The sequence below is a fragment of the Sus scrofa genome, chromosome 1 (genome assembly GCF_000003025.6).
Source record: "Sus scrofa isolate TJ Tabasco breed Duroc chromosome 1, Sscrofa11.1, whole genome shotgun sequence".
Lineage (NCBI taxonomy): Eukaryota > Metazoa > Chordata > Mammalia > Artiodactyla > Suidae > Sus > Sus scrofa.
In genome coordinates, this window is record NC_010443.5 from 149,591,558 (window position 1) to 149,663,252 (window position 71,695).

Sequence of the window (71,695 nt, forward strand, 5' to 3'; positions counted from 1 at the left end):
CTCCCAGGATGCCACAGCTGACCTCATGCCCGATGGCTCACAATACCTCTCTCCCAGGTTGCTCTCTACCACTCAGCCCAACAGACACCACAATATCCATGTCCAGAGCAGTATTTTTGTTTGTTTGTCTTTTTAGGGCCACATCCACGGCATATGGAGGTTCCCAGGCTAGGGGTCGAACAAGAGCTGTAGCTGCTGGCCTTAACCACAGTCACAGCAACACGGGACCCAAGCCTCGTCTGCAACCTACACCACAGCTCACGGCAACTGCCAGATCCATAACCCACTGAGCAAGGCCAGAGATCAAATCTGCGTCCTCATGGATGCTAGTCAGGCTCATTACTGCTGAGCCACAACAGGAACTCCTCAGAGCAGTTTTTTGATGTCTACTGTTCCTCCAGAAGGAAGAAGAGAAATAGAAAATGGGGAAATGGGGAAAAGAATACCGAGCAGAGAGAAGCATCGAGGCAAGGAGAGCACAGGGCAAGCCCGGGCTGTTGGGCTCACAATGGCTGTGTGGCACCAAGCCATGAGACCTTCCCTTCCTCCGGGCCTGCATGCACTTCCGGAGCCTAAAAGTGCAGGTGGAATGATGCCAGAGATGGAGTTTTCTGGTGATTTTACTCAAATGGATTTTTGCTCATCATCACCCCAGGTATGTCAGGAGCAGGCCCAGGAGCTCCGGGAAGATAAAGTTTTCCTGCCCACTTTCTAGAACCCAGTGAATGTGGAGCATGTACCCCCATCCCCCGAGGGTAAAGGCTACCACAGGTCATGCATGAAGAGAATGCAACTGAGGGTGGACCTCGAGCAGGTACCTGCCAAGTGGCCTCCCAGAGCTTCCCATTCAGGCCTAATGGGAAGATATTTGCCTTGAAATTAGTGACATTCAAGGCTCAAGGCACCTCTCCTACAGGCTCTGCTACATAAGTACCTGCTTTGGGGCCTGATTTTTCTTCTCACCTCTCTGTTCCTTTTCTCAAAGACGCCCCCCTCAGAGTTCCTGTTGTGGCTCAGTGGTTAGTGAACATGACTAGCATCCATGAGGACGTGGGTTTGATCCCTGACCTCACTCAGTGGATTAACGATTCAGCGTTGCTGTGGCTGTGGCTGTGGTGTAGGCTGGCAGCTACAGCTCCAATGGGACCCCTAGCCCGGGAACCTCCATGTGCTGCGGGTATGGCCTTTAAAAAAAAAAAAAAAAAAGACCCTCTAAATTCCAGGACCTCAGGTCCCACAGACCTGGTGCAGCCTGGCTAAGGAGGGAGGCGGAGCAGCCCAGGGCCACCAGACAGGATGCTTGAGGTCCCGCTCCACCACCACAGGCCTGGATCCCAGCTGCTGCCTGAAGCCCCATCCAGAGCACATGTGGGCTTCATTCCCGAGGTGTCTGTCATTCCCCTCACGATTTGTCTATTTTTAAAAGCCCATTTAGCTCTTCACAGCACTTAATTTTACAGAAAATAGAATGGAAAAAATCATGTGTACAGGCAGTTCCACTGTTACTTTTAGCTTGGCCTCGATTATCTTCAGAGCTATCTCAGTTTACTGACACCCCATTGGGAAGCTCTAGAAAACACGGCATCTGACTGCCATTCCAGTATAGCTGGCGGGAATGGGAGCTGAGCCCCAGGACTCCCAAAGCTCCCAGTTTGCTTACCGGTGAGGCTGCATTGCCAGGAGAGGCTGCTGGGGAGAGAGGCGGATTTCTGTCCACTTGGGGAGGGTGAGGGGTAGGAGCTGAAGGACCCAAAGCCCAGCTCTTCCCTCGGCACACCTCCTTCAGGATCAGGGGCTGAGATTCCTAGGCAAGGCCTTCATCCTGGGAGCTGTGGATCCAGTGAGGATCCAGGCAGGTGGGGGTGCGGGGGGAGGGAGGGCTCTATGTGCAGGTGGGCTCTGAGCATCTGTGGGAAAGGAGCAAGGACCTAACCAGGTGGACTTGCTTTCCTGTAGGCATGTGCTGCTCCAGGGCTGGGAGAGGCCATTCTCCTGCCTACAACCCCAGGCCAGCAGCACCCCAGCTCCTGAGCCCTTGACATCAGCTTCCCGAGGGGACACTGGTGCCCTCGTGATGGGTGAGAGTTTGCTGAGGGATTCTGCAGGCAGAGTGATAAGACAAGAGATGTCAGAGCTGAAGAAAACCATGGAGCTCTGGGGTTGCCTGCAGCCTGTGGAAAGTGTGGGACCCTGAAGACACTGAGAAGTAACTGGCACCATGAGGTGAGCATTTATAGCATCAAGCAGATGGGAGAACTGTGCCACAGTAACCCAGAGAGAGAGGAAGGGCACCTTGTTTTATATTCAGTGTCTGCTAAGAACCCAGCACATAAGGCCAACATGAATAGGAACTTCTTTTTCAGTCTAGTGGGTTTAAGAGTTTCCTCAGTTCAATCAAAGACAAGTTTCCAATTAAACCTTTTAATTGCAGGTGGGGTTGCACTATTAAATGCTGCTGGGAACCCTGAACAAAGTTTTATGTCTTTGGAAAGCATTTGTTTCCTGTTGGGTGAACATGGGCTAGATAAATTAAACACTGCATTCAAAGACATCATTGACTCATGGATTATCTTGCAGGTCTTCAAACTGTAAACAGTTGCCATCACTCACAATTCAAGTATCATTATTCACTGTTTATAAAGGGAAAAAAAAAAAAGGAATTGGAACTTGGAACTTGGAACTTGATTTTGTGGATGTAAGGAACTCATCCTTAAATTAACCCATGACAAATTTTTGCTAAATGTCGAAGCGCTCAGGTTTCCCTCTGGGTCTGCGGAGAGTCTTTAGGAGACTATTGAAACCCACCTGCTTTCAGCACCTGCCCTTTACATTCTCATAGTAAAAGAAGAGTGTGCTAGTTTCCCCTGGCTACTACAGCAATACTGCCTTAGGGACTTAAAACAGCAATTCCTTCTCTTACAGGCCTTTAGGTCAGATGTCTAAAATCAGGGTGTCAGCCGGGCTGGTTCCTCGGGGGCCTCGGAGAAGAATCCAAGTCATTGCCTTTTCCAGTTTCTGGAGGCTGCCCTTGGCCCGTGGCCCCTTCCTCCTTCTTCAAGTGCATCACACCAGCACCTGGTTTCTTGTCACATTTCCTTTTCCTGACTTTGACCATCTTGCCTTCCTTCTACAAGGATTCTTGTCATTGCATCAGGCCCTGGGATAGTTCAGGACCATCTCCTCATCTCAAAAGCTTTCCCTCAGAGTTCTCGTTGTGGCTCAGTGGTTAACGAATTCGACTAGGAACCATGAGGTTGTGGGTTCGATCCCTGGCCTTGCTCAGTGGGTTAAGGATCTGGTGCTGCCGTGAACTGTGGTGTAGGTTGCAAACACGGTTCGGATCCTGGGTTACTGTGGTATAGGCTGGTGGCTAAGGCTCTGATTGGACCCCTAGCCTGGGAATCTTCATATGCCATGGGAGCGGCCCTAGAAAAGGCAAAAAGACACACAAAAAAAAGCCTTCCCTTAGTCACACCTGCAGAGTCACATTTTCCAGGGAGGGTGACACACCGCAGTTTCCAGAGCTAAGGATGTGGACACCTGTGTGTGCATGTGTGTGTGTGTGCGCGCACACTGGGGGAGAGCAATTATCAGCCTCCCACCACATGTGAGTTATCCTGGGAAATGAACAAACTCAGATCAAAGACCCATCTTAAAAGTCCAACACTGCAGCATCCAGAGCCCCACATGGGGAACATGTTCCTGCCTGGCAAGTTCAGCTTAGCCAGGGGCTGCTTACTTTTCACTTTGCTCCCATGGGTGGAGAAACGAGAGAAGGGGCTGGGACAAGAATGACCTATTTCCAAAGTTTTCTATGGGCCAGATGTGGACCCTGCAGAAGGGAACCCAACTGGATCCTGTTGAGAGAGAATATACCCAAGAAAACCACCTGGAGGAGAGCTCCTGGAATAGGGCAGGCAGTAAAGTACAAGCTGCAGAGGGAGTATCAGATGATCTGGGAAATTGTGGGTCGAGGCTGCGGCCCTGGGAAAATTACCACCAAAGAGCTCATGAAAGTATCTCTCTCTCTCTCTCTCTTTTTTTTGGTCATTTCTTGGGCCACTCCCGTGGCACATGGAGGTTCCCAAGCTAGGGGTCGAATTGGAGCTGTAGCCACTGGCCTATACCAGAGCCACAGCAACGCGGGATCTGACCGCATCTGCAACCTACACCACAGCTCACGGCAACACCAGGTCCTTAACCCACTGAGCAAGGCCAGGGATCGAACCCGCAACCTCATGGTTCCTAGTCGGATTCGTTTACCCCTGCGACACGGCGGGAACTCCCCAATAACACCTCTTGAGGAACGAAATCAGCATTTAAAGTGTCATATCTCAAGGGCTCCAATGTCAAATGACAATGGTCCTCACCAAGTAAGGCCTCTTCCTGCAGAGGCCACCCTACACATGCAAGAGCCGCCCTGTGGGCTGTTGCAGTGCAGGACCTGCAGCAGGATTTTTCACCTTTCCTCCACAATGAAAGAAATAAGGAACTAATAAATGAAGATAATTCGGGAGAGGTACAAATGTGTGGAAATTAAACAACACTCTTCTTATTGACCAAAGAAGAAATCATAAGAAAGTTATAAAACACTGTGAGATGAATTAAAACCACAACATGCCAAAACTTATGGGCTGCAACTAAAGCAGTAAAAGGAGAGAAATGTGTAGCTGTAAATGCCATATTTAAGAAGAAAAAAGGGAGTTCCCGTCGTGGCGCAGTGGTTAATGAATCCGACTAGGAACCATGAGGTTGCGGGTTTGATCCCTGGCCTTGCTCAGTGGGTTATGGATCCGGCGTTGCCGTGAGCTGTGGTGTAGGTTGCAGATGCGGCTCGGATCCCGCGTTGCTGTGGCTCTGGCGTAGGCCGGTGGCTACAGCTCCGATTCGACCCCTAGCCTGGGAACCTCCATATGCCGTGGGATCGGCCCAAAGAAATAGAAAGAAAAAAAAAAAAAAAAAAAAGAAGAAGAAGAAGAAAAAAGATCTCAAATCAATAACTTAATCTTCTACCTTAAGAGATAAGAAAAAGGAAATTAAGCAAAATCTAAAGCAGAAGAAAGGAAACAATTAGACATATAACTATAAATAAATGAAGTAAAGAATAGAATAACAAAGAGAAAATCAACAAAACCAAAATATGGTTCTTTGGAAAGACCAGTAAAATCAACAATCTTTAGCAAGACTGACCAAGATAAAAAGAGAGATGATGTATACTGTTAAAATTGGGAATAAAAGAGGGGACATCACTACCGATTCTACAGAAATGAAAAGGATGGTAAAGGAATACTATGCACAGCTGCATGACAATGAGTTAGATGACCTATATTAAATGGACAAATCCCTATGGAGGCAGAAACCATTGGAAATGACTCTAGAAGAAATAGAAGATCTGAATATACCTGTAATAAGAGACTGAAATTAGTCATTAATAATTTTAAAACTTCCCACATAGAAAAGCCCAAGTTGGCTTCACTGGTGGTTTCAACCATATATTAAAAGAAAAATGAAAATCAGCCCTTCATAGCTCTTTTCTCCCTCCAAAAAAAGGAAGAGGAGGAAATACTTTCAGTATCATTCTATAAGGCCAGTATTTCCCTGACACCAAAACCAGACAAAGGTTACATGGAAAAAAATTACAGACCAATATACGTTGTGGTATACTGACACTAGAACCCTCAAAAAACTAGCCAACCAAATCTAGCAATATGCAAAAAGAAGATTGTGGGTAGAGTGAACAAGATGCTTCAGAGCTTTCATATGTATACTATATATCTATATAAAGATGTATGTATTTATAGCCTTAAATACTTATATCTTTTTAAAAACATCATCTCTCTTTTTATCTTGGTCAGTCTTGCTAAAGATTGTTGATTTTACTGGTCTTTCCAAAGAACCATATTTTGGTTTTGTTGATTTTCTCTTTGTTATTCTATTCTTTACTTCATTTATTTATAGTTATATGTCTAATATATGTATTTATAGCCTTAAATACTTATATCTTTTTAAAAGCAGAACTCCTTTTTAAAAGGAGTTCCCGTTGTGATGCAGTGGTTAAGGAATCTGACTAGGAACCATGAGGTTTTGGGTTTGATCCCTGGCCTTGCTCAGTGGGTTAAGGATCTGGCGTTGCCACGAGCTGTGGTGTAGGTCGAAGATGAGGCTTGGATCCCACATTGCTGTGGCTCTGGTGTAGGCCGGTGGCTACAACTCCGATTAGACCCCTAGCCTGTGAACCTCCACATGCCACAGGTGAGGCCCTAGAAAAGGCAAAAAGACCAAAAAAAAAAAAAAAAGAAAGTAAAAGTGAGCTAAGTTTAAGAAATTAGAAAAAATCAACTATAGTTCAATTAAAAAGATGTTAGGACAAGAACAAGAGAACTCCAAAAAATCTAAAAAGGGAGATAATAAGCCAAAGACCATATATTACCAGAAAGAAAACAAAGCCATAAGAAGATTTGGCAATAATATCAAGCCAAATGTTGTTCCTTTAAAGCTTCTGGTAGATTCCTTAAAGAAAAAGAAGAGCAGTTGTAAATAAATAATGTTATAAATGAAAAAGAAGATGAGACTAGACAGAGGAGCTATCAGAAGCTATAATGATTTACTATATGTGGCAAGAAAAAATAGATAGCCCAAATAATACTGTAACTATTACAGAAAAGTAGAAGTAATTAAAAATCTTCTCACAAGAGAATAGAATATGCAAAAAAATTCTGCCAACTTTTCAAGAAACAGATCATTCCAATCTTATACAAACTCTCCCAGAACGAAATGGTCTCCAAATCATTTTATGAGTTCAGTGTAATTTTGATACCAATACCAGATAAAACAGTATGTAAAAAGGAAATCAGAGCCTTATTTTACTCATGAATATAGATGAATAGCTCTAATAATATATTAATGACTGAATCTGTGTATAAAAAGATAACAGGATATGTCAAGTTGGAGTCACAGGAATTCAAAGATTCTTTAATACTTTCATATCCATACATTTGATTTACTACATTGAGATCAATTGATCTATATGAATATATCAATAGATGCAGAAAAAAGCATATGATAAAATTCAACATCCACTCATGATAAAAAGCACCTTAACTTGATAAAAAATATCTGTAAAAAACTTACAACATAAATCATTGTAAGTGGCAAACTAATACAATTCTTCCTTCTAAAGGTAGAAACAACAATATGTGGAAACAAAAGGATCTGTGTGTGGAAAATACAGAATCTATATGCTGCAAACTAAAAATGTGATGAAAGAAATCAAAGAATGCCAAATAACTGGTGAAATACATTGTATGCATGGGTTGGAAGACTCAATATTGTAAATACGTCAAATCTTCCCAAAACAATCAGCAGACTGAATGAAATCACAAGCAAGATCCCAGCATGATTATTTTGCAGATATAATTTAATTTTAAAATTTGCAAAGGAAGGTGAAAGAATTAGAATATTCAAGTCAACTTTGAAGAAGAAGAAAGTTGGAGGAATCACACTTCCCTATGTTATGACTTACTATAAAGACAACAGTAATTACAACAGTATATATTGGCAAAGGGATAAGGACATAGATCAACAGAAGAGAACAGAGTCTAGAATTAGGTCACATTAAATATGGCCAAGGAAATTTTTGACAATAGCAAAAAAGAAATTCAATGGAAACTTTTCAAAAAATGGTGTTAGAGGAGTTCCCTTGTGGCTCAGAGGATTCAGAATCAGATGTTGTCACTGTTGTGGCTCAAGTTGCTGCTGTGGCCCAGGTGTGATCCCTGGCCCGGGAACTTCTGCATACTGAGATGCAGCCAAAAAAAAAAAAAAAAAAAAGGTATTAGAACAACTGGAAATGCATATGCAGAAAAGGGACCTCATGCTTAGACTTTATTCAAAAATTAACAAGACGGAAATCAGCTCTTAGGAGAAAGAAAAGACAAGCTCCTTACTGGGAGAAAATACTTACACACCACATATCCATTGAAGGACTTTTATCTAGAATTTGTAAAGAACTATCAAATTCAACAGTTAAGAAAACTTAGTTAAAAATTGGGGAAAGACTTGAACAGACTCTTTGCTAAGGAAGATCTATAGATAGCAAATAAGCACATAAAAGGGTGTTCAACATCATTAGAGGTTTGGGAAATGCAATCTAAGGCCGCAGTGTGTTGACTACAAGCCTTAGTTGGTTCTTCACAACAATGTTGTCTCAGACTATAAATTCCAAGAGGGCATTTTTCCCTGTTGCTGGAATAAACAAATATTTACAATCACAGGTCCTAGAGAGGATGCAGATGCCCTGGAACTCTCAGCATTCTGGTGATGAAACATTGTACAGCTACTTTGGAAGACAACTTGGCAATTTCTTATGAGGTTCAACAGTCCCATTCCTAGGTAAAGCAGTAAAAAAAAAAAAAAAAAAGTATGTTCACACAAAAACCTGGACATGACTATTTATAGCAGATCTGTTCATATTCACCCCAACCTGGAAACAACTCAAATGTTTTTCAGCAAGTGGATAGATAAACTGCAGTACTCCACACAATGGACTATGCTACAATAATAAAATGAATAAATTATTGACACATGCAGCTATCTACATGAATCTAAAAAGCAATATGTTGAGTGAAAGTTGCTAGTCTCAAAAATGTGTGGTTCCATTTCTATGACATTCTCAAAAGGACAAAACTCAATGATTACCTGGAGATGTTGGTTTTTTTTTTTTTTTTTTGGATGATGGAACTATTCTGTATATACAGGGACATGACTCTACACATGTGTGAAAATTCATAGAATGGTACACATGCCCACCCAAAAGTTAGTTCCACTGTATGTTGATTTTTTTTTTTTTTTTTTTTTGGTCTTTTTAGGGCTGAACCTGTGGCGTATGGAAGTTCCCAGGCTAGTGGTCCAATCGGAGCTGTAGCTGCCAGCCTACACCAAAGCCACAGCAACATGGGATCCAAGCCTCGTCTGTGGCCTACACCACAGCTTACAGCAACGCCGGATTCTTGACCCACTGAGCGAGGCCAGAGATTGAATCCTTGTCCTTGTGGATATTAGTTGGGATTGCTACCACTGAGTCACGAGGGGAACTCCTATATGTTGATTTAAAAATCAAACCGTAGGAGTTCCTGTCGTGGCTCAGTGGTTAACGAATCCGACTAGGAACCATGAGGTTGCAGGTTTGATCCCTGGCCTCGCTCAGTGGGTTAAGGATCCAGTGTTGCTGTGAGCTCTGGTGTAGGCCGGCGGCTACAGCTCCGATTAGACCCCTAGCCTGGGAACCTCTATATGCCTCGGGAGCAGCCCTAGAAAAGGAAAAAAAAAAAAAAAGACCAAAAAAAACCCTCAAACCATAGACTATAAGATCAGTTGGAACTTGCACAGATGATTATTACCAAGTGCTTTCCAAGATAGGTAACAGCAAGGCCTTTATTATAGCAGGATTCCTTAAAGCTTCCAATACCAGTTATCCGTTTTCTTCAGTTATACAAATAAAAGATCTGATTTAGTCACAGGGAAAAAAAATAATGTAGGAGTAGGACATGGATGCCTGCTACTATTGCTTCTAAACAACACTGAGAAGAGGTCCACAAAAATTAAAGACAGAAGGATTGGAAGGGAGGAAGTCAACCATCATTAAGCAGGAGAGGAGGAAGAGTAAGATATATGAAGAAAACAGATTGCACCCCCACCTCAGCACAGATGTCTGGTCTGAGGCTAACTTGAGCCCAGAAAGGAGGGGATTTGTAAACGAACTCTGGGGCTCTCCTCTTAAACAGGAGGAGACTCTTTACTACTTATAAAATAGGCTATTTTTCAGCATCGAAAGTGACTAAGCTGTGAGAATTGCCAAAAATGTTAGGAGCCAGGAGTATTGAAAACACTACGCTATGGAAGAAAACACCCACCCAGAAATCTGCTTTTTGATTGCTCTGTCCCAATACAAGCTAATTGGTTATGCTGGTGAGATGCTCATAATGTGACAGAAGCAACAAAGCTGTGGGGGCCAGGACCAGCTCTGAGGCTCTCCCCCGTACCCCCGTTCATTGCACCTACCACCCACTCTTGCTGAAAGCAGCAGGAAAAGCAGGCAACTTCCCAACTCAAAGCAAAGAAAACCAGTACCTTCCTGGTCTTCTTGGAATTTACAATCTAAGACAACAGTGATGTGAAAGGGCAAGCAAGGCTTAGAGACAGCTAACTAAGCAGATCATCCCCATTAAAACCACAATCTCTAAAAGCACAAGGGTAAGTGCACTTGGCAGAGGAGTGAGTGAGTAAGGGAAAAAAATTATATGACAAAATGAAAAGACCTTGGCAATGAGACTGGAAAGGGAGTTGAGGGAGTGCTGAGGAAACCTGCCAGCAAGGGAAGTAGGTGAGTTAATTGGTCTGCACAAGGAAAGGCAACTTTTTTTCCCCTTTTGGCTAAAGTTATTTGATTATTTGCATTGACTACCATTTGTTGTATGAGATTTTCTTCCTGAGTAATCCTGTGCCTTGGCAAGCATGAAAAATACAGTTTTTGTAACTTCTTAGAAAAGCATTACTGGTATATGTTAGTTGCAATCCAAACAGCCATAGTCTGCATTTTACAGAGAATCCGTTTTCTGACTTCACAGAAGAAAACACGATTTATCAGAATGCTAGCTTTCATTATTACTTAATATTTTCCTTTATTAACAATCATGCATTCTAGTAGTTCCTGTCATGGCGTGGCAGAAACAAATCTGTCTAGAAACCATGAGGTCTCTGGTTCAATCCCTGGCCTCACTCAATGGGTTAAGGATCTGGTGTTGCCTTGAGCTGTGGTGTAGGTCGCAGACACAGCTCAGTTCTGATGTTGCTGTGGCTGTGGTGTAGGCTGGCAGCTGTAACTCCGATTGGACCCCTAGCCTGGGAACCTCCATTTGCTGCAAGTGCTGCCCTGAAAAAAACAAACAAACAAACAAACAAAACCATGCATTCTAGCAGGGATCCACCTTCAAACAGTACATCCACCTTCATAGCAGCATTATTTGCAATAGCCAGAAGGTGAGATCAACCCATGTATCTGTTGAAAGATGAATGGATAAGCAAAATGTGGCCTATCCATACAACAGAATATTATTCATGCAAAGGTAGAAGTTCAGACTCACTCTGCAACAAGGATGAACTTTGAAGACATTATGCTCTGTGAAATAATCCAGACACAAAAGGGTAAAGGGTTCCATTTATGAGGTACCTGGAGTAGTCAACTTGATAGAGACAGAATGCAGAAGAGTGGTTGCCAGGGTCTGGGGAAAGGGAGGAATTGGGGTTATTATTTAATGAGGACAGAGTTTCAGTTTAGGAAGATAAAAAGTTCTGGAGATGAATGGTGGTGTTTGTTGCACAACAAAGTGAAGGTACTTAGTGCCACTGAATTGTACACTTTAAAATGGTTAAAATGGGAGTTCCCGTCGTGGCGCAGTGGTTAACGAATCCGACTAGGAACCATGAGGTTGCGGGTTCGATCCCTGCCCTTGCTCAGTGGGTTAACGATCCGGCGTCGCCGTGAGCTGTGGTGTAGGTTGCAGATGCGGCTTGGATCCTGTGTTGCTGTGGCTCTGGCGTAGGGCAGTGGCTACAGCTCCGATTGGACCCCTAGCCTGGGAACCTCCATATGCCGCGGGAGCGGCCCAAAGGAATAGCAAAAAGACAAAAAAAAAAAAAAAAAAAAAAAAAAAAACACCAAAAACCCAAAAAACAAAATGGTTAAAATGGCAAAATTCACATTATATGTATTTTACCATAATAAAAAATTATGTTCTGCATGTAACTTTTGGTTCATTTATCCAGTCACATGCTGAAGGACATCTTGGTTGCTTCTAAGTGTTGGCAATCATGAATAAAGCTGCTATGAACTTCCACATGCAGATTTTTGTGTGGACATAAATCCTTTGAGAAAATACCAAGGAGCTCAATTGTTGGATCATTTGGTCAGAATATGTTTAATTTTATAAGAAACTCCCAAACTGTCTTTCAAAGTGGATGGAACTTTTTCACATTCTCACTAGCAATGAATGAGAGTTCCTATTACTCCACATCATCATTAGCATTTGGTTTTATCAGTGCTTTGAATTTTGGCCATTCTAATAGGTGTTTAGTGATTTCTCGTTGTTTTAATTTACTGTCCCCCAAGGACATATGATGTTGAGAGCATTTTTCAATGGGGGTTGTAAGCACATGCTTAGGACACATGGATGGCACAAAACCTCAAAATATTTGTTGAAAGTACTTAATTTTACTTTGGAAATTTCATGAGAACAATGGAATAATCATTATGGGAAAGCCAAATCTGTTAGCCTTCTACGCAGTTGATTTATGGCTGAGGATTATTTTGACGCTGACTGAGTTTGGGGGTGGTGGTGCCACCACCCTTTCAGTGCTTTGGGCCATTGGAGGCCTTCGCTGGCCCTCTCAGACTTCACATCCAGCTAGGAAGTCCTAGCCAGGCTTCTGTGCAATGTCCCTTCCTCTCTCCAAAGGCTGCCTCAAGCCCCACCTCCATGGAGCTGTGAGTTACTTTCCTGGACAAGGAAGCTGACTGTCATGCTCCAGCTGCACGGTCGCTCGATGGCTCCATGAATGCTGTCTGCAGGGGGCGTCTACCCTCCCCAGGCCCTCTGTCTGCACCTCCATGTCTTCTCTGTGGAGCCCTCCAGTCTTCCTTCATCCCTGGTGGCCTCAGCTCAGCCCTCAAGACTCATGTCCAGTGCCACCTCCTCAGGGTCAGGGTGTCACCTGACTTCTTTCCTCTGAATACCTGGCGGGGGGGGGGGAGGCAGGGGGGAGGTGTTTTACACACCTGGTTCTCCCACTGATCAGGGACATCTTTTTTTTTTTTTTTTGTCTTTTTAGAGCTGCACCCACGGCATATGGAGGTTCCCAGGCGAGGGGTTGAACTGGACCTGTAGCTGCAGGCCTATGCCACAGCCACAGCAACACGGGATCGTAGCCATATTTGCGACCTACACCACAGTTCACAGCTGTGCCACATCCTTAATCCACTGAGCGAGGTCAGGGATCGAACCCTCATCCTCATGGATACTAGTCAAGTTCTCAACCATGAGAGAACTGAGCTGAGAGAGCTGAGCCATGACGGAAACTCCCAGGGACATCATGAGGGGAGAGCAGCATCCATCATCTTCAAGCCCTCAGCAGCGAGCCTGATACTCTGAGGAGGAAATGGTGGCTGAGGCTAGAGAAGGCCATGAAACACTTTCTGGGGAGCAGTGCTCAGGTGGCACAACCTCTTCAACACAGTAATGGGATCTTTTACTCACAAGGCCACCACTGTCTTCCAACAGCATTTGGAGAGCCAGTATTAACTGGGGTGAGGAGAGATGGAGGTGACAACACCCTGGCTTCTCATGTGCTGACAACCAATAACCCAGGTGAGAAGAATCTAATTCCACAACTCCCCATATTTTCAGGATATGTGTTTGGCAAAGCAGCTGCAGCCAAGGCGTCAGGCTTGTCCAACTTTAGCGACCTTGACCAATCAGAGTTAAGGGCCTTCTGCTTTCATCTGCTGGTGAAAGACACCCACTTAATTGGACCCAGTTCTGAGTCCAGTGAGCAGCTGTAGCTGTAGACTATTTCAGGCAAGCTTACCTGGTCAGGGTGGAACGTGCTCCTTATAGAAGTGCATGCCATTTGCCAAAAGGGAAATAAATTCTGGAATGTCCTTAGAACCCTTGTGAGGACTCCCAAGACCAAATCACATGACACATTTTTTTCCTTGTGAGGAGTTTTCACATGAACAGAACAGGCCCCCATCCTCAGAGCCCCCCCATCCTCAGAGCCCCCTTCATTCCTCAGAACCTGGCATCCTCAGAGCCTCCCCAGCCCCCATCCTCAGAACACCATCCTCAGAGCCCCTATCCTCAGAGCCCAGCATCCTCAGGGGGGAGAACCTCCTTTTCCCCAGCTGCTCTGACAGAGCCTGAGCACCTCGTCCCTCTCCTCTGGCTGGCTGGGGGCTCAGCCCAACCTTGCCACGGGGAGACTGTTGCTTTCCCCATTGGGTTTTCTGATGAGCCTCTCCCCCTGCATATGAGGAAAAAACCACAGGGACTGAGTGTGAGAGGGTTTGGTTTCCTAGGAAAATCTGGGGTATGTGCTGCAAAGTGAAGGGTACAGGGCAAGGGAAAGGATGGCTTCTCCTATGACTTCTTTCCTATCAACACAGACTTCACAGTTTAGAAAACCAAACCCTATGACACACATTTAGGAAACTTGTAGCTTGTTGCTATTATAAACTGTGCGTAAAGAAAATCCCGGGGTTCCTGTCGTGGCTCAGTGGTTAACGAATCCGACTAAGAACCGTGAGGTTTCAGGTTCAATCCCTGGCCTTGCTCAGTGGGTTAAGGATCCAGCGTTGCCGTGAGCTGTGGTGTAGGTCGGAGAGGATCCCACGTTGCTGTGGCTCTGGGGTAGGCCAGTGGCTACATCTCCGATTAGACCCCTAGCCTGGGAACCTCTTTTTGCCGCAGAAGCGGCCCTAGAAAAGGCAAAAAGACAAAAACAAAAACAAAATAAAAAAAAAAAAAGAAAGAAAGAAAATCCCAACCATATCCTTCGACAACTCTTAATTCTCCTAAATCTGGGTAAAACAGCTATTGAACTTTATGAACAAGATGATTCTGTGACTCAAGGCAAAACTGTGAGAGAAGCCCCACTTTCTCCCTAAACACTCTAAGCTCCTGTCTCCTCACCTCTTGGACCCCAGGCCTCTAGCTGTAAAGGACCCCAGGGAGACCCAGATCCCCACCCCCACCCCAGGCTGGTCCTTCCAAACACAACTCTCACTTTCTTTCTTCTTTTTTTTTTGCCTTTTCTAGGGCCGCACCCATAGCATATGGAAGTTCCCAGGCTAGGGGTCCAATTGGAGCTGTAGCCACCAGCCTAGCCAGAGCCACAGCAACGCAGGATCCGAGCCTCATCTGCAACCTACACCACAGCTTATGGTAACGCCGGATCCTTAACCCACTGAGCGAGGCCAGGGATTGAACCCACAACCCCATGGTTCCTAGTCAGATTCATTAACCACTGAGCCACAATGGGAAGTCCCCACAACCCTCACTTTCAAATGGGGCTGATTTCTCTCTGGAAGAAAGCAAGGTAAGTATCTGGATAAAGTAAAACCCCAAGCAGCTGAGCTTCCTCGAGTGTGAGGTGAGTTTGAGGGAGACATTTCTGAGTGGGGAGGACGGTTGGTTGGCTCTCATTTTCTTTGGGCTCGCCTCCCATCTCCCACCCCATAAACCCAGGTGATCAGAAATATGCCCACTTTGGCAAGGTGGCCTCTTTTGTGCACTTCTACTGTTGTGCCAGTGTGGTGGCTGCTGATGGGATGGGGCAAAGGAGACTGTGGCAAAGCTAGGCATGAGCTAAACTCTTGTTCTGACTATAATTTTGCAAATGGCTGGAAATGTTGATAGATGTTTGAGACTTTCTTTGCTTGAGGCAGGACACTTCAATAAATGATTGTGAGAAGTACAGATAGCCCATCTGCTCACTTCTAAAGTGGGCAATTTCAACATCGAAACAGGAATTAGACTAGCACACCTTGAAGCGGATGAGTCAGTCTCCAACACTGTCACTCCCATGAACAGAGCATACTAAAAAAGGCCGGGAAAATTGTATGAGCTAATGTCTGGGAATATATCGAGTTATATACAAATACAGGTATATCTGTTGTTGTCAAAGTCCTTTTGGAAGAAAAGTTTTTTTTTTTTTTGTTTTTGTTTTTGTTTTTTGCTTTTTAGGGCTGCACCCGAAGCATATGGAGGTTCCCAGGCTAGGGGTCCAATCAGAGCTGCACCTGCCAACCTAGATCACAGCCATAGCAACACCAGATCCTGAACCCACTGAGCGAGGCCAGGGATCGAACCCGCCACCTCATGGTTCCTAGTCAGATATGTTCCCAGTGCACCACGACAGGAATTTCGGAAGAAAAGTACTTTTATAAGCTCATAGAAATGTAGTAGAATTGAGCATTAATAAACCTATTTGTCTGGTATAATCAGAGTCAAAACTATAGAATATTACTTTTTTTTTTTTCCAAGAAAGGTCAACAAGCAAAAGATTCCTATTCTGTTCTCAGTAACAAGTTCAACTGTCAATAGATGAATTCTGAAACCAAAGGATATGTTCAAACATATTCCTAACCCAGTGATATGTCTGGATTGCTCCATTCAGCCTCAGGAAATCAGAAAAATATTTATGCGGTTTTTAAATTTATGTATTAAAAGCACTTTCTCAAGAAAAATTCCACAGGGTGCTCAAGGTTTTCTGATATTTCAGAGGAAAAGATAAGACACTCATTCTTCAGCAGATCTTGAAGAACCTCCTTTGATTCAGGCACCAGATGAGGTGCTGGAATTACAAAGGAAATAAGACAGAGTCCTTAACCTCAAGTAGCCTCTAGTCTAATGGAAGGAATGAGTGAATAAATACAGTTAGGCTAAGTGCTTAGCTAAGACAGACACACTTGGCTGTGGTGGTGCCCGAGTGTGGGCACAGGGCCCTGGAGCCCCAGGTCCCATTTATCTGGCTCACAGGACTTTTTGCCTCTTGTGGTTATAAAGATGCACATTTCCATCTCCTTCAAGACACAGGAAAATTACCTTGTGAATTTCTGTGTGAATAGAGTATGATTGGCAGGATCATTGTACTCTGCCAGTTATAATGTTACAACTTCAGTTTTCAGTTTGGGTAATGGAGTAGAGAAAAGTGGTTCTTGGATTTCATATAATTTTTTTAAGGAGTCAAAGACTATTCAGATCAACACGGTGTGAAAGCCTGCACTGGGCCATGCCACTTCCCCAGCTCTGCCCAGACCCTAATCCAGACCTGTAGGCCCTCTGCTAGGCCAGAGGAGCCTGCCAGTCATTGGGAATTACCTGCTGGTGATACCAGGAGGCAGGACTCCTGGGAGGTGAGACCAAACTCATTTTTGTTTGTTTGTTAAGACAAAGCTTCACCTTTTATTGTTAATGTAATTATTTGTTTAGTTGTTTTCAGCTCCAGAGGAATACCTAGTACAGAGGATACAGCTGGCCTGTAAGGGACCTTCATGTGGATCCCCAACCCCACCCTTTGGACTGGTTATTTTAAAAGGTGCCCCCTATGCTCAGATGGAGCCCCAAGGAAAGGGCCTGGTGGCCTGAGCTCTGGTGGACTTCAGCCCCATCCACCCCTCTACAGCTCTGTGCACTGTGCAAACTGCACAATGGGGTGGCAGCTGATTCTATATTCTAAGCGTTTTGTTTTGGCTCTAGAGAGGACTATAACTTCTGTTTTAAAACAATGCTGGGAGTTCCCGTGGTGGCGCAGCGGTTAACGAATCCGACTAGGAACCATGAGGTTGCGGGTTCGGTCCCTGCCCTTGCTCAGTGGGTTAACGAATCTGGCGTTGCCGTGAGCTGTGGTGTAGGTTGCAGATGCGGCTCGGATCCCGCGTTGCTGTGGCTCTGGCGTAGGCCGGTGGCTACAGCTCCGATTCAACCTCTAGCCTGGGAACCTCCATATGCCGGGGGAGCAGCCCAAGAAATAGCAACAACAACAACAAAAAAGACAAAAGACAAAAAAAAAAAAAAAAAAAAAAAACAATGCTGGAGTTCCCGTTGTGGCTCAGTGGTTAATGAATCTGACTAGAAACCATGAGGTTGAATGTTCGATCCCTGGCCTTGCTCAGTGGGTTAAGGATCCAGAGTTGCCCTGAGCTGTGGTGTACGTTGCAGACGAGGCTCGGATCCCGAGTTGCTGTGCTTCTGGTGTAGGCCGGCAGCTACAGCTCTGATTAGAACCCCTAGCCTGGGAACCTCCATATGCTTCAGGAGCAGCCCTGGAGAAGGTAAAAAGACAAACAAACAAACAAACAAACAAATAAAACAATGCTGATGTATGTCAACTGCATTTCAATTAAAAAATGCTAAATGTTCTAAAGGATCTCTTTATTGTAGGATTATCATTTTCTTTTCTTTAGTATACTTGTCTTTATAAAATGCCAAAAGAAGTGTGATTAATAATGTATTTTTTTTTGAAACTTACAAAAGTAAAACTTTGCAAATCCTAATGTTGATTTTGATTTCATGTACTGCTTTTCTGCCATGTCTTTTGTTCCTAGGTTTTAAAAGCTAAGTGGTAACAATTCTTTATCTCCTTCCTTGTCCTCTCCCTGCCCCCCCACCCCCACCTTCTTTGAAAGGGAATCAGCTTTACACCAATAAGTCAAGATTTTAGAGCAATGTCCTAGGATGCCTTGTTTGCTTCACAACTATTTTGAAAGGTGATGACCTTGATTTAATACAGCCAGATTAGGGAAATACTGCCCTGTAGTGTTTCCGGTTGGGTGTGCCCTAGGGGCGGGGTGGAGGTGGGAGAGCTGGTCTCACAGAATGAACTCCAACAGGCACTATTGTTACCAACAGAGCTATCCTCAAATCCCAAGTGTCTGTTGCATGAGGTAGTAGAGCACCAAGTGTTCCTTAGAGCTGAGCGTTTAATTTGATGTTTCTTAATTCCTGGAGACTTCCACCGCTGAGCCATGAAACAAAGTTAAACCAGTGAGCTGCAGAACAGACAAGGCTAAGACGCCAGTTCTTAAGGGATAATTACAGGATGCTTAATCAGGGCGAGAGTAATTCCTGTTATCCCCCCTTCCCCCCTCCTCGCACTGCACTCCCCTGTAAGGGGTGGGGAATATGTGAAATTTTGGCAGAGGGCAGTCAGGTAGGGCGTCTGGGATGGGCAGGCTGTATAATAGGCTTTGAATAAGCTTTTGTTGAGTGAATGCAGGAGCCTCTGGGGCGAGGCAGCTTTCAGAGGCCTTCAGCTGTGACAGTTCACCCGCCCAGGGCTCTCTCTTTAGGGGAGCAATGCTTTTAGGGATCGGAGAAGAGCTGGGGTGGGGTGGGGAGGGCTGGCAAGAACCAGGGACTGCTCTCTTGGCCAGGGCGCCTGCCTATTTTATATGTCGACTGCGACTGATTATCAAAGGATGGGTTACAAATACACATAACACAAATTTAGATACATTCAGTGAACAACTTCTCCTCGGCAGGGGTAAGGAAAACTTTTAAAAAGTGCGGTGCTTTTTTTCCCCCTGGAAAAGATGCCCTGGACTTTTTGGCGGCCCAGGCGACGGCGGTTGGATTCCGGAGCTGCCTGGGAAGGGAAAGCGGGGGTCGTCACGACATTCTCAGACTGTCCTGGACCGCGGATTCAGATCTCACCCTGGGGAATGCTCGGAGGAGACCCGAGTAGGGGCCGACAAAGAGGAGGGAGGGCCCTAGAAGAGAGGTAAATATGAGTTGGGGGACAGAACCGCAGCCCAGAGCATCCAGGGGTCTAAGGTGTAAAGGGACAGAGTGCCGGGGCCCTGAGCAGCCGCCCGGAGAAGGGGCGAGAGCTTGTCTGAATTAAAGAAGAGCGCGACGGAGAAGCCAGGAGTTTAAAACCGGGGGGGGGGGGGGGGGAGAGGACGCGACTGAATCTACTCTGATTCTGTTCAAGAGGGGAGGTGGTTTTCTTAGGGGAAAGGTGCAATAAAAGAAAAAGTGGAAATGGCGACGGGGTGCAGTGGATGCGGCAGGGCGTCCCAAGCCCGGGCACCCCCCTGGCTCCTAGGTGCTTGGGCGGGTGCGGGTTGTGGGACACCCCACCCCACCCGCAGGACAGGACAGGCGTCTGAGACCCGGAGGCCTCTCCTCCCATCCCCTCGCGCTGACTCTCCTTTGCGTCCCCTCCCCCGCCCAGCCACCGGGCCGCAGAGACGCCAAGCTCAGACGCGAGCGCTGGGCGCGGGTCGCGGGCGGGCGAGGTGGTCTGATCATGGCCCGGGGGTTGAACGCGCGGGGCCGGCCCGGGAGGTGCGGGCTGCGTGGGCGGTGTAGGCTGGGCGCGCTGCTGGCTTGCGCCGCGTGGACCGCGGGCTGGGTGCTGGCGGCCGCGCTGCTGCTCCGCATGCACCCGGGCGTCCTCTCCGAGCGCTGCACAGACGAGAAGAGCCGGCGCATCCTGGCCGCGCTGGTAGGTCCTGCCGCCGCTCTGCCTCGCGCCGCGCACCCTTGAGGCAGAAGTGGGCTCCTCCGCGGGCCCCGGGAGCCGGGGACTCGGGCGCGGCCATGGATCCACGGGGAGAGGGCGGTCCAACACCGTGCGTGGAATGCCCGACGCGCACCACCCGGTCTTCAGTACGGTACTCTGTCCAGGAGTACTCTGTGCGCGGGGGGATGCCTTTCCCCATTTCGCCCAAGTTGGTCCTTTGTCCCAAGAGTTTTCTTGCCAGACTGTTCTCCCGCCGTCCCCGAGCCCTCGCTCCTAAAGAAGTTTTGCCGGTCTGGTCAGAGTCCCCCGACTCGGACTGCGGGCTCCGGGTCCGGCCCAGTGAAGCCTTGGGCAGGATGGGGACCACGCCTCTGCCTCTGGGGTCCCGTTCTCTTGCTCAGCCTCTGATCGGTCATTCTAACCTCGGCTACACCTTGCTAAGCCCATGCAGACGGCTAGTGGAGCCTCCCTGCACCCCAAAGCCTCGCCCCCCCCACCCCTTTTCCCGGAGCGGTGTGTGGGACCCAAGACAGAATGCATTCAGGCGAGCGGAGCGCGAGGCCCTGGGGCCCTAACGGCTTCCTAACAGGGGAGGCCTGAGCGCTGCTTACCTGAGCCTGGTAATTAGGGGAGAGAAAGAAATACTGGGCCCCAGATGCGCACTAGTTGATTCGAACCTTGGCTGCTCCTTAGTTGCTCTGTTAGGTTCTAGAGATTAGATGCATTAAGAGACTTTGATAGAAGTAGGAATTCCTAAAAGGAAGGCTGAGAAAAGTTAAGGTACCAGCCATTGCAGTTACATTAAGTGATTATTCACTTCCTAAAATAGTGACCATCTGAGCACTTGGTGTGAAGGGTGATCTCTTTTCTGAGAAATCTTCAAGAAATGCATGGGAAGTTTTCAGTCCAATTGCTTACATATGGGTGAGCTTTTTGAAATTGTAAGTTTTTCAAAACGTGGTAACATAAAGGCTTTCAAGTAAATGATTATTTTTTTAAGTGACATTGAAAAAATTAAAGAAATGAGATGAAATGGACAAGCTAAACCAAATCATTTTCCCTGAGTCTGACATGGCCTGATGAATTGATAATGTTGGTGAGACATTCATTCATCCATTCCCTCCATCCTGTCTATCAATCATCTATCATCCGTCTATCAATCTATCTATTCACTGTTACACTGAAGTTCTGCCAAGTTTTCTTTAAGTTGAAGGAGCTCATTGTATTTCTCAGTAACTCATCTAAAAATTCCTTTCACTGATAAAGTTTATTTCCCTCTATTTTAGGGAGACTGACTAATTATAGTAAGAATTAATAGTTTGTTAAGGATGGACTACCCATTTACAAAAATAATAGTCTTTTAGATTAAAATAGAAAAATAGAAAAATAGAAAAACAAACCCTGTTTTTTACCTTTGGTTCAGTGAGAGGAGGCCTAATGGAAATGAAATAGCCTAATGTAACTTAAGTAATTGCTAATCATAACTTTTCCAGCATTCCAGCTCATAAATTAAAACCAATTCTGTTTGGAGGCTTTACCAGTATATCTCCCATGCCAGCCATCTGGGCCTTTTTTAGTCTGACATAAAGCTGAAGAGATAGGTTCTGCCTCTGAAGGCTCTCAATCTCTCCTGCTGCCAAAAGAACAAATGATTTGAAGTGCCATGTCTGTCTGCCTGAGGTCCATGTGACATGGCCTCAGTGACTGACTTTGGGGAGCATCATTTGGAGGCTCCGTCTGAAGCAGCTGTTTCTCTCGCCATGTTCAGATCTGACTTCCCTCTCTACCCTCTCCATTCTGCATTTGCCGATGGGAGCCCCCTACAGTCCCGTGGCTCCCTTTTACCCAGGACACTGTGAACTAGACTGAGGTATGAATAGGACCCCAGTCTCCACATCCCAGACTCTGCTGGGCCCTGGCTGCCACGCAGAGGCTGGTATTGTGGCATTGTGGCCTCCCAGGACTGAATCAAGCCTCTGTCTCTCAGCTCCCGAGCACTCTGAATTCATTCTGCCTGGCTTTTATCCTTAATAATAAAACTGGCTGTTATTTTTCTGACTGGCCTCCAGACTCTCATTAGCTTTCACTCTGAATAGCAGGGCACCGAAGGAGTGCAGCTGAGCCCGAGGGAGCCCTTCTCTCCGGCGGCAGAGCCAAGAGAATGGTGGTAAACCTCTTGAGTGTGGCTGGGCCCTCCCACCAGGTAGGTGGCACTGCTGGCCTGCGGGGGAATTTGTAATAAAGTTGAGGGGCTGGTTAGGAGCTGGGAGTCAGTCGCACCTGGTGGCCCTCAGCCTCACCCCACTTCCAGAGGGGCCCACCACACTCCACACTCAAGATGGGGAGTTGGAAGAGCCAACTGGAATGGTTCCAGGGTCAAGCCCAGGGTCTTCCAGCTTTGGAATTTTCTAGGCAGACAGCAGCCCTCCTCTTTACTGTGGCTTTTTAGTACACTGCATAATCAAGACATCCTGAGAGGTGTCTAGAGCCCCATTTCCAGGGAACTGTGTCAGGAGGCTGTGCCAGGCCGAGGACCGTTGGGCCTGATCCCATCTACAAGCCCGACTTCCGGTTCTGCAGGCCGAGCACTTCCCACAGCAGTAGGGGGGACACTAGCTCTGGGCAAGCTCTGTGCTGAGTAGTTTCACATGTGTCATTTCCTTTAATCCCAGAGAACCTCTGAGGCAGTGCTTCTGCTCTCCCCATTTCACAGATGGTGAAACCAAGAGAGGTGAAGTAATTTGTTAGGATTCATAGTTACTGTGTCATGGGGCCAGGATGTGACTCTGCAAGTAGAGACCCCATGTTAGTAATTGGCTTTTCCATGACTGAAAAACCCTAAGTAACAAGTGGGCATTCTTAACCCTTCCATAGCACATCACTGTCAAAGCATCTCAAAAAGATTCCCACAGACTCTGTTATTCAAAAGGTTTAACTCCCTTTTGGCTAGTGAGGTCTCAAAGTGACTTAATGTAGTTGCCTACATCAGTGATTTCTTTTTAATAGAGCAGCATGATCTTTCTTTGTTCTGATAGAAACCTAAGGCCGCAGAGGGACTACAGCAAACAGGGCACATACCCAGAATGAGTTTACAGCAGGTAACGATGCTGCTGCTATTTTCCTGAGTGCTTTGGCTGTGACTGTAACATCCATACACTAAGGGTTGCATAGTGGCCTGGCCAACCGCTCTGAGACTCTGCAATGCCTGCAGAAGGACTGCCCTGGAAGAACTCCATTGTGAGATGTGAACGTTGCTAACCACACGGGAACTTAATGCTCTTTAAAGACAAAAACAAACACACAAAAGAAAACCCAGCCCTAAGACATGACCTCTGAGACCCTGTCACCGGTTTCCCAGACTAGAGGGGACAGGTTTTGTTTTTGTCTAAGAACCGTGATACAAGCCAGAGAGGTTCTAAGTAACCACCGCTAAGAACACGTCCTATAGGAATCGCTGGGAGTGTGTGTTAGTAATCTACAAGAAATATGAATCCACTGTGAGTTTCATTAATGAAAAAATACCAGTTAATGAGACTTTAACTTTTTTTTCCTCCACTGTATTTTAAAATCTGATACCTGTAGATTTTGTATGCACACCAATTTGGGTACAGAAATGTGCCTCATACTGGCAGCTGAGCCCTCCTCATATTCAGAGAAAAGTGATTTTTTTTTTTCTGTCTTTTTAGGGCCGCACCCTCGGCATATGGAGGTTCCCAGGGTAGGGGTTGGGTCAGAGCTGTAGCTGCCGGTCTACACCACAGCCACAGCAATGTGGGATCCCAGCCGCATCTGCAATCTACACCACAGCTCACGGCAGCTCTGGATCCTTAACCCACTGAGCAAGGCCAGGGATCAAACCCTAAGTCTTCATGGATACTAGTTGGGTTCATTAACCACTGAGCCATGACAAGAACTCTTGAAAAGTGATTTTTTTTTTAATGGAGTTAAAGTATATAAACCACTTCTATTGAGTTAAAAAAAATTAGCTACCTCAATAGGACATGCTGCTAATAAAACAACTTCACTATTGTTTCCAATGTGACAATTTTTAATTGGCTTGTAAACTTGTAATTTGTACTTTAAACTTACTGTCATTTAAATGCTGAGCTAAGTCTTTCTCTGAGTGTAGCAGGCAGAGGCATGCAAAAAGATCCTGCAGACTCGCTCCAACACTGGTAACCCAAAGAGCTACAGTGGACAGATTTTACATTCCATATCAGAAGAGTAGGAACTGATAGGTCAGAAACACTTCATCATAAAGGATGATGACAAAGAACAGCTCTGTGCATAGTTTGCTTTAGTATAAACTATCTCCTATGACAAATGACATACCTGGACCACGGAAAGTTATGTCAGAAACCTGGGGCATCACCTATGGTAGCTGCCTGTATGGAAGAAAGATGCTTTGGTTGGGGAAACAGATGGAGTTAGAAAATATGCTCAACCCCTAATAAAAATGGGTCTAGAGGTTTAGGTTTCCTAAAAGAGAAGAGAATAATATTTCTCCTCTTCAATGGGTTTCACGCCAGTGTCTCCGGCTCCCACACTAGCATCCAAAGGGCAGAGCCTAGCTGCACTATCCTCTCAGGAGGCATGTTTGTAGTGTGGTGGTGGTGGTGGGGTCACCCCATTCCCCATGTAGCATGAGGGCCTGAGGGCCTGAAGTTTAGGAGAAGTTCCCATCCGAGGGTCCCTGGGTGCCTTCCTTCTTCCCCACTGCCAGCAACCAAACACTCCCTTCACTTCCAGAACTTACCCTACGGGGCCTCTTCTGAAGGGTGACCCTGGTGCCTCCCCACCACCAGCCACAAGGCCTATTCTAGCTCCTGTTTCCTGTGGGGGGCTCTCCAACCCTACCATCCTCCCAGAGCCTGCGGGCCTTACAGCCACACCACTTCCCGTCAAAAACCATGGGCTTGGAGAACAGGCCTGAAGGGAGGGTCATTCCTTTGGTCACTGGGACTGCACCTCCTGAAGTCAGGCCGAGCTGCACTTGGCTGGAGGTTAAAGGCTTTCCAGGTGACCCTGAGATGAGGCCAAGAGTTGAGAACCACTGGCCTTGCCAAGTCCTTCACTGACAGTGGTGGAAACTGAATCCCATGCAAAGGCCTTTGCCCGCATCACCCAGCTGGATGGGAGGCCTGCTTCCTAAGGCCTGATGGGGAAACAACCATGAGACTCTTTCAAGTCCCTCACTTCAGTGTTCCTCTCCGACCCAAGCAGCCCTGTGGTTCATCATCCTTAGGGTTCTCTCCACAGCTGCCAGGAGCACCTGGGTACAGGGACCAGCCCATGCCCTTTCAGGCCAACCCCTCCCTGGCCCAGTGTGACTGACTTTCCCCTTCCTTCCAGTGCCGCGACTACCTGGGCGGTGCACTTGGGGGCGACCTCTGCGAGGACCTGTGTGTGGCGGGCCGGCTGAGGTACCAGCGCTGCCTTTACTATGAGCGGGGCAAGAAGGTGCTGCAGGCTGACTGGCGCGGCCGGCCTGTGGTCCTCAAGTCCAAGGAGGAGGCCTTCTCCAGCTTCCCACCACTTGGCCTCCTGGATGACCAGCCTGAAGATGAGGACAGCAGCCGGGGGTTCTCAGAGGCAGAGCTCCTCCCACTGGTGGTGGGGGAGGTCAAGAGCGCGCTGGGCCTGGAGCTGGCCAACGGCAGTCTGGGGCACCTGGGGCTGGGGTGGCCGGGCCCCCGGCTGCGGGGCCAGCTGGCCAGCCTGTGGGCGCTGCTGCAGCAGGAGGAGTTTGTCCTGCTCAGCCTGCTGCGCGGCCTCAGCCCGCACGCCCCGCCTGTGCTAGGTTCCTGCGGCCATTTCTATGCTGTGGAGCATCTGGCTGCAGGCAGCCCCCGCCACCGGGCCCTCTTCCCCCTGGACGGTGTGTCCCAGGGAGGCCGGGGCCAGGCCCGGGCAGTCAGCGGCGTGGCACTCAGCTTCTTGGACATGGTCAGCCATTTCGACCACGACTTTTCCCACCGCCTGCACCTCTGTGACATCAAACCCGAAAACTTTGCCATCAGGAATGACTTCACGGTGAGTGACACTGGGGACACATGTTTATCATGTGTAGGATGGATGTCAAGTCTGAGTGTTCATTTTTTTTTTTCCTTTCTTTTTAGCGCTGCATCAGCGGCATATGGAGGTTCCCAGGCTAAGGGTCCAATCAGAGCTGTAGCTGCTGGTCTACACCACAGCCATGCCAGATCCGAGCCACGTCTGCGACCTATACCACAGCTCACAGCCTGATCCTTAACCCACTAAGCGAGGTCAGGGATCAAACTTGCAACCTCATGGTTCCTAGTCGGATTCGTTTCCGCTGAGCCATGACGGGAACTCCAGGTCTGAGTGTTCATAAACAAGAGGGTTTATGAACCTTCTAGCCTAGGACAACTCCAACCTGTCAAGCCTGTGAGGGTGCCTGAGAGAATGCAAAGGACACAGGTACCTGCCACCCCAGGAACAGGAGCATGAGGCATTTTGTCTTCCTTGAGGTTGTTCAGGTTTCTCCAAAGCACTCTTCTTAGCACCTTCGTAGAGCTAATTTGAAAGCAACCTCTTTCTTTGTGTAGAAAACAAACTTCAGGAGTTGAGGAGCCTCAGGAAGGATGGCCTTTAGGGGCTCTTGTACAAACACCCAGTGGGGACACTGTTTTCAGTGATGATGGGCAACTTTTTCTAATACGTTCTTCCCTGAGAGAAGAAAGAGGCTGCAGTTAGCTTCGCTTCCGTGAGTAAAATTTCGACAGGGACACGTGGAGGCCTGGTGCCTCCCCCATGGGAAAACTGCCCAGGGGACATGTCAGCCTCTGCACTGCTCTGCAGAAGGCATATGAGTTTTATGTCCCACTCCAGGCAGTACAGGTGTACAAAGAATTACCTGAGGTGGAGAACAGCAGCAGGAGGACTTCAGTGTTTCACTATACGATCCCCGCCCAGGTTCCTGCAGCTAAGGGAAGCTGGCATCTCAGATGAACACTACAGGCATCACCGGTCATTGCATGGGGTCACTCCTCTGCTGCAGTGAGTTACTCCTTACTCTCACATAAAAGGGCTAGCTTTCCTCCCGCCACCTCAGTAGGCTGGTCATTGTGGCTCTTTACGCTCTTCATCATAGTTAAAAACATTAAGGGAAAAAAGGAAGATACTAATACTGCCAGCCATGGGCTTCCATGGCAGATTGCACAGGAATGCCTTCTTAAAAGAGCCTGAAATCTAGAAAGTGACACTTGCCACCACTTCTCCACAATCAAGTCTCTGTCACTGTGAAAGGCAATACAGCATCCTCCCAGAACTGCTTTGTCCTTACGCACTGTTCCAGCTTGCCCAGAGAGGCTGAGAGGCTCCAAGTGCGGAAGGGAAATAGTGGAGAGGTTCTGGGCAGTTCCAGGAGGGTCCATGTGCTGGCATGAGTTTTGAAGGCACTCAACCTTGCCTGCAGTACCCTGGACTCCGCTCAACCCCTCCAGAGGAGCTATGAGTGGGAGGGATCCCAGACTCACTTAGCTTATTGCTTAGAGCTGAGATCCTGTCGAAGGCTTCCCTCCATGGTGAGCAGGGGGATTAGATATTGAACATGAAGGCCATCTGGGGGACATGGCCACCTTAGGCCCTGGGAGAGGAGGTGTGCTGTCCAAAGAGCCAAGGCTGTGGCCAGTTCCTTTCATCATTTGATCGTGTCTGCTCATCCAGAAAGGTCATGGAGTGTGTGTGAGGAACTCAACAGGTGCGACGAAGCTGAGGGCACTGAGAGGCTAACTGGGCTGGATTCCCAGGAAAGGCTTGAGGAAGCCAGTGGGGCTGACACGTCTTCCCCAGGAGGGGGCAACATGGGACCTCCCTGCCTTATGTCCACTGGAATTGTGCCTTCCGGGATCCTGAACACAACAGGCATGAAATATTTGTTCCATGAAACTCTGACAGCCCTGAACGCTGTGGGCCCTGGTGCTGGAGCCCTTGGGCCCTTCCCTCTGCCCAAGCACTTGCTTGTGAGACTGGGAGGGAAGGACAAAGGATTCCCCTGTGCCACCCCAGCATTACTGACCTTTCTTACAGACATTGAGGTTCACAAAGTGAGTTTTACCTATGATTTCACAACTTTTAAGTGAAAACCAGCATCAGCATCACCGGAGAAGCTGTTAGAAATGCAAATTCTTTGACTCCACCCAGCCTCCCACACCAAGTCTGCAACAGGGAGTGGGATGTAGCTGTCTGTGTTTTAAAAGCAAGCCCTCCAGGTGATGCTGATGCGTGCTTACTGTGAGAACTTGCAAGCTAAGGGACCAGCAAGTAGGCCCCCCTTTGGCCCAGGCTGTGGTGTTGCCCAGGTGGAAGGAGGTTGTGTCCTTCAGGTGACAGACAGCTAAGAATTCATGACTCACAGTCACTCACTTTCTCCAGGTCCCCTTCGCAGGTCTTGAGAATTTGTCCAGTGGCTGCAAACGAACCAGGAAAACATCCTTACTTCATGCTCCCAAACTATTGCCAGCAAGTGCTCTTTTCAAACAGATAATGTTTCCTATTCAGGAGGCACAATTTTTAGTGGAGAATGAAATAATCCTTACTAATCCTTTTTAATCTGATGCCAAGTCTAAAGATGATGCAAGTTAGGTAATTTTGTGCAGGAAGAATTTTATGATTCTCCTGATGTTATCTAAGAAACCCCACACAGGTTTTTCTGTTCATTTTGTTACTGTTCTTATTTTAGGTTCATAGAGTTATGCTTACAGTAGCTGCAATCCATTCTACATCATCACCAAAAATTAAAAAATAAATTTGGCTCTTCCTGGGAGATGGAAGAGAGATGTATCAGGGAGCTGAAATTCCACCAGGGGTCCTAGGGAAGCTGGGGAGACAGCAAGGAACTATTGAAAGAAGAGAAGGATCTTGCAGCCCCAAAAATAAATTATGCAAGACAAGAGACTTATTAGCATAGCCTAATACATTTTTGGTGTATTAACCAGTATAAATAATGAAATGAGCTTTTTTTTTTTGGCTAAGTAATGAGATAGGAAGAAATTGATTAAAATGATCATTTCTGTTTGTGATGCCTGAATTAGTCATTTGGCAAAGCTCTTAAATAGGAAAAATGTTCCCTGTTCTTTATTGTCATTAGTCTCTACATATTTTGAAATAAATTATTTTCTCTCCTCTGCTTTACTGAATAATCTCCAAGAAACTTTATTGCCTTCCTGTATGAACCCTGAAGAAAAAACAAAGATAACAGCCTGGGAAGTGCCTCACAACTCTCATAACATTGAGAAGAAAATGAACCCTTTTTTGAGGTGCTACCAAAGGGAGGGGGCTAATAATTAGAGGTTGACCTGTGAAGGCTTGTGAAGTGCCACAGACTCCAGCAAATTCATCAAGTCTTCTAATAGCTCTTTAATACCTTGAAGCTATACACTGCTTGATTTGGGCAGAGTCCAGGTTTTTGCTCTTTTTTTTTTTTTTTTCTTTTTTTGCTATTTCTTGGACCGCTCCCGCGGCATATGGAGGTTCCCAGGCTAGGGGTTGAATCGGAGCTGCAGCCACCGGCCTACGCCAGAGCCACAGCAACACTGGATCCGAGTCACGTCTGCAACCTACACCACAGCTCACGGCAACGCTGGATCGTTAACCCACTGAGCAAGTGCGGGGACCGAACCCGCAACCTCATGGTTCCTAGTTGGATTCGTTAACCACTGCGCCACGACGGGAACTCCTGCTCTTTTTTAAAATTTATTTATTTTTTTTAATTCAGGTGGTGGAGGAAAATCTGCATAATTTAGATGTTATTTTTTTCTGGTTTTGAAGCCAGGAAGATAAATCTGAAGTTCTAGGGGGTTGTTTTCATGCTGACAGTGGGACTTAGTTTTTGATGCTGTTGGATCAGGGTCCATAGGTATCAACTCTACTTTGAGAACTTTGGCTCTGCCACTTCCCCATCAGCTGGAAACCAGTCCACTCAGGTAACAGGCCATAAATAGACAAGGTGGATCCATCGCACCCACAACATGCTCCTTGAATGAGGTTTCTTTTTGTTGCTTATATTCACAGGGATAGATTAGCTGTGTCTAACAGCTTTTATATTTCTGAGTCTTGAATGTCAGAAATCACAGTGATAAAGCAATGGAGGGAAAATCATTCTTAAGATATTTCAGAGATTCAACTTTTAAATATGAGAAAAATTTTAAAGAGGAAGAGTGATACTAGTTCCGAATTCTAGGCTTTCATTAGTAACAACAAAGGTATTTTTTGCAGTTAAAGTCTTTAAGTACAGTCTGTGCCAGTCTGTGTGTCCCCAGCACAGCCTGGCTCCTTTTCCCCGCTGGAAGAGTTTTGTGCACCCACACACCTGTGGGACACCTGCACCCACAAATGGAAATGGGGGTGCTGCACAGGCTCCCTCTCTGCTTAGCTAAGAAGGGGTCCTCTTTTTTTTTTGGCTGCACCTGTGGCATATGAAGGTGTAAGTTCCCAGGCTAGGGATTGAATCTGAGCCACAGCTGAGGCAATGCTGGATCCTTAACCCACTGCGTGGGCCAGGGATCAAACCCGCATCTCTGCAGAGACCCAAGCTGCTGCAGTTAGATCCTTAACCCAGTGAGCCAGCTTCTCACTGGGTTAAGGATCTGACTGCAGATAGCCATGTGCTGTTTCTATTTTAGGTGGTGGCTATTTTTTCCTTTTTTTTTTTTTAGGTGGTGGCTATTGACGTAGACATGGCCTTTTTTGAACCTAAAATGAGGGAAATTCTTGAGCAGAACTGTACGAGAGATGAAGACTGCAATTTCTTTGACTGTTTTTCAAAGTGTGATTTGCAAGTACACAGGTGTGGAGCTCAGAGAGCCAACAGCAACCTGCAGGTGAGCAATGCTGCCAAACCAGTGGGGTCCCTGTCCTGTATAGGGGGCCCTGTTCTCTCTGGCTACCTCCGTCTGCCCGGTGATGTAGTGAAGGCTGGCACCCATTCCCTGCCACCTGGGCTCAGTGTGTGCAGTAGGCAGGGGAAGTGGGAGAAGGGGGTCTTTTGCTTTTTGCTGTCTACCGCAGGGTTGTTGGTCAAGGGACCCCATGGGCTAATGCACGGTGTCCCCAGCACAGCTGTGACTGTGCTCCCCAGCAGCTACAGGGCGCTTGGGTAGCTCTTCTCTCTGGGTCTAATTTCTGAATCTACACACATACACAGTGAGCACCCAGAGGCTGATCCACCAAGGATAAGAATGGAAAGGGGGCAAAGCAGTCCTGAAAACTGGCCAAATCAGAGATGCTGGGCAGACATCAAAGTCCTGACAGGTGAGGGCTTAGGGCTAGTGGGTGGTTAACAGAGGGAGAAAGTGAGCATCCCACGTCCAGGAGACCAGAGATCCAGCTCTCAGATCCAGTCTGGAGTTAGTAAGACCCAGGTACAGAGCTGAAGACCCCAGCAGTAGAAAGGCATCTCCCTTCTTTGGGCAGAAGCTGTCTGCTCCTGGCCTCACTCCAGACGCTCAGGTGTGTGTGGATGAGCACGAGCTCACAGGGGCTGATTACAACCAAGAAGAGGTCATGGCAGGAAGCTGGGCTCACCTCCACCACTGCTGATCTAAGCTCTAGCCTCAACTTTTCTACTTTTTATCCTCCTATCCAGTCCACTCCCAGTCTCACCTCCGTGCAGTCTGTTCCTCCCCACAGTCCTCCAGCCCGTAAGACCAATTATCCCCAGTGTAGACCTGTGATACAGACTTAGAGCAGGCCAGAGCCTAGAGGCACGTCATGCCACCACAGAGGACTGACCTGGGAGACCTGGACAGCTGTGGTTAACCTGGAGGTCCTGGACCAGGTCGGAAGCCCTGAGGTGATGTGGTCTTGGCAGCCCTGCATCGCAGCTTCTTTAACTTAACTTGGACCCAGAGGCTCTGAGAGTCTGCAGTGCAGTCATTCTTCTTCAACTATGAGAACAAGATGTTTCTGCTAGAGCGTCAACCTCCCCGGGACCTCATTCCACAAAGTGGGAATGTTAACACCTGCCCTCTGCAGCACAGTGGGGGACTCAGTTATATCCTTAATATATAAAGGGCTTTCACAGAACCGTTAAGAGGCAAGAAGCACAAACATATAAAACTGGCAAGAGAACATGTAACAAATACACAGGAGATAAAATGCAGATGGCCAGAGAATCTGGAAAATATTTAATTTTACTATTCAAAGACATGTGAATTCGAAACCAGCAATAATGGAAATTCCTATTGTGTCTCAGCAGGTTAAGGACTTGGCATTGTCTTTGTGAAGATTCGGGTTCAATCCCTGGCCTCACTCAGTGGGTTAAGGATGCAGTGTTGCCACAACCTGCAGCATAGTTCACAAATGTGGCTCGGATCTGGTATTGCTGTGGCTGTGGCGTAGGCCTGCAGCTGCAGCTCCAATCCAACCCCTAGCCCAGGAACTTTCATGTGTCACAGGTATAGCTATAAAAAGAAAAAAAAAAAAAGAAGAAAAAAGAAAAGACCCCAGCAATAATAGGAGTTCTTGCTGTGGTGTAGCAGGTTTCAGGATCCAGTATTGTCTCTGTGGTGGTTCAGGTTGCTGCTGAGGCTTGGGTTTGATCCCTGGTTCAGAAACTTCCATATGCCATGGGTACGGCCAAAATAACAACAACAACAACAACAAACACCTCAAAAAACAAACAAACAAAAAACCCCAGCAATAATAATTTTTTTTTTTTTTACTTTTAACTATTGGAAATAGTTGTTAAAATGCTATTAATTAATAGGTGAGGCTTCAGGGAAATAAATAAGTGTCTATATTGTTAACATGATTCTAAAACTCTACATCTCTCTGGAGGGTAGGTGACTGTTAGAAATATTCACTCTTTTTAGCTGTGCAAGTTCATTTGTACACATATCTGATTACTGCCTTTAAGCAAAGAACTAGAAATGAAATTATGCTTCCTTAAGGATATGAGAAAATATGAAGCATTCAGGAAGTGAAAAAATGCCTTGTTTTGCCTGTGTCTGAGGTATGTGGAAGTTTCCAGATCAGGGATAGAACCCATACCACAGCAGCAACTCAAGCCACTGCAGAGACAGATCCTTAACCTGCTGTGCCACAAGGAACTCCCATTTTTTCCTATATTTTATAAATTTTCTACAGTTGTATGTATTACTTTCATAACTTAAACTTTTACTCAAAAACAAAACCAAAAAAAACCTGCCCTGCATCAATTAACAGATCAAAGGAACAGAATTTTTTAAAGTTGCAGGAATAGACCTAATGCCATATAGGCATCTAGTATGTGATAAAGATAGCCTTTCAGGCAAGTGGAAGGGAAGCTGGGTTATACAGTGAGTGGTACTGGTAAAGTGGGTGTTTGGAAACAACAAATAATCAAATTAACTCCTGTTTCACCCCTTATATCAAATGAAACTCCAGATGGTACAAAAATTTACATTTTAAAAAATGAAATCCTAAATGTTCCAGAAAAAAAAAAAGAGAGAATTAAAAATATTATCCTAGAGCTTGGAAGGCCTTTCTAATTACAGAACTAAGCTCAGAGGCTATAAGAAGTACAACTGACAAATTTAATCATCTTTAAAAAAATCCACATGGCAAAACCAAAACAAAATTATAAGAGGTATAAGCAAATTTAAAAATTAAGTGAGAAAATTGGCAAAATACTTGCAATTAGTCTTACAGACAGAGTAGAGGACAGAGGTGGCTCTTATTCCCCAGGTGCTGAGACTCAGAGTCCCCCAGGATCGTCTCTGGCCCACCTGGGATTCTTCACCACGGTTACCCCACATCCCAAAAGCAGTGTCTAGTGACTGGTCAGTCGGGGAGAGGGGAAATGCAAAGCCCAGTCCCCTGGCCTCTATAAGGAAAAACTCTGTAGACCATTCTGGCACCAGAAGTTACCTTCCCCCTCAGTTCTATGGAAAGATAGTTCCTGGGAATGCCCCTCAATAAATCCTTGCATGCAAACGTCCATCTTATAGTCTGCTCCCCAGGAAACCAACCTAAGCAAGAAGCTAATGTCCTTGATATATAAAAAGCAGTTACAAATCAATATGAAAAAGGCCAGCAGTCTAAAGAAATGTGGGCAAAGTATATCAACTTAACTAAAAACTTCACTAAAAAGAGAGCACAAATACTTTCAACTTGACTGATAAGAACAACACGAATTAATCCATTTTCATCCATCAGCTGGCAAAAATGAAAGACAACACACATGTTGAGGGCATGGGGGAAGCATTCTTGTCAAACACTGCTGTGAGAGTGTAACTCCATACAGCTTTCATGGGGTCAGTCTGGCAATATCTATTAAAACAAAAAAAAATGCACATACCCCTTGGCCCAGAAGTTTCATTTCTAGAAATCCAGTCACATGAAAATGAAAATGACATATCTGCAAGATATTTACTGCAGCATTTTTCATAATAGCAAAAGTTAGTGAAGAACCTAAATTTCCACCAACAGGGACCTAGCTAAATAATTTATGATAAAGTTACATGTTCAAGGTACAGCTATTAAAACAAATGGAATATCCTTATCAGAATTGATTTGGAAGGCTCTCTCTGGTATCTGGTTAAATGGAAACTGAGGCTATAGAATAGTGTGGGTAATATACTCCCATCTGTGTAAAAGTAAAAGAACAAGGAAATGCATATATATGCATAAATTCTCCCTAAGGACTTTCAAGGAAGTGGTTGCCTCTCAGGGCCAGGAGCTGAGTGTCTGGCTGTCAGGAGTGGGATGGAGACAAGATTACAGTCTACCTTTTGGGACATTTTCAAGTTTTGCACCTAGAAATGTATTATCAACTCAAAAAAGGAGATAATTTGTTTTTAAATAGAATCCTCATCCTTGCAGGAGTTGGGAAAGAGAAGTTCAAGTTATTTATCTCTATGAAACAGCAGCTCTATAAAACTGACCCATTTGTTAAATGTCTAATGTAAACTGTGAAGTAGAAAAATAGAGCAGCATATTAACTATGCAGCTCTCAGTCCAGCCCTCCCAAGAAGGAGGAAACTCTGAACGCTGTAAAACAGCACATTTAAGTTGAGAATGTAATGAGATCTCTGCATTAGTCAATTCCATACCCAATGAGAATGAAAGGCGGTGAGATAGCGGCTTGATTTTTCTCCTAAAATAGCACATCTCAAAGGCTCCTCTGCAGCTTTTCCTTCCAATGTACCTTTTCTGCAGCGAGCCTCAAAATACTATCACATTTGCTGCTCCTTCTCACCATCGCGTCCTCCGACCTTCAGCACAGCCTGGCCAGGTGATGATCACTGCCACCTACATAAGGCTCAGGAGCATGGTGACCGATGGGCTGGCGGTCTCAAGCCTAACCAGGGCCCACTCCTTACCCAGCAGTTCCCGCCTGTGACTTTCTGCTCTTTACTCTCGGCAGGGTCTCCTGTCCTTTCCGAGTGTAGCCCAGGCCATCCCCACGGGCCCTGAGGCTGGGAAGGGCATCTTCACCGCCCCCGGAGGCGGCTAAGGGTCCCGGCGGGAGGCCACGGGTCTCCAGGAGACCTGGTAGGGGTTGCGGGGCGCAGGGGGAGCAGGGAGACCTGCTGGCCTGGCCTAACAGTTCCCTCTGCCCCCAGGTCGTCTGTGACAAGATATTCCGCCACTGGTTCTCCTCCGCGCCCAGCAGCCCCGCCATCTCCCTGCCTCTTCGGCTGCAGCTGCGGGAGGCGGTGCAGGAGTGCGCGGCCCCCGGGACCCAGGCGGCGGCGCCCCGCGTGTTCTGGAAGCTTCGGCACCTCCTCCAGGCCGCGCTGCGGGAGCTACAGGAGGAGGATCAATAGCCGCTCTGGCCTCTCGGAGGCTCCTCTGGAAAGTGGTCCCGCGTCAAGAGAGGAGTGAGTCCAGGCTCGGGAAGCCCCCGTCTCGGACACCGTGTGAGGAGCGGATCCCCGCGGCCTTCCTCCTCTCCCGGCTTGATTCCTCTGCTGTGAAGCCACCGCCGCTCTCTGACCTCTCACTCTTTGGAAGTGACATGGGGGGTGGGGCGCAGCAGCTGTGTGTGAGCAAGAGTTGCAGCCGGGCCCCTAAGGACCTGCCCGAGTGCCAGAGTGTGCGTGCACGTGTGTGCGCAAGGGCAAGTGAGTGTATGTGAGGGCGAGTGCGCGTGAGTGAGGGTGAGAGTGCACCTGTGAGAGGTGTGCAGGTGTGTGAGTGTGCCTGACTGTGTGCCCCTGTGTGGGAGGCGCTGCGCTTCCGAGCAGGGAAGGTGCTTCCTCCGGCGTGTCTGCTGGGACCAGGCCTCGGTTGCCAAGAAGAGTCGCCTTTCTCCTGGAGTTGAGTACAATGAAACAAGTCTAATCTTCGGGACATGTAATTTGTAATGGCCAGTGTGTTGGCGTATAGTTTTGTTTTGTTTTTTTGAAGAATGCATGGATTTTCAGGACTGTTAAGTGTAATAAGTATTTATCCCAGTACCTCTTACTTCCTAGCAGGGGTGGCAGGCTTAGGAGTTCCAAGGTGGAGCCAGGGCCTGGTGATTGGGCCTCAGGGCAGGGTGATGACCAGCCCCTCTCTGTGGGTTGAGTGGAGACCAGGCCACAGGTGGCTCCTCACAGGTTGGCATATTTGCTTCCAGGGGGTTCCCAAAGACCCTCTCCTGCAAGAGACCAAAAGGGAGGAAACCACATGCTGGTCACTCCCCTGGTCAAGCAGGTAGATCCCTGTGGAGCCGGCTAGACCTCTGCCTACTTCGATGGAGGTTCCGGTTCTAGTCCACATCCTGGGGCAGCGAGAGCTCAGCAAACAACCACAGGCCATCCTTAAGGAAAACCTAGAAAGGCGCAAGGAGTGGATAAGGAATTCTGTTGGCTTATGAATAGGAGACAAACTAATCTGAAGTCTTAAAATATTACAAATGGACAAATTCTAAGTATTTCTCTGTCCTTGCCTAGCCCCTTTCTGATGCAGGGAAGGGGAAACTGCCCACTTGTGCTTGTTCAGCTGCATTTCCTGGCTGTGCATCTGTCTGCACCTCTACTCACCGGCAGGAAGCACGTCTGAGGCAGAGCATCCTCTAAGGCCCCCCATTTCTAAGTTAGTGACTTCTCAACACTGGGGGGGAAGGACCCCTCCCCCCCCATCACCACTGGCATTATCCACATGACTATGAATTTCATCCAGGGCCCCCTCTAAACATATATATGAATAACTCGCTTTGCCTAATATTAGGAAAAAAAACTCATGTTAGTCACTTTTGTGGCAGAAATAAATTAAGGAGTTCCTGCTGTGGCTCAGCAGGTTAAGAACCCAATTAGTATCCATGAGGATGCGGGTTTGATCCCTGGCCCTGCTCAGTGAGTTAAGGATCCAGCATAGCTAGTGAGCTGTGGTATAGGTCACAGATGCGGCTTGGGTCCGGAGTTGTTGTGGCTGTGGTATAGGCCAGCAGCTGCAGCTCCGATTCGACACCTGACCTGGGAACTTCCATTTGTCATGGGTGCGGCCTTGAAAAGGAAGAAAAAAAAAAAAAAAGTAAACTAAAATGTGCCACCGAGGCCTGGATTAGATTCTTAAAGAAGAGACTTGGCTTCTGTATGCTGGGCAGAGGCTCCGTTTCTCCCAAGATGTGCTACGTGAGGTTGTGTCTGTAGTGGTGAGGGTCTTACCGAACCTCAAGACCCTCTGGTCAGGTTCCTCTAAGGCAGGTGTGAAACAGAGGCTGGGGGAGGGCAGGAGGCATAGGGGCTTTGCTGTCTGTGCCTTTAAACAGTTGGTTTTTGCATTGTGAGGGCAAATGGGTCTCCTGTGGTTAACCTGGGATTACAGCCCTTCCTTGGCCTTGGTCTGAGCTAACCTTCCAGGCAGCAAAGGGAAAAGATTCCTTTTCATTTCAACTAAAATGGAAACAAATGTTTATGCTTGTTATGGAGGCTGTGCAATATGTAATTACCCAACACAATAGCATTTTTATTGAAGAGAGCAGTTTATTCCTTCCCCTGTGTCTGACTACCCTTCTCCCTATCTGTCTCTATCTCTGTCTCTCTCTCACACATACACCCCATGCCCCTTTCCCATCCTGCCTGGAGAATTCATCTAAGGCAGTCTCTTAGACTGCGGTCAAATTCTGTTCTTGTTTTTGTTTTTTTCAGTTTTCAAACTCTTGCAAAATACTGCTTTTATATAATAAACAAACATGGTATCTGTATTTAATATTTTTAATATAAGTGAGATTGTTTTTTGCTTATCTGATTGAACATCCACCCAACTTGTAGGGGAAAAAGTCTGCCTAAATGATTTTTGTTTTGTTTTAATAGCACACATAGTAGATAGAACATGCTCAGAAGTGTGTTGATGGGACTCGAAAAAGATATTATAAAGTGAGCTCAGCAAGTACAGAGTATTCCTTTTAAAGTTTTCTCCAAATTAAAGCAAATGTTTAGTTCATCTCCAATCCCTCACCAGAAGTCAATTTTCATAATTTATCTTGATAAATTATGTTTAAAATATTTTGATGAAATGACTCCAGATTTTATGCCCTCTTGGATTATAGATGACAAACCTTAACTACACAGAAATTGTAGGAACTGCAGGCCAAGGGCTATGACCACATGAGACCTGGAACTGGTCCACAAGGGGTGGACATCTTGGCAATGTCACATGGCCACAGATGTTTTTAACCCTCTTTTCAATTCTTATCTCCTCACAGGAAGCGAGTAGCTAGCAGATCACAGATATGCCACCTCTGAGAAGTCCTCTAGGCTTGCCTCCCATGGGTCCTCCCCCCATGTTTAGCACCAACCATCTGGGAACACAAGGGACAAATGCCCAGGATGTTAAATTATTGGAGGTATAGCTATTTTTAAAACTTTATATGGAAGCTATTCTTCGTGCAGCCGGGATGGGAGAGTTAGGCTGGAAATTTCTGAAACCAATGACCTTATAGAGAAATGGTAATGTTTACTGTGCTGGCACCTACAGTTTAGGTGAACACATGCCACTGTGGCTCATAACATACAGATCTGTCCCGCCTTTTGGGTTCTGAAATCTGTGTTGAAGGCCCTGATTACCTGACTTTGGCCTTACTCCCACTCCTTGTGTTTTTCCAGCAGATGCTATTTCATTCTTCTTACAGATTGCTGAAGTGAAGTTCCATGAGAAATCCTATGGGAAAATGTTAAGAGCAAATGCATTTTGCTGGGCCCACTTTGAGTTTCTTGGTGGGGCAACTGCTTGATCAGGAGTTCCAGTTTTTCTTCCTGTCTTTGTGAGAAGGTTCCAGGCTTCAGAAACATGCCCACCCCTCTCTTTGCCTCTTCCTCCAGATGCACCAGGTTCAGCTGTTTTCTATCTCCTCTTCTAAAACTGCTAGCATCCACTGTATTTCTCACAGGTCTATGGTATTTTGGTATAGCAACCTGAACTAAGACAGTGTCCCTCCCCTTAACGCTGCCCTTGACCTTGTCCTTAACCCAGCCTGAGACCAGTGGGTTCAGCAATGCAGGTGTGAGTAGCAGAGAGCCTGCCAGAGTGTCAACAGAGCAATGTCAGGGTGGCCAGAGCCACTGACCCCTCAGCGCACAAGGTCCCTCCTGGGCAGAGCCAGCAGCAACTTGCTTGTCGGAAATGTCATTGGCTGTGAAGAAAGGAGCCAGCTGCTCCCAGTAAGTCTGAACCAATGAGAGGGTTGCCTGTAGGAAGGGTCTCTTCCTCATTTGCTTGGCTCCACATCCTGTGTGTCTCCACGAAGACAGTATGGAACTCCCTGTTAGCGTCTGTGCTGCCTCTTGCGTGTTGGGAGGCTTAGACCCTGCAAAAGCCTCCTTGCATTGATGCTCCTTGCAAGGCTGCTTTCCTACCATGTCTATTTGCCCTCAGTGGCCTGAGCTTGCTCATGCTTCAAGAAGACCTGTAAGCCAGGGCTGTGTACAGAGATCAGGGAGACGCTCGTGGCACTTAGCTATGGTTAAGGAAGGAAGCTGGGGTATACAGCCTCACTTGATTTATTTGTCCTTTATTTTCCCCTAGTAGAACCCTTAGAGGAGTAGATGGTAAGCATTGTAGTTATCAAGCAAGAGTCAGGACAAGTCAGTTCAGGTTTTCAAAATGTATTAACATGAAAAGTATACAATTAAAGCATTCACAGTCATTTTCTGGGAAGGAACACACTTACTGGAAATTACAACTGCCTTGGCAAACGTGAGGTGATTGGTCAAGCACATTTGCGGATAACAAAGAAACATGCACATTCAGAGAACTTTCTGGAGAAAAGCACTGTGAGAAACACACCATTCTTCATTTTTATGTTGTTCCAAAGCAGCCTGTCATCTGGATAGGTTTTCACAAGAGGAGTGAATTTTCTCTTAGCCATCTTAAATTATTTTCTCTCTTTAGTCCCAGCTTTATTTTATTGTCCTGTGTCAGGACATACAAATTGACTTGGGTTTGAATTAAAGTGAGTATGTGCTTATTGGAAGCCTCCTGAACTTGGTGCCAGAAGCCTGGGGTTAATGGTTCTGGTTCTCATGCTCTAGTTGTGTAACTTTAGATGAGGCAATTACCTTCTGCCTCAATTTTCTCACCTGCAAAATGTGATATAAATGTTCTTCAGGGAACTGCATGAGATAAAGTAGGGGAAAAGAGCCTGTGAAGTTGGCTGGGGATTAATGCACAGATGCAAATATTTCCCTCTAAAATACATGCATTTTAACCCACTTTAACCATTTAAATCAATCCCCCTTTGGCCCATGCTGCTGAAGAGGGCTTTCCAAAGATCAAGGACAGAGCAGAAAGGGGTCAGGGCTGGTGGGGTCTGCTGGATGCGGCCCTTTTTGGGGCTGGCTAGAGAAGAGCTGGAAAAGGCGTTCCTTGATAGGCACAGAAAGTTTCTCTACTTACTACTATTTTTTTTAACTCCCCAAAGTCAGGTTTTCTCTCATCTTTTCAGTCTGAGACTGAAAGGACCTCTTCTCTTGTGTCAAGAGTAAGGCCTGGCTCATAGAAAACATGCTGAAAAGTGTAGCTGGTTACAATTACGATTCTATCACTGTTGCAACTTCTACAAAAGCCACTTGTACTGTAACTACTATTGAGAATTGGCCCCAGACAATCCTACAGGGAAAAATGCTACTTTGGACCCAATCTGGCACAAGGCAGGGTCTCGGTCACAAACTTGGAGCTGGCAGAGCGTTGGAACCTTAGTCATCCATGCAGCCCCTCTGAATAAGATTGGTTGACACAAAACTGAGGAGTAATATTTCTCCATGAATTGTCCTAGGATCATCTGGAGGCTTCTGCGAAATGCAAATGCCTGGATCTGTAATCAGGGTCTGTGGGGCTAAGGCTGCCCCCAACCCCCTGCTCCCTGATGTACCTCAGAAGCTCAGAAGCAGCTTCTGTGTGTATAATTGTGAAGGCTGTGACCAGCTGGCTCCCCAGGAGCCTTGGCTGGAGTGTGATGCTTACAGCTGGTCTTTGTCCAAGCAAGCTCCTCTGAGCTGCAGGGCCTTTAGTTGGCTTTTCTAGAAAGGATCATCTTTACATAAAATAATGGCCTGCTCACCAACTGCTTTCGCATAATAGACATAGAGGTACAACTTCTGTCCCTCCAACTTCTATTTCTTCTATTACTTAAGTCAATTGTCACAGCCCCTGTTTGCCAAACTCCTGACTGGTGGTCCAGGAGTGTCACTGCTCTGACCCTTCAGCTGCCGATATTAGCAGAGAAAGTGCCATCTTTTCCCCATTTCATTGTGAAGCACCCCCTAAGACAGCTCCTTGCTCCCTCTCTTTCACAGTCCAAAGAGAGTGCCCTAAGCTCGGCACAAGGACAGAAAATATGCAGTCACCCACTCAGCATGTGATCATTAATTGAGAAAGATTTTCCCCACTCCATTGAGCTCATTCCGACCCATTTACTCTCTCTCACGATGTGCCCTGAAAGAAATTTCCGGTCTGCAGCAAACTGATTCTAGGACACTTACCAGTTGTCCCATTTAAAAACACGTCTCAAGGAACTGTGTGATCATTTTTAATGGCTGTAGAGGGCTTTTCCCATGGATGCTTTTCCTCCCGTTCTTAGCAGGATCAGTCTCCTCCCTCACATTCCTCAAGACTGTTGGTGTTTGATCTGGTTTTCCAGATGACATGAAACTCAGGGCCACTTGTCCCTTCTCACACGTTTCTCTTCTGAGCAGGGGTAGGTTCTGGAAATATCTGCCTATCTGGAGAGGACCTGGCTGGCCCGGATCCTTACCTTCCTTCAAACCATGTCTTCCAGGCATAACCCTCTTTCAGAGAGCTGGAAAGACAGGTCTAGTTTCTACCCCTGAGCAGTCCTTTTTTTTTTTTGCTTTTTTAGGGCTGCACCTGCAGCGTATGGAGGTTCCCAGGCTAGGGGTCAAATTGGAGTTACAGCTGCTGGCTTACACCATAGCCACAGCAATGCAGTATCTGAGCTGTGTCTGTGACCTGCACCACAGCTCAGGGTAACACTGGATCCTTAACCCACTGAGTGATGACAGGGTTCAAACCTGCAACCTCATGATTACTAGTCAGATTCGTTTCCTCTGTGCCACGACAGGAACTCCCCCTGAGCAATGCTTTTATCACAGTGCTTCTTCCACTGGAAGATAGCATATTTGTCCCAAACCTCCTCTCTTCAGACTCTCAGTGCTTCAAACCTTCCTTCATTGCTACTATTTTCCTCTTCCCTAATTGCTTTTCCTTTTATTCTCCCTACAAGCCTTTGAAGGCAGGAGGATGAAACTGGAGAGGTCTAATAAGGAGTCCTGTAATTCTGAGAAAGCTACAGAATTCTTCAAATTAGTGCTTCTCATCAATGCTTAGACTCACTATGAAAAATTCCTGCTTAACTTCTGCTGTATCTTTAATTTTGCTATTTCCAAGCCCCTGCCTGCCAGGCCTTCCCCTGATCCCACCAGGCGTGGGGTGCTGTGGTTGGTCTGTTATGCAGAGACCAGCATGGGCCTGGGGGACTGCTCTGGGAGAAGTGGCCACTTTGTGGGCAGCGGGGCCAGTTCCCCCCAATGGGGAATGCAAGTGCACTTTCACAGAGTTACAACACTGGTGGCAGTAGAGGGGTCGAGTCCCTCTTCAATGCAGAGTGTCCTGTTTTGAGTATGTAATGTCATAGGGCTTCAGTTCTATGAAGGCAAATGACAAAGCTTTTATAGGCAATTCTTATTTATTGCATTTTTTCACACTCATTTCTGGACAGAGTTCTGTGCATCTGGGGCCATGCCTCGTACCCACACAGTTTTCTACACAGGCGCTGATTTCTACAGCAACACCTGAGAAAGAAAGAGGCAGAGAGCAGGCAGGAAGGTTGCAGCTCACACTTGAAGAATAAAAGAATTAAAGGCGATGCACTCAGTGGATTTTTTTTTCTTGTGGTAAAATATATACAGCATTAAATTTACCATTTTTAGGTGCACAATTCAGCAGCACTAGGCACACTGATGGTGTTGTGTCACCATCACCACTATCCATTTCCAGATCTTTCTCATCATCCCAAACTCAAACTCTGGACCCACTGAGCACAGACTCCCCTCCCCTGTCATGTCTCTGTGACCCTGAGGACTCTAGGAACCTCCTATGAGCAGAATTCTATAGTATTTGTCTTTCGTGTCTGGCACACTTCACCCACCATAATGTCCTTAAGGTTCGTCCATGTTGTACCTGTGTCAGAATTTCCTTCTTTTTCATGGAAGAGTAGTTTTCCAGTGTGTGGATACCCCACACCCCTATAGATCCGAGGTTGATCCCCAGGTTGGTATCAAAGGCCTGAATTGATGTCTGGTTCCACCTTGAGCCGACCTCCAATGAGCTGGGGCAAGGTCTTGAACCTCCTGTAACCAAAGGCAATAACCCCAGGTCTGCATCAGGCCTTCCAGCAAGGGGAGGTCCATGATAAATCTTCACACAGGGTTTTCTGGTGCCCCTTCCAGGACCTCAAACCTCCATATTTGTCCCAGTTTTCCCCACTTTCCTCAGGCCTGTGGTGAAAAAAGGCAACATACAGCAAAGCCCTTCTTAAGATTTACTCCCACTTTATGCAGTTCCATGATGCCTCATCTCCTCCCAGCACTCTGGTGAATCCAGCATGGCTGGGAGCCTGGAGGAGGTGCTGACTCAGGCCTGGGCCCTAATGGTATGGCTGGAGGGCCTGGGGCTGAAACCACCAAGGAACATCTCTGGATCTGACTATAAGAAAGACCCTCTGACATGGGAGGGTGGGCCGCAGAGGACATGGGACACAGGAGACCCCTGAAGGCCTGATCTGGGTGGTAGCTTTGCCACCAGAGAAAGGGGCACATGCTTGGGTCAGAATTGAGAAGTAGATGGGGTTCGATGGCTGATTTGTTCAGGGCTGAGGGCAGTATTTGGTGAGGGGTTCAGAAACGAGAAGGAAAAGCTGGTGCCGGTGCCAGAGGGGCTGGAATGATTCCAGGATTTTGCCTCCTGAGCTCGAAGGGCCATACAAATCCAGGGAGAGTGGATGCAAACAGTGTGCAGAAGGCAAGAGAAACACAGCATGAGCTTTCTAATCTTCACCCAGACAAGAGAAGAGTAAGGATAAACAGGTCTTCCTTGAGGTAAGGAAGGCGCTTCCTCAGGAGAGAAACTTCTACTGAGTAAGAATTCAGCACCAGCGTGAGAAGCTGAATCACCTACCAGTTAACTCAGTCAGTGCTAGAAAATACCAGATAGACACTAGCATCTGTGCACAAGTGCCTGTCAAAACAGTGGACAGAGGGCAGGCCATAGACCTACCTCTCACATACACACACACATGCGCGCGTGCATGCGCACACACACACACACACACACACAAACGTGTACGGTAGAGAGAAGTTCCCCTGAGGATTGAAAGAGAAAGGGGAACAAAGGAATTTACCATTACTGTCTAGATGAGTGGGACTAGATGTCATGTCAACTTCATAAGAATTAAGAAGTCAGGGAGGTAAGTTTCTTATTCTCTCCATTTCACAGGTGAGAAGATTCAGTGTCCCTGAGGTGAAGGGACTTGGTCCAAATCCCAGAGCTGGTGACAGATGGAATGGGTGCAAGATCTGGGGACATCAAGGCCTGCACCTCCTGCTCTGCTGTGTTCACAACTCAGGCATGCACCACCTACTTAGCTGAATTACTAATAGTGAACTACTTCATTTGCACCTTCGTATTTATTTTATTTTCAAACACATGTAACTAGTAATATAGTAAAAGAGGAAACCAAAAACAAATAACTCAAATCTTTCTAGCAGTCAAGTTAGGAGCCCAGTGATGAAGATGACACTGAACAAGGCTGGGAACCATGGAGGTGTGACAAAGAGAAGGGTCATCTCCAGGGGTCCAGGTCTGCCACCCGCTGGCCCCCCTTGACACACACATGAATTAAGATGAGGATCCCTGGTCTGCTCCTCTGCAAATTGAGACTTGTGCCTGCTCAGGGTCTACTGGGCTGAGGCAGTGTGCACCCTGGCACGGTGGGTGGGCCACACACAGCAGTAACACCTGTCACTCCTCTGTATCACTCACCATGAAGCAGGGTCATGCCTTGTGTGAGTGCTCTGTAAACACTGGCTTATTTAATTCTCATCACAACAGTAAGGCTGGATGAGAAAACAACATGTGAGGTCAAATCCAAATTCTGTCCAAGGCCAAAAACCCTGGTCTTTTGACCTTTGCCTCCCCTGGATTGAGATAAAATGCTTCATCAAAGTCCACCTACACATCATGTGTGTGGCCAATGGTGGCCAGGACTCCAGGACTTCAGAGAGCTCCGGGGGCCTCTGAGCTAAGTGCCAGCAAATGCTCCTCTCAGGGGCCTCTCTCACGGGGAACCACTCTGCAGCTCTAGGGCATTTTGGGTGCACAGGGTGCTCCAAGCAGTGCTGATGAACTCAGACTCCTAGGAGGTCCAGGATGCGGGCCTGACCACCAGGCTGTGCTGGGAGGACAGGGCTGGCAGAGTGAAGACTGGGAGCAGCCGGGGTATGTGTCTGCAGGATGCGGGCTCCCTCACAGACCTGCCGGCTTACAGGACCATGCAGGACCTGGCAAAATCATGCTCCCTTTATCCCATCCGCATCTACCAAGCATCTTAGTCAGAGCACCACAGGTTCTGAGACATGAAGAAAAGGCCATAGTAGAGCAAGGCCTAATGTAATTTCAGCACTGACTATGGGTCAGGCATTGGGAAAACACTTCACATATACTAGTCATTTAATCATCTAGATTCTAACGGAGAGGGGTTACTAACATGCACATCACCCAGAGTTGCAGCCTAGGGTATAGAAAGGCCAGTTATGTGCCTGGACTCACACAGCTCATAAGTGATAGGATTGGTGCCTGGGCCCTGGGCTGTCTGGCTCCAAAGCTTCCAGACTGAGCAGCAGTCATTATCAGATGCTGCTCCTGAGATAAGGGAGTTCAACATTCTCCGTAGAAAGGAACAAAATAATAGTGAGACTGGCCCATGGTCAAAGGCTGAGATTGCTACCTTGTGTGAGGCTTGCTTCTCCAGGTTGGGTTGGCAGGAGGAAAACCAAGGTGGGGAGAACACAGCGACTGTACCAGGGGATTTTGGTTCTGAGTCCTCCTCCACAGAAGCTGGGTTCCCAGGGGTCTCCTCATGCTCTTTGAAGGCTGGGAAGTTCTGCTGTTGCCACCCATCACGGCTCCTCTCACCAGTGCATCTTTAGTTGCCTCCGGCCCTGCCCCTCTGGCCAGGATGGTGAGCATCAAGGACTGGATGCAACTGTGTGCCGCCATCTGGGTACCAGATTGGTAAGACAGGGCTGTGGGCAGGGGAGCTGTGGGAAGGAGAGCTCTGTGTAGGACAAGCACAGAGCCAGAGCTGCAGCATAAGGTTCCAGGGCTAAGATGGGACCTTCCTGAGGTTTACCGGGGTTGGGGACCAGTGTGTCCTGCTGGGGTGGGGAAGCATCGGCACTCCAAGCGGGTTCTGAAAGATATGGAAAGACGGGCAGTGGGAACAGGAGTGTGGCCAGGTGGTTGTGTTGTGAGGGGAGGGGGAACACGGGGATGCAATGGAGGCCCCTCTCACAACCTGATGAGCCCCCACTCCCAGGCTTGTTTGGAAGAGTCTGAGAGAACCGGGGGAGGGGACACCCAGCACAGGTGGAGTTTTGTCTAATTTTGGAGAAGATGCCTTCTATGAAAAAAAAATTGATTACCTCCTACTCCTTAGTGAGGGCATCAGAGTCATTTAGAACAGGAGGCTTTGGCGTCCACAGACAGTGGTGAAAGGGCAAAGAGGCAAAGCTATTTGTAAAGACCTGAAGTGTAGCTGACCTGAGTTATGAGAGCTGCGAATACCCCAGAAGACAGGGGTGCGAAACACATGCAGCATCTACACTAAGAAAGGGTGTAGCCCAGAGCACAACTCAGAGTTCCGCTTTTCAAAATAAAGTAATTTATGCAGCCTCCTGGAGGGAAAATGGCCAAATTCTCTCTCTCTGTTTTGGATGCACCCACAGCATGTGAAAGTTCCTGGGCCAGGGAGCAAACCCGTGCCATAGCAGAGGCTACAGAGTCCTTAACCACTAGATCGCCAGGGAACTCCAAATTCTCTTCTTTAATAGCATAACAATGTATAACTTTTTATTTTTATTTAGGGTCACACCCACGGCATATGAAAGTTCCCAGGCTAGGGGTTGAATCGGAGCTGTAGCTGCCGGCCTATACCACAGTCACAGCAATGCCAGATCTGACCCATGTCTGTGACCTACACCACAGCTCATGGCAACGCTGGATCCTTAACTCACTGAGCGAGGCCAGGGATCAAACCCGAATCTTCGGGGATACTAGCTGGGTTCTTAAACCAGGGAACCGCAGTGGGAACTCCCAATGCATCACTTTAAAGGTAGAGTCATGTGGGTCATTTGGGGGTATTTACAACCTAGTTTGCTGAGGGCAAGAGTGTGCCCCCTGCTTGCTTGGTCCTGCTGGCCTCCAGGAGCAGGCCACCCTCCTGTGCTCCTTCCCTTCTGCATCTTAGGTGGTGGGGACAACAGGGTCTGGGCTGGACTGGGGCATGAGCATTTCCAGCTGCATCTGTTAAGCACATCCTCAGGCTAGCATCTGCAGCAAAGGCCTCTGGTGCCCCCACTTTTGTGTCCCCTCTGGGGTAGGGCCTCTGGGTGCTCACCACCTGCTGCCCTCCACCACCCAGGGGAGGTGTCCTCTAGAGACCCTTAAATGACAACAGCAAGCTGCAGAACACCTGGCATATTACAGTCCAATTTTTTTTTTAATTTTTAAAATTTGAAATATAATTGGCATATAACATTGTATGTTTAAGGTATACAACATGTTGATTCACTGCATTTATATATTATACTATGATCACCGCTGTAGTGTTAGCTAACACTTCTATCATGTTACATAATTACCGTTTCTTTTTTTGGTGGGAACAATTAAGATCTAGTCTTTTGGCATACAATTCAATTTTTGTTGAAGAAAAAAAGCACATCTGTGTGCATGTGTGTATAAATGTATATTTGAGTATATTTATGTACATACAAATACATGTATTTAAAACTCTGAAAGTATACGCACAAAACTACTGAATGTGATTATCTCTGGGAGAGGGAGGGAAGAATAGACATTCACTTAAATTATATTCTGCATTGTTTCTGATTTTTTTTGTAATAATTATTTTGGTAATTAAAAATCAATAACAAATATATTTTTAAAAGTCAAATTTTCAAAGTTTTCCAAGAGTCAGTTTTCAAAGTTTCCCAGGGAAACTTATTTTGAACTGTTAAATTTAATAAGATTATGGGCCAAGGCCTTGGAAAAAAATACAAGTCTATAAAAATCAAGGTTATTTTTGCTCAAATCCTTAGTACAGAACCGTTCCGTGAGTTGGGAAGCAAAGCAACTCTGCTCTCACACTCAAAATATGTGCTCTCTATCTTTGTATAGCATAAGGGGTATGTTGACATTTGTTTTCATGGAAGGGGTTTGATTTCATGTTTTCTGAAACTTAGAATTTATATTTATGAATATGACCCTACATGAACACAGCTTCTATGTAGGTTATGCTCATAGTTTGAGAGAAAACTGCATTATTTGAACCTACTGCTCATTTTGGAAGCTTTAAAGTTCAAGGCACTATTTACTAAAATATGTTGACTGGATGGAATTTGACTTTACTTCTGAGATTGCCCTTTTTGTTTCACAGTTTTCTCAAGGAATTAACCTATTTTATTTTTTTCTGACAAATAGATTACATACCTAAATATAAGTAGAGATAAATGATACGTCTTTAAATTCCTCTCTCGCCACAAAGACTGGGCAAGTTTCTGATTGCTGGTATCACATAATTGGAGTTGTCAAGGCTTCTCTTAAAACTTTCAAGATACAGGGAGAAAAAAAACCAGACAGAAGTTCCCATTGTGGCTCAGTGGTAATGAACCCCACTAGTATCCATGATGATTTGATCCCTGGCCCCGGTCAGTGGGTTAAAGGATCTGGCATTGCCATGAGCTGTGGGTGTAAGTCACAGAAGCAGCTCGGATCTGGCATTGCTATGGCTGTAGCATACGCCGGAGGCTACAGCTCCAACTCAACCCCTAGCACTTCCATGTGCTGCAAGTGTAGCCCTCAAAAAAGAAAAAAAGACAAAAGCAACAAGAACAACAATAAAGAACCAAACCAGACATGGAGACAAAGAAAGCAGGCATGTAAAACTTTAAAGGCAATTCACCAAAAGTATCTTTGGGAACTTTGATACCTTAATTTTCTTAGTTTTGGTTTTTGATTTTCCTGCTTGGGGGTTCTTGAGAGCATATATTTACTTCCAAACCCAAAGGCTGTACCATAGTGATCCCTCTGAAACACTTTCTGGACTGAGGAGAGGGATGACTGAGCACATCTGTCTGGGTCCAGCATTAGCTGGTGTGCAGGAGTCACCTGGAAATGAACACCAGCATATCTGCATCTTGGCCATACCTTTGTTCTTGGATCCATCTTTGTGATTCTGTTTTCCAAAGTTTCACTTCGTGGGGTTGGAACCTCCGCACAGGGGAACCATTATGCGAGGGCCTCACGGGAGGACAGGAAGCACTGTATGGTGACTTGGAAAGTCCATGGAGGGTGGGTAAAGAACTTTCTACTGGAGGTCAGTGGTGCAACTAATTTCAGGCCCATTGGCAAGGGCCTCAGAAGACAGCTGTTCCTGCTGCTGCTTCTCAGGGTCCAGATGGGCTCATAATAAATTCTAATGTGATTTTTCTTGGATTGCAAAGGCCTGAGATTGGTGATGAAGTTGTCAGTGCAGCCATCTCCTCTCCAGCTTGACTAAACCTCCTCTTCAGCTGAGTCTGAAGATTAAAATGAGAGGCCCACTTTCAACAAATAAGTAGCCAGAGCTTTAGGTGCCTGCTCTAAGGAAATAGCTGGAATGTGTTACGTTTGGAGAGAGAGGTTATTATCTTAGTTATCCATCCGGCCGTAGACCCATCTATCCATCCATCACCTATCTATATCTATCATCTATCTATCTATCCTAACATATGATAGAATTTCCTTTAAAAAATACTTTGTACAGGAGTTCCTGTTGTGGTGCAGCGGAAACAAACCCAACTAGTATTCATAAGGATGCAAGTTCAATCCCTGGCCTCGCTCAGTGGGTCAGGGATCCCATGTAGGTGTGAGCTGTGGTGTGGGTCCCAGATTCGGCTCGGATCCCAAGGTGCTGTGGCTGTGGTGTAGGCTGGCAGCTCTAGCTCTGACTTAACCCCTAGCCTAGGAACTTCCATATGCCACAGGTGCAGCCCTAAAAAAAAGAAGAAGAAAAAATGCTTGTACAGTACAGAAGTTAAAAAGAAAATCTTAAGTGAATGGTACTATCTGGGGGAAACAAAACCCACAGAGACACTGAAAGTCTAAATGATAGAAACCTTTCAAACTCAGTGCCATGTCCTCATAAACGCGCTGGTGGGGTCTTTCAGCCAACATGCTTACAGAGCACTCAGTGTTCCTGAGAGGAGAGAAGGGAAGAAGGGAAGAGTCCCGGGAACAGGAATGACATCCTCCTCAACCCCTCTCCCCACCTCTGAAGTGTCTTTTAAAAATGCAAACCCTCCATGTATAAGTGAAAGAACAATCACACTCTCTCAATTTCCCGTTTCCCTCTCCTATTTCCCAGCTGAAGAGGATGGCCCTGCCCCCTAGGCTTTGTGAGAAATAGGCTCATTTCTTCAGCCCAAGGAAGCACAATATGAAAAGCCTTGGGGTGGGCGTGGGGGTGATCAAATGCATTGAGACAAGGTGCAGTAACGCACCCACCCCGATGTCATCATGGCCTTGCAAATTGCGGAGTTCTTAGGAAAATGTTTGCATTGTTCTGTTTGGATTTGACTCTGTTGCGCCTCACTGAGGTCAAACTTGGGAGCGTGTGGGCATGTGTGTACATGTGTGTGTCTGTATGTTGTGCCAATCAGTACCAGCTTGATGCTCAGAAGAAAAGGTTGATGAGACCTTGAGGGGACCACCAAGGGGGCCCAAGCTAGCCTAGCCTGTTCTAACCCTCAGGGCAAGTTCTACAGGGCAAACAACAGCAGGGGGACAGGTACTACAGAAGGGGGACAGGTAGCCCCTCGTTGAGGATGGGTTTTGGGCCAGGGAAGCTCTGTGAGGAGAGAAGGGGTAAGCCTCTGAAGGCCTTAGTCTGTTTTGGGTGCTCTTCCCCTTGGACCTCTAGAGGTGGTGCCATCTTGCTCTGTTGAAAACAATCTCCTTCTTTCACCTTGTAATTAATTCCCTTTAGTGGTTCAGGAGCATCTTCTTCCACTTCACAGGTGGTAGTGTGGAGAATGGGGGGTTGGGGCAAGAGAGCAGGCCAGCGTCTCCCTCTGCTTTGCCTGGGAGAGGAGCCTGTGGTGTACCCAAGTCTAGGAAGGGAGTTCTGGGCAGAAACTGAAGAGGGAGGGGCACCAGTAGAGAAACAGCTCCAGCAGGGCCTGCGGAGGGGAGAGAGGGTAGCCCCTGGAGGAACAACTGAGTTTGACATTTAGAGTGGAAACACTCAAACTTTTTGGTCCACTATGAGGGGACCCCAATAAGTCAATTAGCAACTGTAAATAACATAGAATGGGTGGCCAGCAAAACCACCCATTTGAAGTCCCTGGGAGGAAAAGAGATGTTCACACATAGCTGGCAGAACAAGTATTGAAAGGGCTCTTGCCAAAAGGACCTAATTTCTGGTGATGTGATAACAAGCTTAGTGGATAATGGGTACTTTTCTGCTTCTTTTGAGCACTTGTGGCCTCTCCATAAAACCTGTCTCAGGGAAAACCAGCTAGTTTTATATACATAGATTACAGTTCTATTGGCTCCTATTTTTTCCCTCAGTGAAATCATACAAGAAATAATCATTAATAGCTCAATGCCAAGGCAGGAGGAAGTATTGATCTGAAGAAAGCACTTTTCTCAATTGATCCCAGGTTTGGAAATTGAAATTGACATTATGCCTTCTGATTCCTTGGAAGAAATAAATGGGAATCAATAAAAGAAGACTCAATGAGGCCTAAACAAAGAAATTGGTTGGGAAAGAAAAAATTTTAAAGTAAATGAAAAATGGTGGAGACACTTGAGCAGGTAAAGAGGAGCGTGCTCTACAGAAAGACTGACAGTCGAATGAGACCCTTTCTGGATGCCTAATGCAACATGATTGGGGTCCACCCCTCATTCCTAAGGGACAGCCAGCATCCCCAGCATGCATGGGTGCTTTGTGCTCATGGCAGCTCTACCCTGAAGGTTTCTTGACCGAGTTCACTGACTCAGGGCTGAAGCTCATCTACGTTAATAACCCAGCACTGGTAAGCAGCTTCCTCCACTCTCAAATGGAGACTGCCTACAATCTGTTATGGCAAAATTCACTGATAAGGAGACTAGAGTTTCCTTAGGCCTGTGAAGGAATTCTGCTGGTCCTGCATGTTTCTATTTCTTTCTTTCTTTTTTTTTCATTTTAGGGCCACACCCTTGGCACATGGAAGTTTCAGGCCAGGGGTCTAATCGGAGCTGCAGCCGCCAGCCTGCACCACAGCCACAGCAACCCAGGATCCGAGTCACATCTGAGACCTACACCACAGTTACGGCAACGCCAGATCCTTAACCTGCTGAGTGAGGCCAGGGATTGAACCGCATTCTTAGGAATACTAATCGGGTTCATTATCACTGAGCCACAATGAGAACTCTTCTGCATGTCTCTAAGGTAGATGGTTTGGGAGCAGTGAGGCAGGAGAGGCCCTCTGTACACAGTTCTGATGGGTCCCCTATTCCTTGCTAGCTCAATAATCCCCATTCAACCACCTTCCTAAAACCCAATAACGATCTCATCATTTTTCTGCTTTAAAATCCAAGTTGCCTCGGAAAAAGTCCAAGTGCTGGCTGGGATAACATAGGTTACTGTGAGCTGCTGGAGCTAGTCTGCACTGAACTGAATCATGCTAGCTCTGCAGCAAGCCATGTCATTAAAAAAATAAAATAAAAAAACCCCTTTATTTCTTGGAGTTGTTTTAGGTTCACAGCAAAACTGAGCAGAAAGGACAGAGAGTTCCCATATACTCCCTGCCCTTAAATGCAATCTCTGCCACTATAAACATCCCCTACCCTGGGTGGTGCTTTTATTATAACTGATGAACCAGCATCCACTCATCATTATAACCAAAGTCCACAGTTTACATTAGGGTTCACTTTATGGGTTTTGACAAATGTGCAATGACATGTATCCACTTTCACAGTATCATACAGAGTAGTTTCATTGCTCTAAAGATCTTCAGTGATCCCCTTACTCGCACAGGGAATAAGGGGACCTTGGAGGGGGATGCAAGTAGGAGCCATAAGGTTGATGGGTAGATTGGGGTCAGGGCTAGATGGGAAGAAGGTCAAAGAAGAAAAGGATGGATTGAGTTTCCTTATCCTCAAGAGGAGAAATCAAACACAGTGGCCCACCCATTTAGGGAGCCTTTCAGATTGGTGGTGACAAGATGGGATGACCCAGGTTGGATTAAGGGCAGGGGTTTTTATGTGTTTATTCACTTCTATGTTCCTGACACATAGCAGGTGCTCAATTAGCATCTTGGATGAAAGAGCTAGGCTTAACTAGAGAATAAGGAACCTAGCTGAGCATGATGGAGGGTTTCCCTGCCTCTGGAACTGGTCATGAAATCCTATCTCTGGAAGCAAACGAGTCTCTGGAGGCAGGCCCAATTCAACACACACGTCTTGAGTGGTAGACGTGCAGGGTGTTCATCAGTGACTAAACAGTTTTTTAAATATTATGTGATCCAGGAAAGTGGCAGATGCACAATTAGCTATAAAAACAGAGTGAGGCTTTGTTCTTAGAAGTGGGGATGTTGGCGCAGTGTTTCCCCCAACTGGCTGAGCATGAGGCTCTTCAAGACAGCACATGCACAAGATCTGTCCAGTCCCAAAGCTTCTAAATCAGACTCTCTGGAGGTGACTCTGGAATCCTTCCTTACCCCAACCTTTTTTAAAAGCTTCCCCAAGTGGTTCTGATGATCAGCTGGGTTGGTTTGCCAAAGGTTGGTACAGAAAAACCATCAAGTGGGACGTCTTTGAAAACTGATGCTAGTAAGTTCTTTGTGGAGGTGGGGGTCAACCTCATACTAGTAAGCTGAGGCTGACTCTGACGGGAGGGGAAGGGAGGATGCCCCTCACAAAACTGCCCTTCATTCTGCCCAATAATCTGCACTCTGGGGCTTAATCCCCGATCCCAGGGACTCGCCGCCACAGAAGCAAATACTGCATTTCCAGGGAATAAACTATCATACAATATGCCTGCATTTGTTTCCTGTGGCCACTGTAACAAACTATCACAAATTTAGTGACTTAACACAAATTTACTGCCTTACAGTTCTGCAGGCCAGAAGTCCAAAGTGTTTCCTCCGGCTGGAGTCTAGGTGTGGCAGCCTAGTCTGCCCAAGCCCCAGGGAGAATCCCCTTCCTCACCTCCTCCAGCATCTGGTGGCTGCTGCCTGCCTCGGCTGGTGGCTACATCCCTCCCATCTCAGTCGGCATGGTCACCTTGCCTCCTCTTCTTCTGTGGTCTGATTTCTTTCTGCTTCCTTCCCATAGGGACACTTATGATTCCATTAGGGCCACCAGATAATCTCCAGGTTCTTAATTTGATCACAGCTGTGAAGTGCCTTTTGCAGGTTCCAGGAACTAGGACATGGGCATTTGGGGGGGAGTGTCACTACTCAGTGCACCCCAACACTGGTCTGAGTGAAGGCCCATATGCAGCCAGGTAGCAAGTTCACTAACTTCCTAAACTGAACCAAAATCAGCTGCATGGAGCATTCTGTTCGATGAGAAGGAGAATTGTAGAGCTGAGGAGAGCTGGGCTGTGCAACAAAGGCAGAGGCTGCTGGGTTCCGCTGGAGCTTAGTGGACTCTGGACTCTGGGCAGGGATACATCCGAGGGTCCTGCTCCACTTACCTCCATGTGTGATGGGGATGCTCGTGGCAAAGGACAGTGGTGACCGTTTGGGGTCATATGGTAGGAATTTATCACCATTATCACTTCGACCCGTTCATGAAGATTGTTTCTGCACTGAGCTATCAAGTTCCCAAAAGGAAATACTTGCTTTTCACTTTGTTTAGGTCGTCCTTTTAACCTAGAGCCATGCTGCTCTGAGAAACTTTATTGTTCTGCAAAGCAAGAGTTCACTAATGTGAGGGGTAGGGGTAGTTTCTAAGCACCACAGCTGCACGGGTTGAAATGGAGACCAGCAGGTTACAAATCACTGCAAGCCCGTGCACATGTCTTTCCGGTGAGGTCGAAAGGAAAGGAGTACTTTTAAAAAGCACCTCAAGACTATGAATAGAAGGTCATAGAACTTAAAAGTACTATTTGAAAAGAGACATTCTTTTCCTTAAAGCATTACATGAACAATTTTTTTGTCTAACACCAAATAAATCCATTTAAGATGAAAAACTCCTTGGACGTGAGTGTCTGTGCCCTGCTCTGTGAGTGTGTGGGAACGTTTTCTCTCGAGAGCATCCCAAAGGGCACATGACTGTGGGACCGGCATGAAGCCAGGAGGAGAAACTGGGGGAGGCTAACCACCAGCAGGGCCCCCCCAGGTCTGTGGGAAAGGGGGTGCTGGGATGAGATGGGGGGTGCCTGGCCCTGTTTCCTGTGGCCTGAGCTCACCTACATGACCCAGGGAGCTCACCATGCATGTGGCTTCAGTGGGAGCTGCCTAGGGTGCTAAAGACTGGGTGCTATTGACCAGGTGGTAACCTGTGTATGGTCAGGCTGTCCAAAGATGGCTGTTCTCTGGCCCTCTAGACATCCCCGCTCACCAGTCCCTGCCCTACCCGAGTGCTTGTCCCCTGCCCCAGCTGGTGACTGTTCTAATCCTTAGGCCAGAACAGCTCCACCTGCTAGTTTATGAAAGGGAAATATCTGCCCTGATGGTCATTAACCTGAGGGGCTGGGAGGGATGTGCCCCAGATGCTGGTTTCCGGGTAACTGATGAGCTCAGCTGGTGTCCAGTCCGCTGTAAACGGTAGCCGCTTCTCTCCAGCAGGGAAGACTGCTGCCATGTCCTGCCTGCTGTCTGCTATACCTGGTGGGGTGTCACTCCAGGAGCCTTTCTTTCAAACATGTGTTAGACCCTTTGTCCAGTATGCCACTGATGTTTCTGTCAACTCCTTAGTCTTGAGGCTGGGCAACTACAAGGCTTGCAGGCTGGTGGGGTGCAGCCCAACACCTTGAACAAAACACTACCTCTTTGAGCTTCATTTTTGTTAGTTTTTGTTTTCTAAGGCAGAATCCAGTGCCCCTAAACTTCATAGGGGTCTAAAAGCAATAAGGCAAAGTGCTGAAGTATACAGGTGAATTCAAAGCATGTCACAACTTGTGGACGTGTGGCTCAGTTTCCTGGCCTGAGATCAGATGTGGTGACCCCTGAGAGGCACTGGGGACAACACCCACCAAGTCGCCAGGGCCCTGAGCATGTGCGGCTGTCCACACCTGGCACTACACAGTGCCTGGCATGGGGGTGGTGCTGAAATGAAGGTTAACAGTGACTGTGACAGCATCTTTAAGACCAGAGCACTCCAGGGACAGGGCCTGGCAGAGGCAAGGATGGCTGTTCCTGTCCCTAGACTTGGTATTCCTGCCTAGGAAATGCCCCTCCCACCTGTCTCAGGGCTGCATTGATGGTTATTGTCGCACACAATATGGATCACAAGGACTGTTATTTCAACCTAAACCAAGAGATGTGGTAATCATGGGGGACACCCCACCATACAACTGACACGGCTCTGAAGTGGGGAGTGGGGCACTGGGCCCTTCCTCTATCTGCCCCTCCCGCCTGTTGTCCTGGTTTGGGTCTGGCCTGCAGAATTGCTTGAGGGGGCTGTGGCTCCAAGGCTGAAGTACCTGGAGGACTCATGACTCCCTGTGCAGTGACTTGATCTGGGGCCTTCTGCACCCTGGCTCTGTGCACAGGAGATTTTAGTCAGAAAGAGGCCCTGCGGCTAGACTCCAACAACAACATCAGAGAGAGGCCCTGGGGCTCGGCCATCGTCCAAGTCAAATGACAGAAATCAGGGAAATGTCGAGGCCAGGCTGCAGGGTCAAGAGGAGCAATGCCACAGGGCCATTTGGAGCCGACTGAGAGACCCACTTGGGACTCAGCTAATACCATTTGCATCATTAAGGAGTCTCATCAATACAGCTTGTCGGATTACAAATGAGTCTTACACAGGGCTTCACCTGCAATGGTTCCTGAGTGGGTTACAGGACCATGTCCACCTGAAAGAAATTAAAGTATATTTTATGGATTCTCCATTGTGGCTTAGTGGATACGAACCCATGTATCCATAAGGATGTGGGTTCGATTCCTGGCCTCACTCAGTGGGATAAGGATCCAACATTGCTGTGAGCTGAGGTGTAGGTCACAGACACAGCTTGGATCTGGCATGGCTATGGCTATGGCTGTTGCTGTGCCCAGCAGCTGCAGCTCTGATTCAACCCCTAGCCTGGGAACTTCTATACGTCATGGGTGTATAGAAAAAAAAAAAAAAAAGCATATTTTACAAGGGACAAACCTTGAAATGTACTGATGATCCACCCAGCAGGCCCTCAGCATGGCGAGCCCTGCAGTCTTTGAATGCTCTCAACTAGCACTGGCAACAGGAAAACAAGCACTTGTGGGGCTGCTTCCCAGGTTTTAACTCTCATTGATCTCAGGATCCACTCACTCTTCTTACCTGGACATGAGCCAACCTACACACCACTTGGCCTCATGGCTACTGCTGCTCCAGGGGCTCTGTGGGCACTCCTACCCCCGCCTTCCAGGAGCCCCACCAACCTTGGAGTAGCAAAGGCCAAGGGGACCCTGACCTTGACTTCAGGGGCCTGCCAGTGTACTCCTTTACTTGTAGGAAAACCTGTGCCCAGAAAGGATTTCTGTCAAGATTACGATCCCCCAGCTTGCACAGAGGTACCCTCTTGTAAATAGAAGGATCATGGGAATCTCCATCTTTGGAACTGTGTGTGTCTTCTTCACTCCAGGCTCCTTCATTCCAGGGCTGTCCCAGAGCTTGGCTTAGGATGATACGGAAAAGCTAATTTTTAGCACAGAGACTTAGGCTCAATGAGCAGAAGGAATGTTCCCTATTTCAGCAGTTGGAGACAGGCCTCTAGAGTAAAGCCCAGATCTGAAGATGAGCAACGATCAGGATAAAACATGCTCCAGGATTTTACAGCTGTTTCCTCCCATTCAGCTGCTGTAACAGAATTCCACAGACCAGGGTGGGTGGGCTTATAAAGCACAGACATTTATTTCTCACAGTTCTGGAGGATGGAAGTCCAAGATCAGGCAGATTCTGTGTGTGGTAAGGACCCACCTCCTGGTTCACAGTCAGCTATCTTCTCACTGTGTCTTCATGTGGTGGAAGAGGCAAGGGAGATCTCTTGGGGTCTCTTTTATAAGGGTACTAATCTCACCCATGAGGGCTCCATCCTCATGACCTATCACATCCCAAGGGCACCTCCTAATACATCACCTTGAAGGTTAGGTTTCAACTTGTGAATTTAGGGGGACACAAATATTCAGCCTATAGCAATATCCTCTTTTAAATGTTAATCCTGGAAGCTTCAGTCTGTGTGCAGATTTCAAGAAGGACAGCCTTCCTAGAGCAAGAACCATGATGACATTTATGGCCTCGCACGGGCTCTGTGTGTGGCTGAGAGAAAGTGCCAGAGATGGAACAAGCAACCCTGCTCGTCAAGGAGCCTGCTGGATAGTCACACTTGGGCTTCGCCCCCTCAACCTTGGTGACAAACACATCCTGCTTGTGGACCCCAGAGCAGGGCGCTAATCCCTCTCCTTGGATGGGGAATAATTGGGCATCAATACTGTCACCTGAGCCCCTGAGTCAGCACATGCATAATGAGCTTCCTTCAGCAGCAGTGAAGGTGGAAGGCAATCAAAATCAGTTGGTGGAAAACACTTTCAAAAGGCTCTTTCCCTCCCTTCCCCCTTCTCTGTTTTCTTCTTTCTCCTCTGTCTCAGTTCTGCTCTCCTCTGCTCCCAATCGAGGTCATAGACTGTCATGTGGAGACTGGCTGGGACCCTACCAGCCAAAGATCTCCTTTCTCCTGACCCCGCAGGGTCACTATGCAGTGCCCACAGGGAGAAAAAACACACCCAGTGTCTTCATCTCCCGAACTGGATACCCTGCACAATGGCTGGGCCACCCGCTGAGAGCTGCTTAAAGCTATTTGGGTCATCAATTAGATCAAAGAGGCATTTATAGTCCCAGTGAATGCTTGCTCTGAATAGATGTGAAAACAGCTTTTGCTAGAGTCCCAGAGTCCCAGAATCCCAGGGTTGGGAAGGGCCTAAAACTCTACAGTCTAGTGGCTCAGCTCAGCTGATGGCTGGAGTCCCTCTGGCAACATCCCTGCCAGGTTATCCAGTCAATATTTGAACTCTTCTAATGCCCAGGAGCTCATTACCATCCAAGGAGGCCCACTGGACATTTTAATTGGTGTACAAATTCCTCCTATGAGTCAAAATCAGTTTCCATTTAGCCTCCTGCCCTTTAACCTCATTTTACCACAGAGGCCATGCCCGTGTATAATGTCTCCTTTCTCTTCTACACTCATTTGTTCTGCAAACATTTAGAAGGTTCCAGAGAGCAGCAGGGTTCAAAATCATGGATGTGGGGCAAACCTCAGATAGGATTCCAGCTTTTTTTTTTTTTTTTTTTGGCTGATGACCTTGGGCAAGTGACTTAATCATACTGGGTCCAGTCTGTATTTCCAAGTGGGGTTAAAAACAAACCAACTTCAAGATGTTATAAGCAACAGAGAAGATGTGTGTGAAGCGTGAGCAGAGAGCAGCTGCTGTCCAAGCATGCAGGCCAGGCCTGGCACACTGTTGGATTCCGGAACTCAAAGAAAATGCAGAGACTGCCATTCCTCACAGTCCAGAGGAGCAGAACAGTTTTCAGGCTTGAAGAAGGAACTGCTGGCTCTAAAGACAGCATCCTTGGGTTTTTGTATCAAGCTGGACTTAATCATTTTGTTAATAGAGAATTCCATTTCTGCCCCCTGATCTCAGCCTTCTGCTCAACATGACACGGTGGATGGAGCTGATATGAGAAGCACCCCCCACACCCCTCCTGTAATGACCCCATGCCAAACACACAAAAATGCTCAATAAAACAACAACACATTTGGAAATTCAGATCCAGGCTGAAAATCCCTCAGTGTCAGAAAGAAGGGAACTCAAAGCCACAGCTGAGAATCAGGATGGAAACCTAGTAGCCTGTGGGCCCCACAGAACTCTGCCTTTACCTGCAAAAAAGGAAGGAGAGGAGACACAGGTGACCTCTCTCCCACACTTGGCACAAGCTGGGATTTGACATTCACTGGGGAGCCAGGGACAGACCCCAGAGCAGGGAGCTAATTACCTTGAGGGTTAGGGGTGAGCAGGGATAGGATACTTCTGTCCCTCTGGCTGGGGACATGGCTCAGAAGCAAGCCACTCACTATAGGTCATGGGTGCAGGAAGAGTCAGCAGATTCTGGGCCACCTGTAGGGGTAGAGTCTGAATAGCCCCATCTACAAGGTGCAGAAAGCCTGAGCTGAGGAGTTAACATGTGAATCTGGTCCAGAAATGATGAAACCCAGGGAGCCCCAAGGGATGGCCCCCCATCCCGGGGCAGGTGCAGGACTGCACGTGGAGACAGCTCATACCAAAGTCAATTTCACAGCCAAACAGTACACATCATGTGAAAAAACAAAGCAACGCCTGAGAGTAAGCAGATGCAGTGACTGGGATAAAGAACCTCCTGGGAAGCACCAATGACAGAACAATCTGGAAGAGACATCATCATAAATATGCCTGAAATCTCAAAAGGGAGGGGAGGCAATGCAACAAGTGCAGGAAGATTTAGAAAGGAACAAGTAGAAACTCTAGGAATAAGAAATATGGTTATTACCTTGAAAACTAAATAAATGGGCAACATAACAAGGTAGATGTCACTGCAGAGACCATAAATGAATTGGAAGATAGATCTGAAGAAGTCACCTTACAGCATAGAGAGTTAAAGAGAAGGAAAATATGAGATCTTAAGCAACAGGGAGGACAGAATGAAAACTTTCAACACATATCTACAGGATATGTCAACTGGCTTGGAAAGGAAAGATCCCACAAGGTTTCTTTCAGAAGAAAGGAATGCAGAAGACAGGGAAGGTGAACTATGTGAAGAAATAAAGACTAAGGATTTTCAGAACTTAAGAAAGACCTAAGTTCAAGCTGAAGAAGCACACAATGTCCTGAACCAGAAAAATAAAAACAACTCCACATTAGACTAATCATAAGGAAAAAGTGGAATATCAAAGATAAACAAACTTCAGAGAAAAATCATACATCTCTTACAAAGGAATGACCACTGGACTAAAAACAGACTTCTCAGCAGTAGTAATAAGTGCCAGTAAACAATGTTTCGAGAAAATAATTGTCAGTTTAGAATTCCATATTCGGCTACCTTATCATTCAAGAATGAGGGTAAAGTAATATTTTCAGTCTAAGACATTTGCCAGGATAAGTCCTTTCTGAAAGAATTACTAAAGGATGTATCCAATGAGAATAACATTCAGTGGGGGATGCAGGACCTAATTTGTTTAAAATGGGCGAATTTGGAGAAACTTAAAAACAAGGTGGAACTAAAATAACTGACAAAAAATAATGCGAAAAAATGGGAAGGAATTGGGAACAAAGATATTTTAAGGAAGTGCTTTTATTCCAGAAAATGATAGAACTTTTAACTACATTTAACTCTGAGTGATGAGAATGAACTGCAGATGATTTGACTGATGGAGAAACATACTGTGCAAAGGGAGAGAAAAGAATTAAGCTTACTTACTAAAATTTAAATAAATTACATTGGGAAATTCACATCAACCAGACCTTGGTTGGGGTGGGGGGGAACCCAAGCTATTAACCTGTTATTAAATTGGAATTCCAGTCTCCTGTTTCAATAATACATGTTCAAATGGATTCTGACCATCTGGATGCAACTCAAGGAAAACGTGAGCTGTGTTTGCTTAGTTCAGCTAAGGAGAATGGCAACGTTGGTGTTCACACTCCCCAGTATTTGATGAGGGACTGGGGGATGTATGATGGACTTCATGGTAGAGGCTGTTTGAGACGCAGTCCAGTGACAACTCATCAGAGGGCAATCCCTGCCAACCACTTTCCTAAAGATACTGTGACCATTAAGTAGGAAAGGGAGAGATACTGATTGCCAGATACTGCTGATCAATGATTGGAGTAGAATCAGCATTAGATAATAAGTTAACATACAGTATCTCCCCATTGTCGTATCTTCCCTTGCATTTATTATTGCTTGGAATAGCTCCAGAAACCAGAGTCTCTTAGATTAGAAAAGGCGGAAGCCTTGTCCTTCAGAGCTGTATGATTCAGAGTGATCCAGGTAGAATATTCCAGAGTGTTGAGCATACCCAGAGGGGCATATAAATATGGGGTTAACATTTAGAGCTTTTTAAGAATGCAGTTGTCCAGTGTGTGTTCTGGCTGCAGCATCATCCTGACTCTTGTTCATGCCTCAAGACTCAGTTCCCAGGTGACCCCACCTCCAGAAGCCCCTGAGAGCCCTCCCCTCCAGAATCAATTGCATTTTCCTTCATAGTCTCCTAAACTTTTTGCGTTCCCTTGCTGCTGCTTCGTCACATTAGTAACTCACACAGGGATGACTGGGCTTCCCTTCTTGCCTTCGTTCCACTCCCCTGTTGAGGCCAAACTAAGTGCATCAGAGACTGCTTGGGTGGCCCTCAATGGCCACCAATTGCTACCAAGTATGTCCCTGTGGGGTCTCGTGTCATTTTCCCACATTTTAGATCATAATTAATGGCTCACATCTTTCTAGCCACTCCACTTCCCATCCCCTATCTCACAGAATTGCCACCTGCATTCCTTTTGACCAGCACGGCAACTAGCAGTTTGTGGAACAAATGATGGGTAGAGCTCAACTCAGTAACAGCTGGTCCTCTTTCCTGTTGCCACACTTCCTATTGCAGCCTCCAAAGCCAATGAAGTCTGATATCTTTGCCACATAAAGAACTGGCTGAAGCATGGCTATGCTCTGAGCCCCTGGGAGTTCTTCACTCCTCTTGACCTGCACTCAGGGGGCTGTATATTTCCTCCTTTTGGTTTCCTTCTAAATGGGGAGCAGGAGAGGGAGGACCAGCTTCAATTGGTTGGTAAGCTACACATTTTGAAGCAAATGTATAACAGGGTTTCACATATTTCTGTGGGCTTTGCTCTGTGCTTTTGTTGGCTTTATCCCAAGCCTCTTGGGCAATTATTTTTGGCTCATTCAGTGAATGGCTTTAAATCAATTTCTTCTGTCCTGAATGCTTAATATAGGGCTTGTCTGCATGTAGTATTCATAGTACTATTGGAAAGTGTCCCTTGTTAATAAATCTTTCTGTCCCTAACTCAGTTCCCTGCTCTTAGGTGCTGCACAATCTATTTGCCTGGCCAGATGAGAATTCTAAGTGGGTTCTCCCTGGAGCAGCTGTTTCTCAGATCCCATTTCCATGGGTGGGGGAAGCTCTGAAAAATACTGTACTAGAATTTCCACAGTATTTAATTTATTCAGATTAACATAAGGCCTCTTAAGTCCTAGAGATTTCTGGACAACAATGGAAATGAAGGGGCCAACTACATGTTTTGGGAATGAAGAAAACCCTTGGGCAGGGCTACTCACACTGCAAACAGAAACCCAGGTCAGTGTCCCCCTCCTTTGGTGGGGAAAGATTATTGTGCCCAGGCCCTGCTCAGGTCCAGGCATGGGGGCTTCAGGCTGCTTCACATATTCTAATTCCCTCTCCCTCTGTGTCAGTTTCCTATTGCTGCTATAGCAAGTTACCACACCTTAATTCTTGAAACAGCACACATTAATTTTCATAGGGTTCTGGAGATGTCTGAGATGGGTCCTAAGGGCTAAATGAAGGTGTTGTCAGGATCCTGTTGTTTCTGGAGGCTCTGGGGAGCCTTGCTCTTTCCAGTACCGGAGGCCACCCCATTCCTTGGCTCATGGCTCTTTCCTCTATCTTTAAAGTCAGAAACATAGCATCTTCAAATCTCTCTCTCTCATCTCCTTCACTGACTCCCTCTTTCCCTTAGAAGGGCCTTATGGAGTTCCCGCTATGGGGCAGTGGGATTGGTAGCATCTTGGGAGCACTGGGATACAGGTTCAATCCCTAGCCCAGCACAGTGGGTTAAGGACCCAGCGTTGCCACAGCTGCAGCTCAAGTTGTAATTGAGGCTTGAATCTGATCCCTGGCCATGGAACTCCATGTGCTTCAGAGTAGCCAAAAAGAAAGAAAGAAAAAGAAAAAAAAAAAGAAAGGCCCTTGTGATTACATTGGACCCACTCGCACATTCTGAGATAATGCCTCCATCTCAAGACTCTTAACTTCATCATGTCTGCAAAGTACTTTATTCCCTATAAGGTAACATACTCAAAAGTTTCCAGTGGCATCTTTGAGGGGTCATCATTCTGGCCCCTCCCTGTGCACTGTGAGATCCTGAAGCTCAGGCCTATGTTGATGCTTCTAGTTTCCACTCCTCCCACCCCCACATCTAATGTGGCCAGCACTACCCCCAACAGCAGGATAGCTGGTAAGCATTAACTGAGTCTGATAAAGACTTCTCTTGGCCATTGATTTTCCTCTGCAGAATGATGGCTGCACTGTCTTCAGAGGAAGCACTTCCTTCTCTCTGCCTTCTCTGGTTTTTATCTTTACTTCTCTATTATGAACTTCCACCTCATTTTCACAATTTTTTAAAATTGTTGTCTTTTTAGGGCTGTGCCCATGGCACACAGAGGTTCCCAGGCTAGGGGGTGAATTGGAGCTGTAGCTGCCAGCCTACACCACAGCCAAGCAACACGAGATCCGAGCCATGTCTGTGACCTATACCACAGCTCATGGCAACCCTGGATCCCTAACCCAATGAGGAAGGCCAGGTATTGAATTGCATCCTCATGGTTACTAGTCAGATTCATTTCCGCTGGGCCATGATGGGAACTCCAATTTTCACGATTTTTGATTGCATGAGAAGCCCCCACACAGAGGAAAGGGAGGAGAAGGACCAGTAATGGAGGGACAATGTTTTTTTCTGGCTCTACTTCCTATACGCAGCTGTGGATAGAGTTAGGAGGTTTGGTGGAAAGTTGGGCAGCCTGGAACCAGATTTTTTAAGCACAAGAATGTGCTAGAGTGTCAAATCATTTCTGCATCTACTGCTTTTTTCTCTTATTAGACAGGGCTCTTTAAAATTCTCTGTTTTTCCCTAAAAAAATAACAGCCCTTCCATATTTCAGGACTGGAAAGACAAGATAAGCTTAGCGGTTGTTTAGGAAGCGTAGATTCTGCGATTAGGAAGCAGAAAAAGAACAAGTTGCTTGGGGAGCTCGAGATTCTCAATAGGAATAGATGAACATGACTCTATCTTAAAAGTGACAGTTCCAAAGCCTAGGAACTTTCTTTTAAAACAAACCCCAAAGCAGTTCATACTCTTTTTCACCTTAAAAGCTGTCCCCCAACCCCAATGGTTTGGCAGAAATCACTTTAAATACAGTGAACAGACCACATGGGGTGGAAGGGTCTTTTGGGTCCCCAGACCACAGTCCCAGCAGGTGTTGTCTTCCTTGCAACAACACATGATTCTCGGATGTCAGTTGATGAGATCCACCCAGTTCTGATGCCTTCTACCCAGAAAGAGAGAACCAAATTCCATAGGCTAAGGTCTCAGCCCCATAAGACCTCCCTCTACTTCAGATGTCAATCCCAAGTCCTGTGCTTTTGGGTTTGTTTGTTTTGTTTTTGTCTTTTTAGGGCTGCACCTACGGCATATGGAAGTTCCCAGGCTAGGGGTCGGATCAGAGCTGGCTACAGCTGCCAGCCTATACCACAGCCACAGCAACACCAGATCTGAGCCACATTTTTGACCTACACTACAGCTCACCACAAAGCCGGATTCACAAGCCACTGAGCAAGGCCAGGGATTGAACCTATGTCCTCATGAGTACTAGTGGGGCTCATTACCACTGAGCCATCATAGGAACTCCCCAGGTCCTATGCTTTTGACCTACTGGCTACAAATCAGAGGTTCCCACAACCTTCTCCTCAGGTTCTGTTAATTTGCTAGAATGGATCATGGAACTCAGGAAACCTGTTTTCTCACTAGATCATCGATTTATCATAAAAGAATGTTAAAGGGTACGAATCAGCAGCCAGATGAAAAGATACATTGGGGAAGGTACTGGGGAGGGTCATGGCACTTCTCTCCCCCGAATCTCTACCTGTTCACCAACCCGGTGCTCCTCAAACCCTGTCCCTTTGGGTTTTATGGAAGCTTCACTACCCAAACATGATTGATTACATCAATGGCACTGGCAATTGATTCAACCTTCAGGCCCTCTCCCCTCCCCAGAAATCAAAGGGCAGAGCTGAAAGTTTCCTTTCCCCATCACGAGGTTCTCATGGCAACCAGCGCCACTCCTGGGTGGGATCCAAAAGTCACCTTCTGTTTTCGGGATCTGAGAACAAGAGACCAAATATTATCCCACTGCCCTTGTCACTCAAGGAATTCCAAGGGTTTGGAGCTGTGAGCCAGGAATTGTGGATGAATGACCAAATATATATTTTATACCTGAATGGTTAAATATATTTTTCCTATAAATCACAATATTGCAGGTGGGAACAGCAGCACATGCCATGGTTCAAATCTGGTGCTTATCAGCCAGTGAGTAAAGACAGAAGGCAGGTTTAGATGTTCTTATAAGCACAGAATGTTACCTGCGCTTCCAGTCCAGTGGTTCTTAGAATGCCCTGGTCCCTGGACCAGCTGCTGCAACATCACCTGGAAACCTGCAAGAAATGTGGGTCTCAGCCCAGACTTACATGTTTGAGAACCATCCTCGTACAGTACCATCAAGGAGTCTGGACTATAGGAGCCGCTGCATCTTTAGGGCCAGCTTCCACTGTCTGAGCCGAGCCATTCAAGGACAGGATCCCTCTTCCTGCCTTCCCCAATCCCTGCGAATACATAGAATTCCACAATTAGAATGCATTCCTTTCATGTGAAGCATTACCTCCATTAAAATACAGAAAATGGAGAAACACTTTCACTTATGCTGTACTCTTTCTGGGGCTGCCAGGGCATCCTCAGACCCATAGCTGAAGTTAATCACAGCTCCTGCAAGGACACTTTGTGTCATTTAAAGGACTATGGCCCTCCAAATTATTTTAATGTTATAGAATGAGATGAAAAAGTATAAGGAAGTTGGGGTTTACCATGTCGGAAAAAAATAATACAAGAAATCTGCTCATTCTACGTACAAAAGTTTACCAGAGTGAGGGGTTTCCTTCTTCTGTTGCTAATGGGGTGGAGAGTTGCAGATAAACCCTTGATTCTGGGTTTATACCCAGTTTTGTCCTGAGGAAGTGCCCCCCCCTAAATTTTACACAAGGAGGCAAACCTGAAAACTTGGAGAGTTCTGATCTCCCTCACCTATATGATACTTGTGGAAATTACCAGTTTAACTTTTCTGGAGCAGAACTACCTTCTCATGGGAGAGGTGCTGAGAAATACATATCTGAAAAGCATTTACAATTGCCTTTTGCAACTGCAGGGCACTTCTAAGGTTTGAATACTTGCTAATCATTGTTTTCCCCAGGCTCTTAATTTCTCCAGGTGCCGGAGACATGTAAGATTAAAGTAAACGCTAATAAATACCTGGAGTGCTGTGTTTTTAATGTTGAGACATTAACTGTGTTATTTCAAGTTGGGAAACATGAGACCACAATACAACTGGAACCCTAAGTGCTCAACCACACTCTCCTTGGAAGCTCTTATTATAGACATAAGTAACAGTGTTTCTTGACAATGCGCCCAAAGACCTGGGGCTGGCAAACGTTTGCAAGTCTAAGAAATAAGAAAACGTTATGTGTTACAGTCCTGAAGCATTTCCTTCCTTTGTTTCTCATGGGGTTGGGTACTGCCACTTGTCCTCCAGAGCTTGTCGCACAGCAAGGTGCTCATCAATACTCTGAATGCACGACCCTGGCCTCCTTGAGCTGGTTCTGTCACCTGTGTTTAGTTCAGGAAGGCAAGTCAGCTTCCAGGTTAGGGGACAGTGGATTTAGGATTCACTGTGGGGAGGTTTGTTAAGCGATGTAAGTTGGGAACCTGTGACACAAGTATTCATATTTTAGGATTTTACTCTTGAGCTGGTTAGCTTCCCTAGGAAAGTACTTTTCAGTCTCTTGCCTGAAAGACTTAGGCTTGGTGCTAGAGTTCTGGGAGCAACATGGAGGAAGAAAGATGAGGATCACTGTGCCCAGCGGGGTACTCCAGAGAACCTATAAGAGATTATCTATCTATCTATCTCTATAGATAATATGGGACACTGATCACAGTATAAAGTTAAGCTGGAAAAAAAGCAAACTGCAAGATTATCAGAACACGATGATGAGAATGAAACAAAATCCACATAAAAAGCAAAAGAAAAACTACAAAAACCATAACAGTTGTGTTATGGTAGTGAGATTATGGTAGTTTTTCCCATTTATTTTCTAAACTTACTGTAATATATCATAAAGCTTATACAGCATTTTACACAAAACACATATTCTCTCAATAAATATTTATAGAAATTGTGTTAGATGGCTTAACTTGTCCTAATGTAGGCATTCTTCCCTTAAATAATTCTCTGGTGGCTTTATTTAGCAAATCAAAATAACCAAATCCCAAATGCTAGACCTTTTGCCATTTGTAATTCTCACACCTAATTGAAAGAATATGTGAAACGTGCAGTAATATGAGGCACACTGTCTGTGCTCTCAGAGGACCACTGCCTGAGCAGAGGAAGCAGTTTCTCTCCAAGTCTGCCTTTGCCTTAGTGCTCTGGGCTCCCGTATTAGTTTGGGGCCCTGGTCTGGATTCTGGGTAATTTTATGCAGCAATGCTCCATAGACTTATCCCAGAAATGAGGTCCCCTGTAGCCTATGGGACTTTCTATTAGAAGGTGGGCAGGCTGCACAAGGATTCGTTCCTTCTCCCCACTGTCTAGGGAAATGTGTGACAGTCAAAGATTAATTGTTAGGGTTGAGGGATCCAAGTAGGAAGGTGAAAAATAAGGGGAGAGAATTTGTCAGTGGGTGTCAGATGATAAATGAAAGAAAGAGGAACCAAGTTTCCTATCACAAGGCTGAGCAAACGCTTTTTGAAAAGAGCCTATTTGACTCCGGAATAGACTTTGACACCAATTAGATCCTGAAATATTAAATCCTGAAAATCATAGTCATTTCTTTCCAGGTTTCAAACTCTGTCACAATAAAGGGCAGGAAAGTACCAGTAAGCATCATTTGTCTGGATGGCAGGCCTGCACTGTGCCTGGGAACAGAATTTGAAAGCCTTGGTCTTGCCGTTGGAGAAGGCAGCTTCCATGTGTACCCTCCTCAAGTTAAGCAAGCACCGTTCATTAGGGAGTCCAGCTGTGTTGTCTCCATTGCTTTTCTGGCTGAGAAATAGTTTACTCCCCAAACTCTAGGCTACAAGCCCCAACCCCAAACTGGCATCCTCAGTTTGAACATCAGAGTCAGTGATTATATCTGTTGGGGATTCTCAAACTCAATTTGACAAAAGAAGACCAAAGGCACTGGTTTGGGCAACCACTGTCATGAAGAATGCACTAGTGCTTTGACAACCCTTATCCAGGCTGATACAATTAATCAGCAGAGACTGAAGGACACTTTCAGGCCTATGCTATCTGGACCCATAGTAGGTCCACATGGATTGAGTTTTGTGCATTTATCTGAAGTGCTATCCAGCCTCTCTGCCACCTGAGATGGAGTTGTACAGTATAAATGCACCTCAATTCACACAGTAGATGTGCTGTGCTCTGAAAACTTGTGTGAATCCAACCAAGTCTCTGAACACAGCTTGGATTTTCCAGTTTCTGAATCTGCTATTTCATCTGCATTTCCATGTATTAAAACCCAGTGCATTCTCCAAGGCACACCTGTAGCCTCTCTTCCCTGTGGCACTTCCCCAGCCAGCTTAGCACAGCCCATGTGTTCAAACTGGTCCCAGGAAAGCCCAAGGGCTGGGGCATTTATGGTTCCCTGAATCCAAAATTTGAAAGCCTTCCCGACCTCTTCGTATTTTGTCATTGATTAACATTTTGCTAGTATTGTCTTGTAGGTGCCTACATATTTGTATCTAATATCTTATGTAATTCGAATTAATAGGAAAGATATTAATACAAGACAGAGACGATACAGAGAAGTGGATGTAGGAAGTGGGATGACTTCATAGTTTGTTGATCCCATCACACCTCTAAGCCCTTGTCACAAACTGCCCCAGTAATAGTCCTTCATTGTTGTTCATCCTGTGAATAGGCCTTACGCTGGCTGCAAAGCTAAAAATGAAAGGCAAGTATCTAATTTATGCAACCAGTTGAATTATCACAATAAATGGCATATCTAAAAGCAATTCATTTCAGGATTTCTGAAGGTTTTCTTTTTTATTGTTTTTCGCTTTTTGTCTTTTTGTCTTTTTAGGGCCACACCCGCGGCATGTGGAGGTTCCCAGGGTAGGGGTCCAATCAGAGCTACAGCTGCTGGCCTACACCAGAGCCACAGCAACATGGGATCCAAGCCACGTCTGCAACCAACACCACAGCTCACAGCAACGCCAGATCATTGACCCACTGAGTGAGGCCAGGGATTGTACCCATGTTCTCATGGATGCTAGTTGGGTTTGTTAATTGCTAAGCCACAGTGGGAACTCCTGAAGTTTTTTGTTTTTTTGTTTTTTTTTTAATGTTTCCTCATTTTTATGCTGGGAGCAAAAGGAAAATCAAATAAGACAAGGATCTGCCCTTAAGGAGCTGATGGCCTGGAAGGCAGTAAGCCTGAGTAACTTTAAGAGGAGGGACAGCATCTCAAATTCCACGGAACTGAGTGGACACAAGGGAGAAGAAGCGGGAGGTGCCAGGGTTGGATTTTAATTGATGCCATACTGAGAAACACATTTCTGGC

General features: G+C 46.5%; 1 protein-coding gene across 2 annotated transcripts; it reads left to right on the forward strand.

Moving 5' to 3' along the window:
• On the forward strand, nucleotides 19,675–38,220 carry FAM69C (family with sequence similarity 69 member C). Of its 2 annotated transcripts, none has more exons than XM_021099166.1 (4): nucleotides 19,675–20,064; nucleotides 25,435–26,115; nucleotides 30,762–30,926; nucleotides 35,652–38,220. In XM_021099166.1, exons 1-4 carry the CDS (start codon nucleotides 19,867–19,869, stop codon nucleotides 35,853–35,855), a joined length of 1,248 nt encoding a protein of 415 aa, XP_020954825.1. In that variant the 5' UTR covers nucleotides 19,675–19,866; the 3' UTR covers nucleotides 35,856–38,220. The 2 variants fall into 2 exon arrangements, with proteins under 2 accessions (XP_020954825.1, XP_020954821.1); XM_021099162.1 differs by lacking the exon at nucleotides 19,675–20,064 and adding an exon at nucleotides 20,089–22,285.

Bases quoted from the DNA above. Each gene is read 5' to 3' on its own strand.
- FAM69C (XM_021099166.1), top strand. From the start codon at position 19,867: ATGGCCCGGGGGTTGAACGCGCGGGGCCGGCCCGGGAGGTGCGGGCTG. The intron at 20,065-25,434 runs GTAGGTCCTGCC...CCTTCCTTCCAG, and splicing joins GGCGCATCCTGGCCGCGCTG to TGCCGCGACTACCTGGGCGG. The intron at 30,927-35,651 runs GTGAGCAATGCT...CTCTGCCCCCAG, and splicing joins GAGCCAACAGCAACCTGCAG to GTCGTCTGTGACAAGATATT.